Genomic DNA, 72,089 nt, shown 5'->3' on the forward strand with positions numbered 1-72,089 from the left:
TGTTTTCTTAGAAACCTTAATCCTTTAACGATTACCAAAAGAGAACATTCAGCAATTTTAGATTAATATTTATGAACATATTTTAAATGTACTTTTACTCTTAAGATATATCTAGACCTTTTGTGATAAAACTAAGAATAGGTATCAGTATGATTCAGCATTGGAGGGGTTCAAAGAATAAACCAGGGCAGAGAAAGATTGTGATTACAGTTATTTTTTTGTAAACTTGAAATTCTCTTAGGTTTGTTGCCAGCAGCATAACTACCAAAACCCCCACCCCCCTTATCTCAGCCCAGGGGATTTTTTCCTCAACAACATTTTCTCATACTTTCAAGGAAGAAAAGAAGCTGATGTTTAATTTAGGTTTGGATTAGGGGGGTGGGATGGATGGTGGTGGTCACAGTCATGGGGAACAAGGTGTTGTTTTAGTGCTGGCAGTGTATAATAATTAATTTGATTTCCTTTGTACATGGTAGACTATTGAATATTGTTAAACTATTGACAGGATTGTCAGCTCAAGATGTGAAGTTTTATGCCACAACTGGTACAGTTTTTCCTTTAACAACTTGATCTAGAACAGCAATGCTGGATATTGGAGATACTAGAGAAGTGAGGTTAGACTCTAACTGTTTCACTGATGATTCACTTCATGTTACATTTGCCCCATACCCAAGTAAGATATTAGTAATAAGGGAAATTGGTTATGGTGTACATGGAAAATATCTTCCCAATTTTTCTGTAAATCTGGAACTCTTCTAAAATAAAACATCGATTAAAACAACACTCAAAATCCTAGGAAATGGTAATATTTGATAATAGTGGAATAGCCCACTGAAATGACGGGGGAGTATGGGATGTGGCTTAGAGAAAACACCACCTCCCTGCCATATGCTGGCCTATAATGTAACTAGAGGATAGGAGAGAGAGAGAGATGTCAGTTTGGGAATAAATTTAGGAGTTAAGAGGAAGGTCTCTTTTCTTTAACCAGAGTGTCTGAGATTACTGCATCCTCTGCCAATCCCGCCCGTCCTGAATGGTCAAGCTGAGGCTTCGAAAAGGGCATTATGAGAAAATTAAAACATTAATGGTCTCTTGAATAAATACCAGCAAGTGTATAAAGGAAATGTGTTTGTACTTTTGCATGTTTCCAGATGATGGGGAGGGATCCAAGGATGGGCAGGCATGTGAGAAGGGACTTATGTAGAATTCTTTAATTGTGGCACCAGACAAGGCTTTCCATACTGAGCCAGACACCTAGAACAAGGACAAGAAGACTGAAGAGGGATTTTTTCCTCAACAATTTCTCATACTTTCAAGGAAGAAAAGAAGCTGATGTTTAATTTAGGTTTGGATTAGGGGAGTGGGATGGATGGTGGTGGTCACAGTCATGAGGAACAGGGTGTTGTTTTAGTGCTGGCAGTGTATAATAATGAATTTGATTTCCTTTTTACATGGTAGACTATTGAATATTGTTAAAGTACTGACAGGATTGTAAGCTCAAGATGGGAACTTTTATGCCACAACTGTTACAGTTTTTCCTATAACAACTTGGTCTAGAACAGCGTTTTTGGCTATTAGAGATACTACAGTAGTGAGGTTTCACTCTATTTCACTGATGATTCACTTCATGTTACATTTTCCCCATACACAAGTAATATATTAGTATTAAGGGAAATTGGTTATGGTGTACATGGGTATTGTCTTCACAATTTTTCTGTAAATATGGAACTATTCTAAAATAAAACATCCATTAAAACAACACACAATCCAAGGAAATGGTAATATCTGAAGTCAGTGGAATGGACCACTGAAATGCCAGGGGTATGGCAAGCGGCTAAGAAGAAACACCACCTCCCTGCAATATGCTGGACTATAATGGAACTAGAGGAAATGATAGAGAGGTCAGTGTGGGAAAAATTTTAGGAAGTAAGAGGAAGGTATCTTTTCTATAACCAGAGCATCTGAGACATCTGCATCCTCTCCCACCCCCGCCCCTCCTGGATGGTCAAGCTGAGGCTTTGTGATGTCAAGCCCCACCATGGCATCCACTGATTTTGGGCAACCAGAATTAAAGTGAGAGGCTCCTTATTGATCTAGAGAGTATATATAGAGGCCAGGACCCTTTAAGTAGTGTCTGTTGCCTCAAGACAGCGAAACTTAATTAGACGATATTGTAGACTAGTAGAGATAAGGAATAAGACTCCAAACACAAGGATGGATGAAGGAACTGCAAGTCCTAAAGTGAATTAGAAGTCAGTTTCTCAACTGGATGACAAAGAAGTGGATAAGGTCAGAATACCTTACCCAAATGCTGCCCCATCCCCAGTAATTCCTCACCCAAGTTTCTGGCCTTCTGCTTTTTGGCCACAGACAATTCCTCATTCAATCCATTGTCATTCAATTACAAGCCAGTTTCCTAATCATTTTCTAATTTCTTCCCCCAAACCAATGTCTTTCTGTGTTTAACTTGTTTCCAAACAACATAACCAACATAGTGGCGATGGTAATTTTGGACTTTAAGCTGAATGAAGGAAGACAAGAGGGAGAATGACAGAAAGAATCAGATAATTGTCTTTTACTAAAGGAAGGGGACAACCTCCAGTAAGCAAGCCAACAAATGCAGAAGAAGACGTTCTGGAGTATTCATCTACTGCAGGTGATATCCAAGCTCTCCCAGAGAAACCCACATAATAATGTGTATCCCTCTATAAAAAATACTTCAGAAATGGGCATTATGAGAAGATGAAAACATTAATGGTGTCCTTGAATAAATACCAGCAAGGGAATAAATGAAATGTGTTTGTATTTTTGTGTGTTTTCAGATGATGGGGAGGCATCTAAGGAGGGGGCAGCAATGTGAGCAGGGAGTAATGTAGAATTCTTTAATTGGGGCACCAGACAAGACATTCCATACTGAGCCAGACAATGAGAATAAGGACAAGGAGAATACTGAAGGGGGATTTTATCCTCAACACTTTCTCATACCGTCAAGGCAGTAAAGAAGCTGATGTTTCATTTAGGTTTGATTGGGGGGGGATAGATGGTGGTGGTCGCAGTCATGAGGAACAGCGTGTGGTGTTAGTGCTAGCAGTGTATAATAGTGAATTTGATTTCCTTTTTACATGGTAGACTATTGAGTATTGTTAAACTATTGTCAGGATTGTCAGCTCAAGATGGGAACTTTTATGCCACAATGGTACAGTTTTTCCTACAACAATTTGGTCTAGAACAGCGTTGTTGGATATTGGATATACTGGAGAAGTGAGGTTTCATTCTATTTCACTGATGATTCACTTCATGTTACATTTGCCCCATACTCAAGTAAGATATTAGTAATAAGGGAAATTGGTTATGGTGTACATGGGCATTATCTTCACAGTTTTTCTGTTAATCACACTCAAAATAATAGGAAATGGTAATATCTGAACATAGTGAAATGGACCACTAAAATGACGGTGGCATTTGGAAAGTGGCTTAGAGAAAACACCACCTCCCCGCCATACGCTGGACTATAGTGAAACTACAGGAAGAAAGAGAGAGAGAGAGAGAGAGAGAGAGAGAGAGAGAGAGAGAGAGAGAGAGAGATCAGTTTGGGAAAAATTTTAAGAGGTAAGAGGAAGGTCTCTTTTCTATACCGCGAGCATCTGAGATTTTTGCATCCTCTGCCACCCTATTCCCTCCTGGATGGTCAAGCTGAGGCTTTGTGATGTCAAGCCGCACCATGGCAACCACTGATTTTGGGCAACCAGTGCTGAAGTGAGTGGCTCCTCATTCACCTAGAGAGTTTATATAGAGGCTTGGACCCTTTGAGTAGTGTCCATTGCATCAAGATAGCCAAACTTACTAAGAATATATTGTAGACTAGTGGAGATAAGGAATAAGACTCCAAACTCAAGGATCGATGAAGAAACTGCAAGTCCTAAAGTGAATTAGAAGTCAGTTTCTCAACTGCATGACGAAGTGGATAAGGTCAGAATACCTTATTCAAAGCTACCCCTTCCCCAGTAATTCCTCTCCCAAGGTTCTGGCCTTGTGCTTTTTGGCCACAGACACTTCCTCATTCAATCCACTGTCATCCAATTACAAGCACATTTCCTAAACATTTTCCAAATTTTCCCCCAAAACCAATGTCTTTCTGTGATTAACTTGTTTCCAAACTACATAACCAAGATAGTGCCAACGGTAACTTTGGACTTTAAGCTGAATGTAGACAAGAGGGAGAAAGACAGAAAGAATCAGATAATTGTATTTTACTACAGGAAGGGGAAAACCTCCAGTAAGCAAGACAACAACCTCCACTAAGCAAGGAAGAAAAGAAGCTGAGGTTTAATTTAGGTCTGGATTTGGGGGGTGGGATGGATGGTGGTGGTCGCAGTCATGAAGAACAGGGTGCTGTTTTAGTGCTGGCAGTGTATAATAGTGAATTTGATTTCCTTTTTACATGGTAGAGTATTGAATATTGTTAAACTATTGACAGGATTTTCTGCTCAAGATGGGAAATTTTATGCCACCATGGTACAGTTTTTCCTTTATCTACTTGGTCTAGAACAGCATTGCTGGATATTGGAGATACTAAAGAAGTGAGGTTTCACTCTGTTTCACTGATGATTCACTTCATGTTACATTTGCCCCAAACATAAGTAAGATATTAGTAATAAGGGAAATTGGGTATGGTGTACATGGTTATTATCTTCACAATTTTTCTGTAAATCTGGAACTATTCTAAAATAAAGCATCCGGATTTTCAATCCCAGCAACAACACAGAGCGGATAACTATTAAGGAACCAGCTCTGGGCAGTCGACTTCCCCACACCAGTTTTAAGTGCAATAGAGACGATAAACCCAAGCTACTGGACAGAGAGGCCTTATAGCCTCAGAGGCCAACCCAAAAACACTGCCACCCAGAGGCTGAGCCACAAACTGACTCTTAGCTAAATACAAATTAAGGCAGTCTGGGAGTCAAATATGGCCTGCTTTAAAATCCAGACTGTGGTTTACAACAGGGAGGAACAGTGTATCGCAGGGAAATTCAACACTCTCCTGAATTCCTGACAGGACTAAGGCAAGCCAGACTGATGAGTAGAAGAACAGAAGGACCTTCACTACTGCAATTTTTTATTCTTCTTTTTTCTTTTTTCTTTTTTCACCTTTTAACTAAGAAACCAATTTTTTCTCTTTTTTTTCCATCACCTGATTTTACCCTTTAAATTACTACATTTTTATTTTTTAACCAGTATTATTACTGCTACCATTTTATCATTTTTTAAAGTGCCATTTTATTTTCTCTTTATTTTATTTTGGGATTAGTGTTCTCTATTCTGTTTCATCATTGTTTTAGCATCAATTTTCCCTACCTCAATTTTACCTCTATGCTAAAACTCTTTCCCTCACTTTTCTCCTTTTGTTGTCCTGTTTCTCTTACCCTATTCCTGCTTTAGATTTTCCCTATTCCTTCTGTTTATCTCCTGTCAAAATTTCACCCTACTTATATATCTTATTTCCATTCCACTGCTCTAAAACCTTATACACATATCCCTTATCTTTCTTCACTATCCAATTTTTTTTTCTTCTTTTATCTTTCTATTGTTTTGTTGCTGTTTGCTTGATTGTTGAGTATATTGGGGTTTTTTGTGGTTGTTTTTTTTTTTGTGTGTGTGTGTTTAGGACTGGTTGTGAGGCTGTTTTTATTTTTATTTTTCTTTTTTTCGGCTGGTTTTTACCCTTGCTCCACCCCCTCCCCCCTGGTTATTTTTATGCTTCTGTTTTCCCTTGCATTTCTGGATATTATTGGTTGTTTCAAGGTTGCATTCATCTCCAGGGAGCTGTTGCTGGAATTTGTTGGGATTCGTGGAGGTATTATGGGAGTTTTCTCCTCATATACATAGCCTCTTCCCCTCATCTACTTCATTCTCTCTTTTCGCTCTTTTTTTCCCTCTCTTTTTTTTCTCTTTTCTTTCCCCCTTGTTTTTATCAATTTCATTTTTCACTACTTTTTTTTCTTTCTTCCCTACTTTTCTTTTCTTTTTTCTCTTTTATCTTTTTCTCTCCTTTCTTCCTTGTCCCCTAATTCTCTTGATTCGGGTGGTCACCTTTATTTGGGGTTATTAATATCGTGAATATATTTGTGTTTAGTGCCTGGTACGTGGTGCCTTGTTGTGTTGTATTTTGTGCCTTTAAATCAACGCAGCAGACCCAAGCAACAGCAGCCTCATGAGCATCACACCCTCTGTCTGAGGAACAGCAGCTGTATGTGAAGCCTACCCCCACCAGCCAGAAGAGCCACCACAGCTGTGAACAGCACCCACCAGAGGAGCTGCTGCCAACTGAGGCGCAGCTGCTACCACAACCGCCCGAGGAGCAACCACAGCCCAAGGAACCACTGCCACCCAGGGAGCAGCCACTGAATGACTCAACGTCTAGATATGTCAGTGAGATCAATCATGGGTAGACAAAGAAACCGCCAAAGGAAAGAGAAGGAGGACTCTCCAGAAAAGCAGCTAAGTAATACAGAGGCATGCAACATGACAGAAAAAGAATTCAGAATAAGGGTCCTAGAGTGCATATACCGGATGGAGGAAAAAATCAACAACCTCTGCAAGAAGCTAGAAGAAACAGATGAAAAAGTCAACTACCTATGCAAGAAGCAAGAAGAAACATGAAAAAATCAATAACATATGGAAGAAGCTAGAAGAAACAGATGAAAAAATCAACAACTTAAGTAAGACCCAAGAAGAAATGAAGAGTGATATAGCTGCAATAAAAAACACCATTGAAAGTATCAACAGTAGACTAGGAGAAGCGGAGGACCGAATTAGTGAATTAAAAGACAAGGAAGCAAAACACACTCAAAATGTACTGCAATTGAAGAAAAAAATTAAAAGACAGGAGGAGAGCCTAAGGGAGCTTTGGGACACCATGAAATGAAACAACATATGAATAATAGGGGTGCCAGAACAACAGAAAGAGGAACAAGGATTAGAAAACCTATTCCAAGAAATAATATCAGAAAACTTCCCTGAGGTGGGGAAGAAAAAAGTCACACAAGCCCAGAGAGTCCCAAATAAGGTGAACCCGAAAAGACCCACACCAAGACACATCATAATTACCATGGCAAATGTTCAGGACAAAGAGAGAATCTTACAGGCTGCAGGAGAGAGACGGAAAGTTTCATCCAAGGGATCTCCCATTAGATTATCAAATGATTTCTCAACAGAAGCACATCAGGCCAGAAAAGAATGGACAGAAATTTACAAAGTGATGCAAAGCAAAGGACTGAATCCAAGAATACTCTATCCAGCAAGGCTATCATTCAAACTTGAAGGGGAAATAAGAAGCTTCACAGACAATAAAAGGCTAAGGGAGTTTATCACCACCAAGCCAGCAATGCAAGGAATGCTAAAGGGACTGGTGTAAAAAGAAGAAATACAAGGCTGAGAAAGAAAACAGCCACACACACAAAAGAAATGGCTACAAACAAGTACCTTTCAATAATAACTTTAAACGTAAACGGACTAAATGCTCCAACCAAAAGACATCAAGTGGCTGAATGGATAAAAAAAACATGACCCATACATCTGCTGTCTACAAGAGACCCACTTCATTAGAAGGGACTCACACAGACTGAAAGTGAAGGGATGGAAAAATATCTTTCAGGCAAATGGAAAGGAAAAGAAAGCTGGGGTAGCAATACTTATATTGGACAAAATAGACCTCAAAGTGAAGGCCATAACAAGAGATAAGGAAGGCCACTTCATAATACTAAAGGGATCAATACAACAAGAAGATATAACCCTGGTAAACATATATGCACCCAATGCAGGAGCACCCAAATATATATATATATAAAAAAACTCCTGGAAGATATCAAAGGAGAGATCGACAACAATACAATCATAGTAGGGGACTTTAATACACCACTGACAGCACTGGATAAGTCCTCTAGACAAACAATCAGCAAAGAAACAGCAATCCGAAATGACTCACTAGATCACATGGACTTAATAGACATCTTCAGAACACTTCAACCCAAAGCCACGGAATTTACATTCTACTCAAGTGCTCATATGACATATTCAAAAAGAGACCATATATTGGGTCACAAGCAAAGTATCCCCCAATTCAAGAAGATTGAAATCGTTAAAAGCATCTTTGCAGACACGATGGCATAATATTAGAATTAAACTACAATAAAAACAACTCAAAATACTCAAACACCTGGAAGCTGAATAGCACGTTATTAAATATTGATTGGGTTACCAATGAGATCAAAGACGAAATTAAAAACATCCTGGAAACTAATGATAATGAAACACAACAATCCAAAACCTATGGGACACAATGAAAGCAGTCCTGAGAGGGAAGTTTATAGCTCTACAGGCCTATCTCAAAAAATAAGAAAAAATGGTAGTAAATCATCTAACTCTACAACTCAAAGAATTAGAAAGAGAGCAACAAGAAAACCCCAGAGTGAGCAGAAGGAAGGAGATAATAAAGACTAGAGCAGAAATAAATGACAATGACATAGAGACCAAAACAGCAATACAGAAAATCAATGAAACCAAGAGCTGGTTCTTTGAAAGAATAAACAAGATTGACAAACCTCTAGCCAGACTCACCAAGAAGCAAAGAGAGAGGACCCAAATAAACAAAATCAGAAATGATTGAGGTGAAATAACAACAGACCCCACAGAAATACAAATGATTGTTAAAAAATACTATGGACAGCTCTACTCCAACAAACTAGACGACCTGGAGGAAATGGACAAATACCTAGAAAAATACAACATTCCAAAACTCAATCAGGAAGAATCTAATAATCTCAACAGGCCAATAAGTATGGAAGAAATTGAAGCAGTCATCACAAAGCTTCCATCAAACAAAAGCCCAGGACCAGATGGCTTCACAGGGGAGTTTTACCAAACATTCAAGGAAGATCTAAAACCTATCCTCCACAGACTACTACAAAAAATTCAAGAGGAAGGAACACTTCCAAGCTTATTCTATGAAGACAGCATCACCCTAATACCAAAACCAGGTAAAGACAACACAATGAAAGAGAATTACAGGCCAATATCGCTCTTGAACATAGATGCCAAAATCCTCAACAAAATCTTAGCAAATTGGATCCAGCAGTACATCAGAAAGATCATACACCATGGCCAAGTAGGATTTATCCCAGGGATGCAAGGATGGTACAATATCTGCAAATCAATAAACGTGATACATCACATAAACAAACTGATAGAAAAAAAACACATGGTCATATCAATTGATGCAGAAAAAGCATTTGACAAAATTCAACACCCATTTTTGATAACAACTCTCAGTAAGGTGGGAGTAGAAGGATCATACCACAACATAATAAAAGCCATATATGACAGGCCCATAGCCAACATCATATTCAATGGACAAAAACTAATACCATTTCCCCTAAGAACAGGAAGAAGACAGGGATGGCCCCTCTCACCACTCCTGTTCAACATAGTACTGGAAGTGTTAGCCATTGCAATTCGGCAAGAAGAAGAAATAAAAGGCATCCAAATTGGAAAAGAGGAAGTAAAACTGTCCTTATTTGCAGACGACATGATATTATACATACAAAACCCTAGAGACTCCATCAAAGAGCTACTAGACTTAATACATGAATTTGGCAATGTAGCAGGATACAAAATTAACCCCAAGAAGTCTGAGGCATTTCTATACACCAATAGTGAACTTTCAGAAGGAGAGATTATAAAAACAATCCCATTTACCATCGCACCAAAAAAATTAAGCTACCTAGGAATAAACTTAACTAAAGAGGTAAAAGACATGTACTCAGAAAACTACAGGAGATTGAAAAAAGATATAGAGGAAGACATAAACAGATGGAAGAACATACCATGTTCATGGATTGGTAGAATCAACATCATTAAAATGTCCATACTACCCAAAGCAATCTATAAATTCAACGCACTTCCCATTAAAATACCAACGGCATACTTCACAGATCTATAACGAACTCTCCAAAAATTCATCTGGAATAAAAAAAAAAAAGACCCGGAATAGCTGCAGCGATCCTGAAAAAGAACAAAGTAGGTGGGATCTCAATACCAGATATCAAGATGTATTACAAAGCCACTGTACTCAAAACTGCCTGGTACTGGCACAAGAACAGGCATATAGATCAATGGAATAGAATAGAGAGCCCAGAAATCGGCCTGAACCAATATGCTCAATTAATATTTGACAAAGGAGGCAATCACATACAATGGAGCCAAGATAGTCTCCTCAATAAATGGTGTTGGGAAAATTGGACAGATACATGCAAGAAAATGAAACTAGACCACCAACTTACACCATACACAAAAAATAAACTCAAAATGGATAAAGGACTTAAATATACGACGGGAAACCATACAAATACTAGCAAAATCCAAAGGAAACAAAATCTCAGACATATGCCGAAGCAATTTCTTCACTGATACAGCTCCTAGGGCACTTGAAACTATAGAGAAAATGAATAAATGGGACTACATCAAAATAAAAAGCTTCTGCACAGCAAAAGAAACCATCAACAAAACAATGAGAAAACCCACTGTGTGGGAAAACATATTTGCCAATGTCATATCTGATAAGGGCCTAATCTCCAAAATTTATAGGGAACTCATACAAATTAACAAAAGGAAGTTAAACAATCCAATCAAAAAATGGGCAAAGGACCTAAATAGACACCTTTCAAAAGAGGACATTCAGAAAACCAAGAGAATATGAAAACATGCTCAAAGTCACTAATCATCCGAGTGATGCAAATCAAAACAACAATGAGGTACCATCTCACACCTGTCAGACTGGCTATCATCAACAAATCAATAAACAACAAGTGCTGGAGAGGATGTGGAGAAAAAGGAACACTTGTGCACTGCTGGTGGGAATGCAGACTAGTGCAGCCACTATGGAAGACACTATGGAGTTTCCTCAAAAAACTGAAAATGGAACTGCCATTTCTTCCTGTGATCCCACTTCTAGGAATATATCCCAAGAAACCAGAAACACCAATGAGAAAGTATATATGCACCCCAATGTTCATAGCAGCACAATTCACCATAGCTAAGATCTGGAAACAGCCTAAGTGCCCATCAGTAGATGAATGGATTAGAAAACTGTGGTACATCTACACGATGGAATACTATGCTGTTGTAACAAGGAAGGAACTCTTACCATTTGCAACGGCATGGATGGAACTAGAGACCATAATGTTAAGTGAAATAAGCCAGTCTATGAAGGAAAAATACCACATGATCTCACTCATTCATGGATAATAGAGACCATTATAAACTTTTGAACAATAATAGATACAGAGGCAGAGCTGCCTCAAACAGATTGTCAAACTGCAGCAGGAAGGACGGGGAGGATTGGAGGTCAGGAGGGAGGGGGGTAAGAGATCAACCTAAGGACTTGTATGAATGCATATAAGTATAAACAATGGACATAAGAAACTGGGGGTTAGGGGAGGCTACGGGACAGTCAAAGGCGAGGGGGGGGAGGACACATGTATTACCCTTTGTAATACTTTAAGCAATAAAAAAATAAATAAATAAAATAAAATAAAACATCCATTAAAACAACACTCAAAATCCTAGGAAATGGTAGCAACTGAACATAGTGGAATGGACCACTGAAATGACGGGGGATTATGGGATTCGTCTTAGAGGAAACACCACCTCCCTGCCATATGCTGGACTATAATGGAACTAGAGGAAATGAGAGAGAGAGAGAGAGGACAGTTTGGGAAAAATTATAGGAGTTAAGAGGAAGGTCTCGGTTCTATAACCAGAGTGAGATTTCTGCATCCTCTGTCACCACTGCCCCTCCTGGATGGTCAAGATGAGGCTTTGTGATGTCAAGCCACACCATGGCAACCACTGATTTTGGGCAACCAGAACTGAAGTCAGTGGCTCCTCATTAACCTAAAGAGTATATATAGAGGCCTGTACCCATTGAGTAGTGTCTGTTGCCTCAAGATAGCGAAACTTAATAAGACGATATTGTAGACTAGTAGAGATAAGGAATAAGACACCAAAAACAAGGATGGATGAAGAAACTGCAAGTCCGAAACTGAAATTGTTTTTGTATTTTGGGGGGGGGTGAGATGGATGGTGGTGGTCCCAGTCATGATGAACAGGGTGTTGTGTTAGTGCTGATAGTGTATAACAAAGAATTTGGTTTCCTTTTTACATAGCAGACTGTTGAATATTGTTAATCTTTTGAAAGGATGGTCAGCTCAAGATGTGAAGTTTTATGCCACAACTGGCACATTCTTACTTTAACATCACGGTCTAGAACAGCATTGTTGGATATTGGAGATACTAGAGAAGTGAGGTTTGACTCTGTTTCACTGATGGGGAGGAATCTAAAGAGGTGGCAGGCATGTGAGAAGGGAGGAATGTAGGTTTCTTTAGTTGGGGCAACAGACAAGCCATTCCATACTGAGCCAGACACTTAGAATAAGGACAAGGAGAAGTCTGAATGGGGATGTTTTGCACAACACTTTCTCATACTGGCAAGGACAAAAGAAGTTGATAATAAATTTAGGTTTGTATTGGGGTGGTAGGATGGATGGTGGTGGTCACAGTCATGAGGAACAGGGTGTTGTGTTAGTGCTGGCAGTGTAAAATAATGAATTTGATTTCCTTTTTACATGGTAGACTATTGAATATTGTTAAACTATTGAAAGGATGCTCAGCTCAAGATCTGAAGTTTTATGCCACAACTGTTCCAGTTTTTCCTTTAACAGCATGGTCTAGAACAGCATTGCTGGATATTGGAGATACTAGAGAAGTGAGTTTTCGCTCTGGTTCACTGATGATTCACTGCATGTTACATTGCCTCATACATAAATAAGATATTAGTAATAAGGGAAATTGGGTATGGTGTACATGGTTATTATCTTCACAATTTTTCTGTAAATCTGGAACTATTCTAAGATAAAACATCCATTAAAACAATACTCAAAATCCCAGGAAACGTTAATATGTTAACATAGTGGAATGGACCACTGAAATGACGGGGGAGTATGGCAATTGTCTTAGAGGAATCACCACCTGCCTACCATATGCTGGGCTATAATGGAACTAGAGGAAATGAGAGAGAGGTCAGTTTGGAAAAATTTTAGGAGTTATGAGGAAGGTCTCTGTTCTATCACCATAGTGTCTGAGATTTCTGCATCCTCTGCCACCCCCGCCCCTCCTGGATGGTCAAGTTGAGGCTTTGTGATGTCAAGTCACACCATGGCAACCACTGATTTTGGGCAACCAGAGCTGAAGTGAATGGCTCCTCATTAACGATATTATTGACGAGTAGAGATAAGGAATAAGACTCCAAACACAAGGATGGATGAAGAAACTGCAAGTCCAAAAGTGAATTTATGTTTGTATTGGGGGTGGGTGGGATGGATGTTGGTGGTCACAGTCATGAGGAACAGGGTGATGTGTTAGTGCTGCTAGTGTATAATAAAGAATTTGGTTTCCTTTTTACATGGCAGACTATTGAATATTGTTAAACTATTGAAAGGATGCTCAGCTCAAGATGTGAAGTTTTATGGGTACATACACACCACCATACACAACTGGTACAGTATTTCCTTTAACATCATGGTCTAGAAAGGCATTGTTGGATATTGGAGATACTAGAAAAGTGAGGTATGACTCTGTTTCACTGATGGGGAGGGACTTAAAGAGGGGGCAGGCATGTGAGAAGGGAGTAATGTAGATTTCTTTAGTTGGTGAACCAGACAAGCCATTCCATACTGAGCCAGACACTTAGAATAAGGACAAGGAGAAGTCTTAATGTTTTTTTGTTTGTTTTTTTTTTTTTTGCTCAACACTTTCTCATACTAGCAAGGAAAAAAGAAGTTGATGATTAATTCAGGTTTGGATTTGGGGGTGGGATGGATGGTGGTGGTTGCAGTCATGAGGAACAGGGTGTTGTGTTAGTGCTGGCAGTATATAATATTGAATTTGATTTCCTATTTCCATGGTAGATTATTGAATGTTGTTAAACTAATGAAAGAATGGTCAGCTCAAGATCTGAAGTTTTATGCCTCAACTGGTCCAGTTTTTCCTTTAACCACTTGGTCTAGAACAGCATTCCTGGATATTGGAGATACTAGAGAAGTGAGGTTTCACCCTGTTTCACTGATGAATCACTTCTTGTTACATTTGCCCCATACATAAGTAAGATAATAGTAATAAGGGAAATTGGGTATGCTGTACATGGTTATTATCTTCACAATTTTTCTGTAAATCTGGAACTATTCAAAAATAAAAAATCCATTAAAACAATACACAAAATCCTAGGAAACGTTAATATCTGAATATAGTGGAATGGACCACTGAAATGACGGGGCAGTATGGCAATTGTCTAAGAGGAATCACCACCTGCCTGCCATATGCTGGACTATAATTGAACTAGAGGAAATGAGAGAGAGGGAGAGGTCAGTTTGGAAAAATTTTAGGAGTAAAGAGGAAGGTCTCTGTTCTATAACCATAGTGTCTCAGATTTCGGCATTCTCTGCCACCCATGACCCTCCTGGGTGGTCCGCTGAGGCTTTGTGATGTCAAGCCACACCATGGCAACCACTGATTTTGGGCAACCAGAGCTGAAGTGAGTGGCTCCCCATTAACCTAAAGAGTATATATAGACGCCACGACCCTTTCAGTAGTGTGTGTTGCCTAAGGATAGCGAAGCTTAATAAGACGATATTGTAGACTAGTAGACATAAGGAATAAGACTCCAAACACAAGGATTGATGAAGAAACTGCAAGTCCATAAGTGAATTTATGTTTGTATTGTGGGAGGAGGGGTGGGATGGATGGCGGTGGTCGCAGTCATGAGGAAGAGGGTGCTGTGTTAGTGCTTGCAGTGTATAATAAAGAATTTGGTTTCCTTTTTAAATGGGAGACTATTGAATATTGTTAAAATATTGAAGGTATGGTCAGCCAAAATGTGAAGTTGTATGCCACAACTGGCACAGTTTTTCCTTTGACATCATGGTCTAGAACAATGTTGTTGTATATTAGAGATAATAGAGAAGTGAGGTTTGACTCTGTTTCACTGATGGGGAGGGAACTAAGGAGGAGGCAGGCATGTGAGAAGGGAGTAATGTAGATTTCTTTAGTTGGGGCACCAGACAAGCCATTCCATACTGAACCAGACACTTAGAATAAGGCCAAGGAGAAGAATGAATGGGGATTATTTTCTCATCACTTTCTCATACTGGCAAGGCAAAAAGAAGCTGATGTTTAATTTAGGTTTTGATTGTGGGGTGGGATGGATGGTGGTGGTCGCAGTCATGAGGAACATGCTGTTGTATTAGTGCTGGCAGTGTATAATAATGAATTTGATTTCCTTTTTACATGGCAGACTATTGAATATTGTTAAACTATTGAAAGGATGGTCTGCTCAAGATCTAAAGTTTTATGCCTCAACTGGTCCAGTTTTTTCTTTAACAACTTGGTCTAGAACAGCATTGCTGGATATTGGAGATACTAGAGAAGTGAGGCTTCAATCTATTTAACTGAAGATTCACTTCTTGTTACATTTGCCCCATACATAAGTAAGATATTTGTAATAAGGGATATTGGGTTTGTTGTACATGGTTATTTTAGTCACAATTTTTCTGTATATCTGGACTATTCTCACATGAAACATCCATTAATACAATGCTCAAAATCATAGGAAATGTTAATATCTGAACATAGTGAAAGGGACCACTGAAATGATGAGGGAGTATGGCAATTGTCTCAGACCTACCACCACTTGCCTGCCATATGCTGGGCTATAATGGAACTAGAGGAAATGAGAGAGAGAGGTCAGTTTGGAAAAATTTTAGGAGTAAAGAGGAAGGTTTCTGTTCTATAACCATAGTGTCTGAGATTTCTGCATCCTCTGCCAGCCCCGCCCCTCCTGGATGGTCAAGTTTAGGCTTGGTGATGTCAAGTCACACCATGGCAACCACTGATTTCTAGCAACCAGAGCTGAAGTGAATGGCTCCTCATTAACCTAAAGAGTATATATCGAGGCCACGACCCTTTGAGTAGTGTCTGTTGCCTAAGCAAAGCGAAACTTAATAAGACGATATTGTAGACTAGTAGAGATAAGGAATAAGACTCCAAACACAAGGATGGATGAAGAAACTGCAAGTCCAAAAGTGAATTTATGTTTGTATTGTGGGAGGAGGGGTGGAATGGATGGTGGTGGTCGCAGTCATTAGGAACAGGGTGCTGTGTTAGTGCTGGCAGTGTGTAATAAAGAATTTGGTTTCCTTTTTACATGGCAGACTATTGAATATTGTTAAACTATTGAAAGGATGGTCAGCTCAAGGTCTGAAGTTTTATGCCAAACTGTTCCAGTTTTTCCCTTAACAACCTTGTCTAGAACAGCATTGCTGGATATTGGAGATACTAGAGAAGTGAGGTTTCACTCTCACTGTTTCACTGATGATTCACTTCATATTACATTTGCTCCACACATAAGTAAGATATTACTAATAAGTGAAATTGGGAATGGTGTACATGGCTATTATCTTCACAATTTTTCTGTAAATCTGGAACTATTCTCACATGAAACATCCATTAAAACAACGCTCAAAATCATAGGAAATGTTAATATCTGAACATAGTGGAATGGACCACTGAAATGACTAGGGAGTATGGCAATTGTCTCAGAGGAACCACCACCTGCCTGCCATATGCTGGACTATAATGGAACTAGAGGAAATGAGAGAGAGAGGTCAGTTTGTGAAAATTTTAGGAGTAAAGAGGAAGGTCTCTGTTCTATAACCATAGTATCTGGGATTTCTGCATCCTCTGCCACCCCTGCCCCTCCTGGGTGGTCCGCTGAGGCTTTGTGATGTCAAGTCACACCATGGCAACCACTGATTTCTGGCAACCAGAGCTGTAGTGAGTGGCTCCTTATTAACCTAAAGAGTATATACAGAGTCCACGACCCTTTGAGTAGTGTCTGTTGCCTCAAGATAGCGAAACTTAATGACAATATTGTAGACGAGTAGAGATATGGAATAAGACTCCAAACACAAGGATGGATGAAGAAACTGCAAGTCCAAAAGTGAATTTATGTTTGTATTGGGGGTGGGTGGGATGGATGTTGGTGGTCACAGTCATGAGGAACAGGGAGTTGTGTTAGTGCTGGTAGTGTATAATAAAGAATTTGGTTTCCTTTTTACATGGCAGACTATTGAATATTGTTAAACTATTGAAAGGATGGTCAGCTCAAGATGTGAAGTTGTATGCCACAACTGGTACTGTTTTTCCTTTAACCTCATGGTCTAGAACAGCATTGTTGTATATTGGAGATACTAGAGAAGTGAGGTTTGACTCTGTTTCACTGATAGTGAGGGATCTAAGGAGGGGGCAGGCATGTGAGAAGGGAGTGATGTAGATTGGTTTAGTTGGGGCACCAGACAAGCCATTCCATACTGAGCCAGACATTTAGAATAAGGCCATGGGGAAGGATGAATGGGGATTATTTTCTCATCACTTTCTCATACTGGCAAGGCAAAAAGAAGCTGATGTTTAATTTAGGTTTGGATTGGGGGGTGGGATGGATAGTGGTGGTCGCAGTCATGAGGGATAGGGTGTTGTGTTAGTGATGGCAGTGTATAATAATGAATTTGATTTCCTATTTACATGGCAGACTATTGAATATTGTTAAACTATTGAAAGGATGGTCAGCTCAAGATCTGAAGTTTTATGCCACAACTGGTCCAGTTTTTCCTTTAACAACTTGGTCTAGAACAGCATTGCTGGATATTGGAGATACTAGAGAAGTGAGGTTTCACTCTACCTGTTTCACTGATGATTCACTTCATGTTACATTTGCCCCATACATAAGTAAGGTATTACTAATAAGGGAAATTGCCTATGGTGTACATGGTTATTATCTTCACAATTTTTCCGTAAATCTGGAAGTATTCTAAAATAAAACATCCATTAAAACAATACTCAAAATCCCAGGAAACGTTAATATCTGAACATAGTGGAATGGACCATTGAAATGACGGGGGACTATGGCAATTGTCTTAGAGGAATCACCACCTGCCTGCCATATGCTGGACTATAATGGAACTAGAGGAAATGAGCGAGAGAGAGGTCAGTTTGGAAAAATTTTAGGAGTTATGGGAAAGGTCTCTGTTCTATAACCATAGTGTCTGAGAATTCTGCATCCTCTACCACCCCCAGCACTCCTGGATGGTCAAGCTGAGGCTTTTTGATGTCAAGTCACGCCATGGCAGCTACTGATTTCTGGTAACCAGAGCTGAAGTGAGTGTCTCCTCATTAACCTGAAGAGCATATATAGAGGGCACGACCCTTTGAGTAGTATCTGTTGCCTCAAGATAGCGAAACTTAATAAGACGATATTGTAGATGAGTAGATATAAGGAATGAGACTCCAAACACAAGGATTGATGAAGAAACTGCAAGTCCAAAAGTGAATTTATGTTTGTATTGTGGGAGGAGGGGTGGGATGGATGTTGATAGTCGCAGTAATGAGGAACAGGTTGCTGTGTTAGTGCTATCAGTGTATAATAAAGAATTTGGTTTCCTTTTTACATGGCAGACTATTGAATATTGTTAAACTATTGAAAGGGTGGTCAGCTCAAGATGTGAAGTTGTATGCCACAACTGGTACAGTTTTTCATTTAACATCATGGTCTAGAACAGCTTTGTTGGATATTGGAGATACTAGAGAAGTGAGGTTTGACTCTGTTTCACTGATGGGGAGGGATTTAAGGAGGGCGCAGGCATGGGAGAATTGAGTAATGTAGATTTCTTTAGTTGGGGCACCTGCCAAGCCATTCCATACTGAGCCAGACACTTAGAATAAGGAAAAGGAGAAGTCTGAATGGGTTTTTTTCTCTCAACACTTTCTCATACTGGCAAGGAAAAAAGAAGCTCATGTTTAATTTAGGTTTGGATTGGGGGGGTGGGATGGATGGTGGTGGTCGCAGTCATGAGGAACAGGGTGATGCGTTAGCGCTGGTAGTGTATAATAATGAATTTTATTTCCTTTTTACATGGTAGACTATTGAATATTGTTAAACTATTGAAAGGATGGTCAGCGCAAGATCTGAAGTTTTATGCCGCAACTGGTCCAGTTTTTCCTTTAACAACTTGGTCTAGAACAGCATTGCTTGATATTGGAGATACTAGATTGTCGAGTAAGACTCCCTCCACGTTCTTTGTGGAGTAGTGTTTGGTATCTTAAAGAGGAGCCGCACAAGAAATGAAAGAAAAAGACATGAGATAATTTTTTAATATTGGGGGACCAGGCCAAAATTCCTGAAGGACTTCCTCCTCTGCTCAGGCTGCTCCAATGTTTTATTGATCTGGAGTAGCCCTCAGGGTAAGGAGGTTTAAATGACACACAGATCAGGAGACAATTTCCAGGAATAGACAAAGTATCTGATTTACTCATCAATAGATTTCTGAGTGTAGGCAGAGTATCTGATTAGCTCATCAATATATTTCCGGGAGTATCTGATTAACAATAATCAACAAGGATCTACATATAAGTATCTAAGGAATTAAGGGAACTAATGTGGGGATGCTTCAACTATTATTACCTAAATTAACTGAGTGGTTCCTAGGTTAACTGGGTGGTGCACAGCCCTGACCTTTGCTAGGACTTTCAAGCCCTGACCTTTACTAGGTCTTTCAAGGGCTACTAGCTTTTGGGGGGTCTCTGTCTAAACTCAGCTAGTGAATACAATGAATGGACTCCGCATCTCCCCCTTATTTTTTCTTTAAAAAATAATCAAGTCCCAATTTCAATGTCCAAAAGTTCCGAGTCCATGTTTCAATGTCCAAAAGTTAATGTGTACATGCCAGCAAGGAAATGCTGGTTCTGGATGGTGGACAAATGCAGGTCTGGTCCTCTCTGGTTTGGTCCTGGGCACCCTGCAGCGCTGCACAGCTGCTGACTGCTAGCATGGCAAGGCGTCTTCCACCATCTCCATCTCTGAACTGTCCCTCCTGTCTTTGTGACTGGAGCAGTCTTGTCACTTTCTCTCCGGGTTCCCTTGTTGCAGGAATCCACATGGTCTTGGAGTTGTTCTCTGAAAGTATACAAACATATTCTCGACCAAGGGTTAAAGGAAAAAACCTTACTTGGGGTCTTTTCTTTAAAATGATCTTCCCTGGCTTACCCTGGCATAATGTGAGTTTTTTCTGGGTGTCTCGCTAACGAAAAAATTTTAATTTAGTTATAAGATCTATTTTCTTACATGGCATTTTTCCACTATATTTTTCCACTATCCCCCTTTTTTTAATTTAATTAGAAGGTTTCTTGGAAATTTTATAATGCAGTCTGGATAGCTTTAAATATTAATTTTTTGCACACACAAAAAAATGAACCTGAACATGCTTTAGGTTCATAGCATGTTTACCATGAAATGAAAATTTTGGTTAATACTTTTTGAACAATTACTTATTTCAAATTAGCCAAATTTAATTAATTTGAAAACTTGACTTTAATTTGAAAACTATTTTTGCTGTCAAATTTAATATTTTAACAATAATATTAATTTACACTGTAAGTATTAATGAAAAGGTTCACTTTACATCCTTGTGAAGGCTCTGAGCATTCCTGTTGTTAGGCTAGATTTAGACATAGGGTCTGTTAGCCAAGCCTCTGTTTATCTGGATTCTGATTTCAGCTGGACCAAATCTCTTTTGTTATTTGGTTCCTGATCTGGGCTTGGCATGGGAAGCAAGAAGCAGCCATGGGGACAGGAGACCTTCTTCAGAAGGGGCGAGTGTTCAAGCCCCTGCACCACTGGGGGAGGGGGGTGAGGATCTGTGCCCCACCTCTGTTGATCCCCAAGTTTTCTCCTACTGGCCCCCAACTGTGCCTGTCTTAGGTTGCCCCACCCTGTGGAGTCTTACCCGTCTTTGACTACCAGCCATCTCTGGGCCAAGTAGGGTGATGTGAGGTTCAGTTCTGTCTCCTTGATAGCCTGTGTCCCTCTGGCCTCCATGCCCAGCAACTGCCTTTGGATCCCCTCGCCTGCTGGCAGGGCCCCGGCATTGATCATAGGGAATCCAGGTTTCTTCTCCAGAGAGGGCCCTGCTTACGCCATTGGGTAAGAGACAGATCCATGGTACCAGCCAGCTTTTCATGATCTCAGCTTGAACGGAGAGCCTAGATAACAGCTGTAGACAACTGGAATCCTTTTGGCAAAAAAGAAATTGAGAGAGGTCAATACAGAATGCTTAAGTGCCTTCCCCAGGAGGCCCTCCACACAATGGAAAGGAATAAATCCCTTCATGTAATACATGCAAATTCATTTGTAAATTTGTTTGGGATAAATGCACAATATACTGTTTTAAAGCATCAAAAATTATTAATGAAACTTGTAGAATAATACCATGTACGGATATTCTTTGTTCTAGGTCATGACAACTTAAATTTTAAACTCAAGGTTTGGAATGAGGAACCTAGTTTAAAAAAAGAAGAAGAAATTTACAGAAGCAGAGACAGTATGCTATCTAAATTACAGTTCTGGGTCTCCAGAGCACTGAGTTGACAAGTTATCTGGAGCCCTCTGACTTTGGGATAGCTATGCTGTCCTTCCCAGGTAAAGGAAAAATGTGCCTTCTAAGACCATCATGAAACTATAGTTTTTACCTGAAAGGATTGTTACCATACTTCACTTTACCGTGCCCCAGGTGGTCTCTGGGCTGTTCCTTTTATTCTGACACCAATGTAGCTCCATAGGTGTCTTTCCATTAGCATCACAAGTGAAAAGATTTAGAGTAATTAAAGCTAGGTGCAGCCTACCTGTAGGTGATTTCTCCATCATCCCCCTTTTTTGTTTTTCAAGTTGGGATTTTTAAAAGATGATGAGACTCTGAAGCCTCTTTTAATAAAGCAACCAATTGATCAGCATGTGCCTTTCCCTTAGTTAATGGGCTAGGTAATATGCTGTGAGCCCTGATGTGGGTGATATAAAAAGGGTATTTTCTCTGCTGCACAATCTGTTGAACTTGCTTAAATAGTAAGAATAAACTTTGGTCACTAAACCATTTCAACTGGGCAGTTTCAATTCTACTTACTAGGCCCGAATCATAAGAGGAATCAGAAATTATGTTAACAGGCTGTTGGAAATCTTGCAACTCAGTCTTAATAGCTTTTAATTCAATTCTTTGCACAGAAGTATGACTGGTCAGTATGACTAGGTCAGAATTTATAGTATGATAGGCAGCTTTCCCTTTAGATGACCCATCAGTAAAAACAGTTAAAGCTCCAGGAATTGGTTCCTGTCTAATATTTTTTGGTATAATGATGGAGGTCTTATATAAAAATTGTAGTAGTTTATATTTTAATAGGTGACAGCTAAGTTCCCCTGAATATCTACTTAGCCCAATTTGCCAATTTCAAGTCAGTTTGAAATAACATTTATTCTTTTAACTTTACTTGTCCTAAATTATGGACAGTAAATGACAGTAATTAAATTTCTGTTATTAGTCTTTAAGTAAATTTACATAAACTTTGTTTAAGGAGGCAAAACACAAATTATTTAATTAGCTTATGAGGCCCAATATATTTATTTTTAATTTTAGTTAGACATCTGAAGGAAACCTCTTTTTATTTCCTTTCCGACAGCTTTCTTTCTCACACAGCAACAAATGTAAGGAACATGGTTGCCTTTTGAGATTTTAACAAATACTGTCGCAAAGCTATATATTTCAAGTGATTTTTCATTTATGGTGACTAATTATTGTCAGATTTAGTATTTCAACAACAATCTGTAAATGTTAGCAATTATATTTTTAAAGAATATACTCTTTGGCTTATTTGCATATACAGAGGGATCATGGGAAGCCTTCAGTAACTTTTTAGAAGAATTTTACTTTACTAGAATTCAATTGCTTACAAAGATTAGTAAATTTAGTAAAGTTTTATTTTGATACACTAGATGCAAACGCTACTTCACTTCCAGCCTTATTTAAAATGCAGCGGCGAGGAGCTTTTGTTAGTTTAAATAAAGACATTGCTACTAATAAATCAATTTTTTCTTTTATTTGGCAGAAATTCCTTATGCAACCAAATATATTATATTTTGAAATATTGCACTGAGGAAAAACTGTCAAATACATATCTAATTAAAACATTTTCAACACTTTTTAAACAGTTCTCAACATAATAGGATCTAGTCTTGACCATGGAATCAACTACTCTTAATTTGTTTATGATATATGCATAACTGTGGTTCTACTGAGAATTTAAGATATCTTTTAAAAATGCATCTACAAGCCTTTTAAGAAATATGACCTCTATTGTTGGCCCTTATAAAGCCAACTGCTTAAAACATTGGTCTATCATACCACTGAAATTATATTAAGACCATGATTGCTAATTTATTAAGCATTAAAAATATTTTCTTATAAGTAGTATTAAATAAATCCGAGAGGCAAGCACACTTTCTGCCCCATCCCCATATCCACAGTAAAACTCCACCTTAAAACTCCACCCCTGAAATCCCATCCTGCCTCAGTGAGCAGACATTCCTTTTGTGATTGGCTAAATCAGAGGGCAGGGCCTTTGTTGTTCCAAGATGGCGGCCCCCAGGGGCGTGGTAAGCCATGGGGCCATCATGGCGGATGCCAAGTCAGGCAGCTCAACATTATGGCTGTGTAAACTGTTCTCTGACAGAAAACATGATTTCCTTATTCTCACAATAAACAAGGGAAGAGGAAACCAAAATCCCTAAAAGATAGATGGCCAACATTATATTGTAGACAAAAAGAAATCTCATTAGCTCTTTATACCCTTTATAATTATCTTAAAGAATACCAATTAAGTTTAAACTGGTTTTTGTATTAAAAATATTCAGTTGAGATCATAAAATTAATCCTCTTTTTTAATCAGATCAATAAGCAACATATTTTGAATTCTAATTATTTCAGAGAAAACAAAAATTATTTTCTCAAAAATAAAAAAAAATATTTTTTACTTTTAAGGCATTTAGCTATCATAATTATACAGTTTTTCCCAATTCAATCCGAATTTAAACTTTTAGCTGGCAAGTCAAATCTTTAGCATTTCTCAATCAGTAACATTAAGACTAAACTTTAAAAATGCAAGACATAATCAACCAACAGATTTAACACTGTCCTCTAGATTTTGTACAAGGCATACTCAGATCTCATTTAATTCAGTATTATGTCATTTCAAGATACTTAGCTATAAACTCCCAAGGTCTTAAATTTCCCAGCAGCTTTGGAAAACCACACTTGAGGCTGGCAAGGCAGGCCTGGCCCAGCCTTTGATTTTAAAACGACCATAATTTTTTTCATCTGGGGAAGGTCAAGAAACAAGGTTGTAGCTACATTGTTTCCTGCCCCTTGCTTGCCGGTGGGAAGTTTCAAAATTGGCCTGGGGGAGGAACTGTTTTCCCTGGAAGAACAGGTTTGGCCTACCCTGGACCAATCAGATGTAAATTGACCACATTCTTTAAGAATTTGTTACAGGCAGGAAGCAAGTAGCCCCTTTTCTCATTAGAAATGTTTTGGCCAGCCTTTTCAATTAACTATGAGATTCAAATTCAATTATTTTAAGGCAATTAATTTAGCAAATTTTTGTAACAGAGACAATTTTACTGATTTTCCTTTTAGAGGTCTTAAAGTTAGCTTTGGAATAGACTTCATTAACATTATTATGGAAAAATACCAATCTTGTTGCTAGAATTTCTACCCTGGGTCAAATTTGCCATTTTCTTTAGGAAATAATCAGTCTTGGGTTTTATTCTGCACATTTGTAAAGAAATTCCAGCTCAAAACTCTATCTAAATGTCCAAAATCGGAACGAGCACGCATTAGTTCCAAGCCAAGTTTTCTCTTTACATGTAAACAGAAATCCCAGACGCATTTTAAATTTTTGTAAAACTTTTCAATTACAAGAAGGAGACTTTAAATTAGAGGAGGCGTCCATATTGGATCGCCATGTGCTCCCTTTTCCTTTCCACCCCATCCTGCTTTTGGAGGAAGTTTCAGCAAATGACTCAGATGGCGTATTTTCCCCAAAGTCATGCTTAATAGAAAAAGACATTTTAAGTTTTTCCCTATTTCGCTTTCTAAAGCAATGACTAGCAACCAAGGTTATCTTAGCCAAAGTTTGGTTGTCATAAGATGTTCTCCGGTAATTTTTAAATAAAACATTAAGTAATCTCATTGTGGGAGAGCTTATAGCTCTGCCCTTTCCTGCCACCTTTGAATCTCTCCACACCAGAGGCGGACTCGGCAGCAGGGTTTCATTTCTTATTACAGATTTTAGATTCCAAATACAAATTAAGATTTTAATTTGTACAAGAAACCACATTAAGATGACCATGGCACTCTTTTTTCAGCATGATCTAAAAGAGTACCTTTTTCAAGAAAAACAAAGGTTATGTTCTATAATAACATGCAAAAACTGTAAAAGATTACCTTCTAAAATTTTAACACTTTAAACATGCAAATCAATAGCCTATAATAAAGTTTCTTAGTTTTTAAAAGCCAAATATACCTTTTTAAAGCTGAATCTACTTTCTTAAAGCCAAATCCTGCCCCATGTGTTAGCCTGGTTAAGAAAACTTTCCCAGTGTACTTACAGACCCGGGCTTCTGTAGTTGATCCTGGGCATTGTGTGCAGTGGAATCCCCCTCACCTTTTTTCAGTGAGTTTTCCACACCTTTTCGGTGAAAACTTCCTTTTCTCGCTCCAGCGAGGCCTGCACTTCCAGATTACCCGTCGGGCCCCAGATGTTGAGTAAGACTCCCTCCACGTTCTGCATGGAGTAGGGTTCGGTATCTGAAAGAGGAGCCACACAACAAATGAGAGAAAAAGACACGAGATAATTTTGCAATATTGGGGGACCAGGCGGCCAAGTCCTGAAGGACTTCCACCCATGCTCAGGCTGCTCCAATCTTTTATTGATCCAGAGTAGCCCTTAGGCAGGTGACCTGCCATTAACAGGCAGACTAGCCCATCAGCAAGGATTTACATAATAAAAAATGGGGGAGTTCTTTCAGCTACCACTGTCTGGACAAACAGAGGTGGCGCATAGCTCAGACCTTGGCTAGGGCTTCCAAGGCACCCAGCCTTCCGGGGTTTTCCGGGAGTTCTCTGTCTATGCTTATCAGATAGTGAAGGCAATAAACAGTTTCCCACAACAAGTTTGTGTGATCCTATTTTTAATTACCTATATGTGTGCTTGTATATTACCAGAAAAACCTGCAAGTCCATTACTAAATTATTATGATCAGGATTTTATTTTTAAATAACAAGATATTAAAAGAATCATTGTTCATATAATCTGATTCTATAATTCTATTTCCACTGAAAGAGATGCTCATAAATCATTCAAAATGATATAAATTTTATAAAGAAAGATATCCATCACAGCATTACATATGTATTTTAAAAACAAAAAGAGCATAAAGACCCATTTAGGCAATACTTAAGCACATGATGGTACTGAAACAGATGAAATATTATGCAGCATGTTTACGTGCAAAAGACATTTCTTGTGAGATAAGAACGACAAGATGGAAACTATATCAACATTCACAGGATAATACAAGGGACAAATATACTAATATGTTGCATGTGATTGTCTCTGGGTGATGGAATCTGAGGTGATTTTACTTCTGTCTGTTTGTCAGTGGACTGAGATCCAGGAATGCTCCTGTGTAAGAATTACTCTTTCCTCTCAATGTCCCAAGGGCTGAGGCAAGGTCTTGGGGCCCAGAAGACATGAGTACTGCCTGCCTAAGGGGAGATCATGTGGCTAAGCCTCCAGGAAGGATTGGCTTCCCCCAAGCTGCTCATTCAGATAGGAATCACTAAGAAAATACTACCCACCAATGAGCTTGCTCAGTAAGTAACATTGGGTGTTGGATCTCCCTGAACAGTGTCTGAGAATATGGCTCCAGAGCAGCGGTTCTCAACCTGTAGGTCACGACCACTTTGGGGGTTGAACAACACTTTCACAGGGGTCGCCTAAGACCATCGTAAAAAAATATATAATTACATATTGTTTTTGTGATTAATCAGTATGCTTTAATTATGTTCAATTTGTAACAATGAAATTGTGGGTCACCACAATATGAGGAACTGTATTAAAGGTTTGCGGCTTTAGGAAGGTTGAGAACCACTGCTCTAGAGCACCTCAGAGAAGCAGGCCATTGGATAAAGCCAGCATCCACTCTATTCTATCCATTGAGAGTTTGTCTCTCAGGGCCAGACAGGGAAACAAAGAAACCACCGAAGCAAACTCTTTTAACACCAACTGACAAATGCACTTGCAGAGCATGCCCTGTGCTTCTCTGGGCACTTGAAGAAAAACGTGGAGGGAAATGCCAAGGTCCATGCCCCCAATCAAGGAAGGATTCAAGCGATCACTTTTGATCCACAGGCGTTTATTGATACCTAATGGGTGTCTACTCCTGCCCTGGGCACCTAGGCACAGAGCGACCAGACATGGTGAAAGTTTGGTCCCCAGATCTCCTGGGACCAGGTCATAAACTTGTGCAAAGGGGAAATAGAAAGACATGTTAACCTGGATTATCTCTGATCCCAGAGATAAGACCTGGCACCATTTAGCCCCAAGGAAAGGAGGAACTAGGCTGAGAGGGAACATCAGGAGCTCCCAACCAGGTCAGGCATGAGACTGCCTCAGGGCTCCCAACTGTGTCCTTACTAATGAGGCTCCAGGGAGGTTCTGCTTCCTCTTCCCTCCAGGTTCCTTGACTCAGATGCTGCATTAATCACTAGGAAGGCCTCTGCCATCCAGTTCAGCCTACTTAGGGGGTAAAAGTTGGATTATTTGGAAGGTCTCTCTGAAAACCTGTTCCCCATCTCAGACATGGGTCTCCACAGGGCGAAGGAAAATAATGGGTAGGGAGGTGGGTGGTTGCTGTTGGTTTGATTTTTGTTTTCTTTGTTCAGGGCTCTGTATATTACATGTCTCAATTCATGACACCTCGTCACCACCATTCCTTGCAAGACAACTTCCAGGTTTTATTGTCTCTTATTATTGCTAATCTCCTTTTCCTTCCTCTCCCTCCACATAGTAGCCACTTCAAAATTGGCATGTATGCTTGAAGAATTTATGTCTTTCTATGTCTGTGTGTTTTATAGACACCTGTTGTGTTAAAAATCCCATTGTGTTTCTTACTTTCTATGTTGACACTAATTTTTATGACCCACACACCTTGCTGTGTAAATACTCAAATCCCTGATTGTTTTATCTTTTTTTCCAAAACATTCTCTCTACACAGACGAATTTTCTTAGTCTAAATTGAACCATATCACTTTCTGCTTAAAGCATTTCAAAAACTTCCTATTACAATTAGAAAAAAACATATTGGAAACCAGCCTATGAGGTCTACTTGTCGGCTCCTACATACATCTCCAACCTCAACCAGTGTCCTTCTCTTTCTTCTGCTCCCCACACTTCAGCCACACTGGCTTTCATTCAGTTTGCTGAATTCACAAAACTCTTTCTTCAATCACAGCACCTTTGCCTTCTCCCCCTCCCCCACCTCATCTCTGGGATGGGCTTTCTCTTTCTCAGCCTTCAAGCCTCTCCTAACTGTGGACATTGGTGCAGCCCTTTTGGAGAGACTTTGGCAATATTAGTCATCTTGGGCCAGGTTCCCTGGAAGCAGTGACTCCTGGGAAGTGGGACAGAGTTTAGCGAAGGAATGACCTCAGAAAAAGAAGATGGAGGGAGGTGAGCAGAGATGTGGACTCAGCACATTACGTTGAACCTGGTCTTGAGAGGGGATCTGGAAGAGGAATTGTACCCATTGAGTGAGTCCCATTGGAGGTAAGGAGCCAGGCTTGTCTACCCAGTGCTAGTCATTACTGGACTCTGGCTAAGCCTACATCCCAGGGCAGTGGAGGGGGAGCACCTACCCGCTCTGGACAGGGAAAGGGCCCTCAGGAGCCATGAGCAGCCAACATCCACAGCAGCTGGGAGGGGGGATGGCTGAACCAGCCAGTGAAGTTGCATCCACTAGTGAAACCTAAGGTGTGCAGGGCCTTCCTGCTAGAAATTCATTCTTAGCAACATAATCTAGAAAAGCTTCATTCACGTGCCCATGAAGGATACAAGGAAGCCCATTTCAACATTGTTTATGACGGTGGAAAACTAGAAATAACCTAAATGTCCCTCAAGAGGAGAATAAAGTAATCATAGTAAATGCCTAGTAAACCATAAAAGTAATGGACTGCAGTATGTGTGGCAATGTGGACAAATCTCAAAGCATGATTTGAGTGAAAAAGAAAGTGTCAGGGTCCATTCTGAATGATGCTATTGAAATAAAATTTCAAAAATGCAAAATCAACTCTAAATTAACTTGTGTGTACACAACTTTTTAGTAAAATTATAGAAACCTACCTAGGGACAAGCACAAAGTGGATGATAGTAAGTAGCTCTGGGGAAGGAAAAACTGGGATGGAATCAGGAGTTCAAAGGTCTCCCAACTGTCACCCTCATGGACTATTTAAAGAGACACAGGCAATGGCAGAATTTTAAGATTTAATAGTAACACAGATGATCACAATTTATTCTACATAGATTTTATTCTTTTACATTTAATCCTTAATAGTCACACTTTAAAAATTACAGAAATATTCATGTGGCCCTATGTACACCTAGAGTGATACTTTTGTCTTTTTGTTTTCCCTTTTTTATCATTTTACTTTCAAATGAGAGCAGAAGAATGTACACAGATGATCCATTTTCCCTGTTTAGACTCCATCACAGCATTTTGCCACATTTCATCATGTCACAGGAACTTGTTAGCCATGCTGTTCATATACAATGCAATTAACATCTCGTGAGGATATTTATGTCAGTGGGAAAATACTCATAAAAAGGCTAATGTTCTTTAGGTGGAATTGACAGGATAAGGTTTGCGAACCCACTTATTCCAGGTGTCTCCTTGCTACCTATTCTAGCCAATATTTCCCGTGGTCCATTCCCACCCAGTGATGCTGATCAGAAGAATCAAATTCATGCTCTTAGACTCTGAGGGGTTATATTTTCACACAGAAGGCCTGCTCTTCCCTCTGTGTCCCAGCCAAGAAAATGTTATTCAAAAAATGATCAGATGAGTTTGGGCGCATTGAGGGTGGTATGGCTATAGACAGAGAAGCATCTTTCAGATGCTCAAAACTCAGCGGGAAGGCAGGGGAGTGTGGGGTGAGAGCAAAAGATCAACCAAAGGACTTGTATGCATGCATATCAGCATAAGTGATGGATGTGGACAACATGGGGGAGGGGGAGGGAAGGATTGGGGGGATGAGTTGACATTGGTGGGGTAATGACACATTGGTAATATCTTATTCATGAATAAAGAAAAAAAGTGATCAGTTCAAGATTGAGAATGAGAGGCCTATCTTATAAGTTCTTCTATGGTGATTCTTATACTCTTTGGACTTAGCAAAATTATATACATGAATATTCAAATATATAAGAGCATATTTAATTTTGCTAAGTACTTCTAGATGGCCCTCCTGGGTGCCTGTACTAGTTTACACTCCCAACATAGCCCATGATGTTCCCATTTGTCCCATAGCCTCTCCAACACTTCCCATCATCACACTCTAATTTGTCTTGCAAATCGGTTTAAAGGGGGCCTCATTACTTCTCTGACTACAAGTACTATTTAACATCTCTGCATATCTTACTACAAGTGCAATTTAATATCTCTTCATACCTTGTTTACGTTTTGTGTTTCCCTTTATGAAATTCCCTTTTCATATACTCTACCCATTTTTATGTAACAGACATTTATTATAAAATGTAGATATTAATCCCAACAAGGGATTTCAGAGATCGCTTGCAAGTTTTAAGATAAAGCTCCCGTAAACATTTGTGCTCAGGTTTTTGAGTGGATGAAAGTTTCTATTTCTCTGGCATAAATGCCCCAGAGTGCAGTTGCTGGGGTGTGTGGTAGTTGCATGTTGAATTTCATAAGAAACAACCAAAGTACTTTCCCCAGTGGCTGTAATAGTCTACATTCCCACCAGCACTGTATGAGTGAGTTTTTCCACATCCTCCCCAGCATCAAGTGTTATCACAGTCTTTTATTTCAGTTAGTCTCCTTGTGGTTTAAATAACCTTTTCCTAACGGCTTATGATGTTGAACTTTTCAAGTGCTCATGCGACATGTTATCACCTCTTCGGTGAATTGTCTGTTCATGTTTAATTCTCCAGTGAAGCACCTGGGACTGGATGCCCTTCCTTAGATGCTTTAACTACAAATTCAACTTCTTTGATAGACTAGTCAGGGCATCACTTTTTCTTGAGGAAGGTTGTATAGTTTGTTTCCTCCCAGGTATTGGTCCGTTTCGCTAACTTGTTACAACTATGTGCACAGCGTTTTTCTCTGTTTCTTGGTCAGTCTGGCTAGAAATCTGTTTGTTTTACCGATATTTTTAGAGAAGCAGTTTTCTGGTTTGTTGAAGGCTATTTTGAAATTCTTTGTTTTACTGATTTCTGCCATTATGTTTGCCCCTTTCCTTGTTTCTTCTAAGTCACTCTGTTGCTCTCTGTAATTTACTATTTGAATACTTCAATCTCTTTTCCCAACTGTAATGCTTTCCTTAGAAGTCTATTTAAAACAAAAACTCTGTCTTTTATGGCTGCTTTTGATATGCAACTTTTCTTTATTGTTTTTTAGTTGGGAGTATTCCATAATTTCACTCATAATTTCCTTTGAACTCAGGGTTTATATAGAATATACTTCACTTCAGCTTCCATTATATCTTCTAAACTATCCAGATATTTGATGATTTTAAAACTATTGTTTATTATTAACTTCTTACCTTAGTGCGTTATGGTTAGAGAATATATAGGTATCATGCATGATGGTTCATGAACATATCAATGGAGAAAAAACATATAGGCTATTTTGGAATTTATTGAGACTTCCTATGTAGCATAGTATGTATTAATGATTTATTTTGTTTAAAAGACTGGATATTTTCTATTAGTCTGATATAATATGTCTAACAAAGCAAACAATAACTTCCATTTGTCAAACTTTCTTCTTATTTTAAAAATTCCTTTATTGCTTCTCATTTAATAGGTCCTATTTCAGGAGGCAGGGTTAAAATTAATGAATTCTATTTTGCAAGACAAGGTGCTTTCCCTTAACTTAAAATAGATGCAGTTAAACGTATCCCTGTGGTTTTTTACCAATATCTATATTTTCCTCAGCAAGACATGCTCTTTAATCTGCCCTCCTGTATTTCATTCCCCTACCCTCATCCACTACACAGTGCTGACACTAATGTTTTAGATTTTTTCCACTCTTTTTCTGTATTCTTTTAGTCAAGAATAAAATTAGCATGGGGCCACATTGCTCAGTTCTGGGATTTTTGGTTCTGGCTACACCCAGGACACCGACCCCTCATAGAATCTCCAATCTCTGTATCTAAGGAGAAAAGAGGTTAGCCCAAGGCCTTGTCTCCATCAAATGAGGTTGAGGCTTTGTCATGAGGAAGAGAAAATGGCCAATGAGCTCAACCACAGCCCGTGCAGCAGACCTCTCCACTGTCCAGGCACCCAGAGAGCACTTTCCAGGGAGGACCCCACTGAGTTTCTACAATAAACCTGTGAGCTTGACCCTAGCTCAGTGATGGCGAACCTATGACACGCATGTCAGAGGTGACACACAAACACATTGGTTGATTTTTTTTGTTACATGGCATTTAAGTATATAAAACAGATATCAAAAATATAACTCTTTGTTTTACTATGGTTGCAAATATCAGAATATTTCTATATGTGGCACGGCACCAGAGTTAAGTTAGGGTTTTTCAAAATGCTGACATGCAGAGCTCAAAAGTTTCGCCATCACCTCCCTAGTTTCACCCCGTGTCTAGAGGCACAAGCACTCAGAGACATGAAGTGCCCTGAAGACTCCCAGCAAGCAGGGGGCTGCGTGACCACTGTGCTGTGCAGGGACAGGGTGCTCCCCTGGTAAATAGTTGGTCCCACACCTGTTGGGTGGAACAAATGTTCTGTCATAACACAGAATGGTGAGGGCAAAAGCAGAGTCCCCATTCAGGAAGGCGGGCAGCTGGTATTGCACCAGTTTGTCTAGCCGGTGTGCCTGGGGGTCTGCACCACACACCTATTTTTTTAGGAAAGCACGAGTGGATGGTGTGGAGCCACTTGGCGGTTTGGCAGCTGGGGCCCAGGGCTGGGCTGATTGGCCTCCATGTTCTGCTCAGGATGCCCGCAATGGGAGGCCAGTCCTTGGCATCTGACCAACAGCTCTGAGTCCTGCGGAGGCAGAGTCCTGGCTTCCAGGAAGGGCAGATGGAGAAGGGAGAACCCTTCTGGCTGGGAGTGTGAGGGATCCTGAGGCCAAAACTCACTTTCCATGATTATCCTGCTCAGCACTTTCCGTCCGACCTCCAGAGAGTTCTGGTTAATCAGCAGAGCAGTTGAGGCTCCCAATGGGGGCCCTACATTAGCTTCCGGGTTGTGATCACATTTGTACTTAAGAATTTTTTCTTTGTGTTTCCAGGGTCAGTTTCTGTACTAAACTGAAAGATGAACAGAAAAGCAGGTGGGCCCTCCTGTGCTTGGCATCTGCAAGGCAGGCACGAAGGTGGAATCAGAATGTCTGGAGATGCAGATGGGGAAGTGCTGGATGCGGAAGGACCCTGGGCTGCCAACTGGAAGAACTTCATTCCACACCACACCTTTGATGAGGACTCGCACAATGTTCTCCTGCTGCTTCGCCCTGCAGACCAGGTGGATTATGCCTCCAAGCACTGGCTTTTGGATTTTGGACTCCATGCCTTGTCCTGGTTTTCTTGGGCAAAAACAACACCTTCTTTTTCTTCTCCTTGGTGAGTACTGTCATGCACATGGTGGGTGTTCCTTTAGCCTGGCCACTGCTGGGCAGCCTGCTGACCTGGAGAGACTGGAAGGTGCACTTGAGGGTGTTGTTGGCGGTAGGCAGGTCTTTCGTCTTCGAGTCTTTCTTCCTGTCTGTGGGCTGGGCTGCCATGCAGTAATCCACCTGCCACTCCATCAGCTTGGCGCCATTGCCCTGGCTGGGAGAGGACAAGCTCCACTCACTGACAAGATGAATGGGATGACAAGGCATCGTTGGTGAACAGAGGTAGGGACAAAGGGAAGGATAAAAGCACGCTGCTGCCAAAGGGAGTCCATCATCTGAGTCTCCCGACGTGTCTTAGGACTATTGCACTATCCCAACTTTCACCTGCCTCCCTGAAAAGAATGAACTATAAGGAATCCTCATTGGGGTTCTTCTGCTTGTAGGAGTGCAGGGCTTCCTTTATTGGCAGCTGGGAGGCACAGTTGTTCCCGTGATGTACTGTGTGATTCTCGTCATGATGTCCAGTGTGTCTTGTATGGTGCTCTGGGCCTCCAGATTATGGAACAGGTCCCATCAGGCCAGGTCCTGGGAGAAGCTGTGGTAGCGGTAATGCATGGAGCCCAGGTACCTGGCCACAACGTTGGAACCCAGCAGGATGACCAGGAAGTGCACACAGCCCAGCCAGCTGAGCATCTTGTAGGACAGCAGCTCCAGGAAGACCCGCAGCACAGCGCTCAAGTAGTGTGTGCCCCTTCCACCAGGATCTTCAGCGGCTTAAGGGGCTTGGAATTATCATTACAGTATCTCTGTATCCACCAGATGATGGAGCTGAAGGCCACCGGACATCAGCCATGAAGCAGATGCACAGCACAGGCAGCATGAGCCCCTGCAGATTGTCCGAGAGGAACTGCTCCTGCCAATCAGAGGTTTGACCAGGATGATGTTCTCTGGCAGCTGGTCATCCGAGATGAGGATGTGGTTCAGCTGGTTGTACGTGGTCTTCCTGGGGATCTGCAGCTGGCTCCCTAGGTCTGGCCATGCTCATTGTCTGTGCTCTTGGCTCACTTGTTCTATGGCTGTGCTCTCTGCCACTCCTTCAGGTACCTGCCCAGCCATGGTGGCTGTGATGCTTCCGCTTGGCCTTGGTGAAGGGGAAGAGAGACTCAGTCTTGGTGAGGCGCCTAGTGAGGAGCATCTTCTTGTTGAGCATGTCCAGGGCTAAGATCTCTGACTCCGGACTGTCCTTGGGCGGTGCTAGGTGCTCCCCTGGGTGGGAATGCTCTGGGGCTCTAAGTGGGAGACACTGTCACTTGGCTATTGCTGAATGAGCATGGTCTTCTTGGGCACTTCAGCTGGGCTAGGAGGCTCCTTTGTTTTGCTTTGTTTGTTTTGTTAACCCTCACCAGAGGTTATTTTTCCACTGATTTTTTAGAGAAAGTTGAAGGGAGAGGGAGAGACAAAAGGGAGAGAGGCATCCATATGAGAGAGACACATGGATTGCTTGGCTCCTGCATGTGCCATGAACAGAGCTGGGGATCAAGCCAGTAATCAAGACAGGTGTGCCCATGTCCAGATTTGAACCCTGGACCCTTTAATTCATGCGCCAACACACTAGCCCTCAGTGAAACCAGCTAGGACTCGGAAGCTCGGCCTTGCTCTGGGCACCATGGATGCTCCCCATGTCCATTTTTGAAATGAAATTTGACATGCCTTCGCAGTATGGCCTGAGCTTGGGTTTGGTGGTGCTGAGAAGGTTCTCCAGCAAGTTAGACAGAAGGTGCAGGTTCTCCTCCACTCAGGGACATGATCTGCAGGTTCCTGCTCAGGGTCCAGGGCCTCCTCTGACACTTGGGCCCTGCTCAGCCAAGCCACTACTTTCTGCTTGTCATGGACCTTGTTGTGACTTTCAATAGTCACTGCTTCCTGATCCAGGTCCTACCCATGGGGGGCATCTTTACTGGCCTCCTGCTCAGAGAAGCTCTCATATTCCTCCTTAGAGTAGTGATTTGTACTCTTTGTCTTGGGCCGGGGGGATGCTGTGGGCCACCGAGTCTGAAACACTGTTGCTGGGGTGTTTGATGCCTGAGGGCCCATGTGCTTTCTTGTGCTTTGGCCAGATTTGCAGGCTCCTGTTGGCTACGGGCCCTGTGGATGCTTCCATCTCTGTCTGTGAGCTGGTGTGTGACAAGCCTTCAAAGGACAGTCTGACCTTGGCTTGGGGGTGCTGAGGGTGCTCTTATCAGCCTCCATGTCTGGGTCACTGTCCCTGGGGATTTTCAGTGTGTTAAATAGAAGGTCCAGGTCCCAGTCCAACTCGGGGACATGCTCTGCTGTGTTCTGCTCGAGTCCACAGCCTCCTCTAACACTTTGAACTTTCCCAGCCATGTCACAACTTTTTCCTTGATATTTTGTGGCTTGTTAATGGACATCCTTCCTAAAATCCATGGCCTCTGCTTCTGGAGCAGCCCCATGTCAATGCCCTCCTCAGCCAGGTCCGGTCCATAGGTGTCATAGTTGCTGGCCTGTTGCTCGGAGGAGAAGCTCTGATGTACCCCCTCAGAGTAATTAACCCTTGATTTAGCCTTGCATCTGTCCTGTATGGCACTCTTCTCCCAGTGTATGGGCTGGTTGGAAGGGAGCAATCCAGAATCCTCCTCAGCCACTTTGGCCACCCTTCAGGGGTCACTGCCTGACCTCGGCCATGTGGATGGCACCCACAGGGAGTGTCTTCTAGCTCCAGATGGTCTGGTTCTTAAATTACTTTCTCCAGTGCAACAGGGCCTGTAGCTTGTTGCCTCCTCACAGAGGAAGTGCGGGTCCTTCAGTGAGGTCAGCCCCAGGTCTGTCTCCAGTTGTCCACTCCCGTAGGATGTGCTTGGAGCCCTGCATTTTCATAGTGTTCACCATTGACATGAGCTTGGATTCGTGCATCTTCATGGCAATCACCATGAAGATGAGGTCCTTCTACAGTTCTTTAAAACCACCATCTTCATTAAAGTCAGGTTGCACAACCTGGGCAAGAATCTGAGGCTGGGGCTGTCCTACTCCTGGGTAGCAAACAGGTTCTTGGGAATTGGTGTGTTGTGCCTGGGTACAGATGTGGGGGAGCTGGAGCTGTGGAGAACAGGACTGTGGGCATCAAGGAAGCTGCAGCTGCTTGCACCATACAGGTTCTTTGCATTCTGGCAGGAGCCTCCTTAAAGCTGCTGCAGAGGCACAGCCCCTGGCCACACATCAGGGGTCGCTGCCTGACCTCGGCCATGTGGATGGCGCCCACAAGGATTGTCTTGTACCTCCAGATGTTCTGGTCTTAAAGTGCTTCCCCCAGTGCAACAGGACCTGTTACTTGTTCCCTTCTCACAGAGGAATTGGGAGTCCTGCAGTGAGGTCAACCCCAGGACTGTCACTGGGGAACAGCACACTCCCGGAGGATGTACTTGGAGCCCTGCATCTTCACAGTGATCACCATCGATATGAGGTTGGAGCAATGCATCTTCATGGCGATCACCATGGAGATGAGGTCCTTCTCCAACTCTTTGAACACCACCATCTTCATTAAGGTCAGGTAGCACAACCTGGGCACGAATCTGAGGCTGGGGCTGTCCAACTCCTGGGTAGCAAACAGGTTCTTGGGCATTGGTGTTGAACCTGGGCACAGGGATGGGGGAGCGGGAGGTGTGGAGACCAGGACTGTGGGCAGCAAGGTAGCTGCATCTGCTTACAACATACAGGTCCATCTGCATTCTGGGGTGATGGTTTCTCTTCCTGTGTTGGGACAGAGGAGGGGCATTCCCTCAGGAGCATTTTATGAACTACCAGGTTGGTTGGGGGCTTTATTTCAGACCAGTCCCCTAAGTCCATAATTGGCGAACTGCGGCTCGCGAGCCACATGCGGCTCTTTGGCCCCTTGAGTGTGGCTCTTCCTAAGCCTTAGGAGTACCCTAATTAAGTTAATAACAATGTACCTACCTATATTGTTTAAGTTTAAAAAATTTGGCTCACAAAAGAAATTTCAATCGTTGTGCTGTTATATTTGGCTCTGTTGACTAATGAGTTTGCCGACCACGGCCCTGAGCACTCAGTGACTGTTATCAGGAGGTGGGGCACGAGTGACCCAAGAATTGTGTGTGTAAAAAGGAACCACATGCTCACTGACTAGCTCAGGGAAGCCCTGTGTGGTGTTCTTGCAAACTCAGAGACCTAACGTTATCAGAAAGGATGTTCTGAAATGAAAACTTTTACACTAAAAGCAGTTTATGGTGGGGAGTCATGTCCTAGGCTGGCATCTTCCCTGACAAAGGGCAATCTTAACCTTAACTGAGCCTGTCTATTGCCTTTTGGCATCTACAATAACATATAATTTGGAATGTCAAAGGAATTTCCCTATTTCCAGGCCCCTCAACACATAGGCAATGCTATACAGAGACCACAAATCCCCTGATTGTGACTGAGTTCATTGTTGACTTGTAACTACCCTATATCCACCATGTACAAGAAGTATGTCTATGTCATTTTACTGTTTATCCAGTCACAGAAGATTTCCTGCTTTGATTTCTCTTAAACCCTAATGTATCACCACTGAGTTTCATGTTACCACCATACATCTCCTGTTTTGATTGTAATGTATAAAATAAGGTGCAAAATCACCATAGAGCATTATCTCAATCCGCTGAGATTTTCATCCTGCAAATTGTTGACAGTTGGACTTAAATAAACTCCCAAAATTCTTCCCAAGTTTGAGTGTTTCATACTTTGACATTTCCTTGACGTAGTGGGTCAGGATTCCAAAAAAGTTCACCCAGGACCAACCTGTGGACATGGTGTTAGGCTTCAACAAAAACCCATTGAACTGCTGGTTCCCCACCCATTGGGTGAACCTGGGTGAGTTGTGTCTTAAATCCATGATTTTCCCTTGCTGGTGGTAGAGGGTTAGATTTATTGGAGCTGTATTTTTAAATACTCCAGACAGAACTAAGATGAAGGGTTGATGGAACTTAGGTTAAGACAAGACAGTAGGGAAAAAAATGGGTGGCTGGTGTTAAATTGTGGCTTTCCAATCAGAATTGATTTCTGAGAATAGGATAAAAAAAAACCCAAAAAACATTCTCATATAAATTAGAGTTGAACTCAATCAGCTCCAAAAACACAGGGTCATATCCTCCCTCAGGTCCGAGTATTAGGTATTCTAAGGGGCCAGGAATCTCTGTGGAGGTGTGAGGTCATTCCTCATGATGTGCAGGAACCCCAAAGCAAATTTCAACACAATTACAATTGAAGTGACTGGTTCTGGTGGGGGAGCACCCATAAGGTTTGGTCAACCATTCCCTGACTCGCTGGTTGTTTGAGACAGCAGGGAGATAAACTGAGGCACATCAGAGGGTTGAATGTGATTTGAGGGGTGAGAGCTTCCTGGAGCTCAACCAATAAGCAACACAGGTTGACCAACTAAATTGTATAACAATCCTAGAAAATTTGCTCAGATTCTGCAGATATCAGAAAGAAAAGTAAAACCACATACACATACACACAACTACAAAACAAAAACAACAAAACACACCCAAAATTAACATGGGAAGTAGTGCCTCCAAGTCCAGGAGATGCCAGATGCCAGCCCTCACTAATATTCCTGATAGGAAGCTTTTACTTACAAGTGCTTTACAGAAATGGGAAGATTTAATTAGAAAATATCCTCCTAAAAATGGCCAAAGTGCAGTTTTATTTGTGTGCCTAAATTAATTTTTGGCATGCAATGAAAATTAGGAAAATGCCAGGTCTAACATTAAACTGAATGAATGAATGGAAGCATATCTTGATTTGGAAATCAGGAGATTCTGAGAGGCACATATAAATTCCTTTAAAAACAATTAAGGGATTAGAAATTTTAGAGACTGTCTCTGAACTCTTCTGAAGGTAATAATTGCCAACACCCCATTCTTCTGCCTTCTCTTGTTCCCCCACTATATCCTTCATCCTTTTCCATCCTTCTTCCTTTCCCTGCAGTCCCCTCCACTATCACTTCCTACTGACTTAAGAGAAAATGAGAATAGGAATTCTAACAACTCCCTTTGGAGAAAAGCTTGTCTCAGCAAGAGAGGAACCAGAAAATGTTCCTGATTTTCTCAATGACCCTGGTGGGTTCACAAAGGCATTTAACTGTTAGACAATGTAATCCTGCCTATTCTAACCAATTCCAATTAATATAGCTTATGGTTTTTGTCATCAAATGCAAAACAAATTCTAAATAAGCCTTTCAAGAAAATTCCTGTAGAGAAATCTGTCCAAGGTTAGAATGATAAGAAACTGAAATAGGATGTAAAAACCCAATAACAAACAAACCACACACACACATACACACACACACACACACACACACACACACACACAAATATAGGGTTGATCCATGGTTGTTTCCCTTCTCACTGATCATTTGGGAGCAGGTGCAATTATCATAGAAAGAAAAGCCACTAAGACCCCTATAGATACTGGGGCTACTCTATTTGTTCCTAACCACATCCAGCTAATTGTCTTCTCCTTCAGAGTAAAGCTTCTGTGCAAATGGCAGGAATATTTAACCAATGTCTGTTTTTAATCAAAACCTGTTTCCAACTAGGGAATGTTATAGCAATATTAGCAAATAACTATCTTTGCTAATAAAATATGCCCCAAATCAGCTGATAGGGAGAGGTGTTTAGTTTGCTTATTTGTTTGTTTTATGAAATCAATGATACCCACACGTGCTGTTTCCAGAAGGGTAATATGTATTTAGAAATAAATGAACAAGATACTGAGCCCAACAGAGCCTGAGATAAACCCAGAGGTTTGTCCTCAAAGTAGGGTTCCTGGCTGCACCCAGGTTTCCTCGTTGGCAATGGAAAAGGATCTGCTGGTGGCATCATGCACAGACATGGGGAGGCATGGGGGAGATGGTGAGCATTCAGCAGGTAAGATAAGCATTTGGCCAGTATTTGTCTGAAAAGGAGCCCAGAGTTGGAACCGCATGCATGCACCTCTGTCCAGTCCCCACCCAGGGTGGAGGGAGCTGGGCCCTTTGTTCTGAGCTCAGGCTTATGCAGTTCTGAACCCAACCCTCAATGGAAAATTGGGAAACTGATATCCATAGAGTGGCAGATATCACCCAATGTCCATGACATTCAGAGCCCAGAGTTCAGGAATGTTCAGACCCTCCAGGCCAAGGCTCCCACCTCTCCAACAGAGTTGGTCTGGACATTAGAAATCCTGACATACTGGGAAGCTCCTGTCTGTTCCTCTGTATCTAGGCATCAGGGGGCGCCTTTTGTGGGACCCAGAAAGAGCACTAGCTCTTTGTTTTTACTAAGAGAAATATTTGTATTATTTTATTTTATTTTATTATGGTTTAAAGTATAACATATGTTTCCATTTTTCCTCTAGACGCCTCCCCAGCCACTCCCACCCTCAACACATGCCCCTACCCCCTCAATGTCTGTGTCCATTGATTTTGCTTATATGCATGCATTCAAGACCTTTGCTTGGTCTCTTACTCTCTCCCCCACTCTCCCCTGCCTTCCTGCTGAGGTTTGAGGGTCTGTTTGATGCTTCTCTGTCTCTGGATCGATTTTTGTTCATCAGTTTATGTTATTCATTATATTCCACAAATGTATGAGACCATGTGATATTTATTTTTATCTGACTGGCTTATTTCACTTAGCATAATGCTCTCCATGTCCATCCAAGCTGTTGTGAATGGTAAGAGTTCTCTCTTTTTTACAGCAGCATAGTATTCCATTGTGTCGATGTACCACAGTTTTTTCCACTCAGCTGCTGTTGGGCACTTACGCTGGTGGGAATTTAGGCTGTTTCCAAATCTTAGCTATTATGCTGCTATGAACACAGGGGTGCATATATCCTTTCTGATTTGTGTTTCTGCTTTCTTGGGATATATTCCTAGAAGTGGAATTACTGGGTAAAATGGGAGTTTCATTTTTAATATTTCAAAGAAGCTCCATACTGTTTTCCACAATGCCTACACCAGTCTCCGTTCCCACCAGCAATGCACAACGGTTCCTTTTTTCCACATAATCACCAGCATTTGTCCTTTCTTGATTTGTTGATGATAGCCATTCTGACAAGTGTGAGATGGTATCCCATTGTTTTTTTTAAAAATATATTTTTTTATTGATTTCAGAGAGAGAGGGAAACATCAATGATGAGAGAATCATTGATTTCCTGCCGCCTACATGCCCCCTATGGGGGATCAATGCCCAAAACTGGGCATCTGTCCTTGACCGGAATCGAACCCCGGACTTTTCAGTCCTCAGGCCAACACTCTATCCACTGACTAAACCAGCCAGGGACCTCGTTGTTGTTTGCATTTGCATAAGGCCATGAGACATATGAAAGCAGAACTTTTTTTCTTGTGACTAACAAAAAGAATTTTATTCAACTCACTGAAATCACATATCCACATACAACCATCATCACTGTGGCCAGGCCAGTGAGCTGTGCTGATAACTCCACTCTGGGGCCTTGACCCACACTCCCCAGACCACCTGGATATGGAAATTGGCAGCTGTTAGAAAGGAGGAAATGGAAGTCATGTCCCCCACAAGCCATTGTCAAATAAAATGTCAACTTCTGGTTTCCACTTTGACATATGAGCTTGGAAGTTCTTACTCTCATCCTTACAATAAGAAAAAAGATGAACAATCCAAAAAATCAGGAAGTCTTTTTAGTTCCACCAGATCATTGAAGTCATATGGTTATGAAATTAATCTTTGCCTCTGCAAACCACACTATTCAGGCATTGTTAACACAATACAACCTAGCACTAGCATTTGTGTGTGCATGCACACAATCTCTCTCTCTCTCTCTCTCTCTCTCTCTCTCTCTCTCTCTCTCACACACACACACACGCACACACACACACACACACACTAATCAAATGACTCTGGGTGGAATTAAAAGAAAATCAGACACTGAGGAGGTAATGATAGGAAGAAAAAGAGGTTGTGGCATTCCTCCTCCTCCTTTATAGCTACTACCTTCATGAGCATGAATATCGCTATGAAGCACATGCTGCAATAATCCATTGTGCAGGCAGAGAAGAGACAGGATCTAACAGGCACAATGACTTATCCAGGATCAAGAAGAGGTAAGAATGAGGGGTTGAGTCTGAGCCCTGGTCTGTCTCCTCAAACCTAGTACCCTGGCTGCAGCTAGACCTTGTGGAGAGGGTGTGTTCCTGTCACTGTGTACAATGTTGGTATTCCATGGAGAAGGTATGTGAGCAGTCAGCAGTCCACAGGACTATCTATAGCTGTTATTAGGTGAGGGAAGTCAGGGAGGCAATTCCAGGAAGTGAGGTCACTTCCTAATAGAACTTGGAACCCCCGTAACCAGGCACCCACTTTCTAGCAACTGCCCAACTGCCACTCACTTGGCAAGAGACAGTTGACAGTTCAACATGTTCTCTTGTTGTGTTCCCAGTTATGGGGGCTCTGGTTCCCGCAGACCCTGCAGGGAGCGTTGTTCCAGAATCTGTAGACGGTTCAACACTCGTGCCCGACATCTCTGGCCGTTTGCAAGAAGATCCCCTCAGATAAGTGAAGCCTTCTGAGATGGGGTGGTTTGGGCTCATTCATTCAGCAAAGGCCCTGACCCCAGGGCTGCACTCCAGTGCTTCCTTCTAGTCAGGAGTGATTCAGTCACACTGGGCTGCACAGGCAGGTAGCATCCACAGGACTGCCGGTATGACTTCTTCCTCAAAGTATCGATGATCTACACGTATTGTGAAGCAGAAAGTGGATCTCTGGACCAGCAGAAAAAGTGAATGTGCTTTGGATCAGAGCCTTAAGGGGAGTATGGGGACTGTGAGTTGGAGAAGCTGGCAATGTTATGCCCAGATTTCATGATCCCCCAAGACAGACCACTAGGGAGCCGAGTCTGATGCAAAAGCATAGAGTCATTTATTCAAGCCCGGATTTGGTCACCCCCCCCCGCCTCCATTACTGGATGCAAGAGAGAGCCCCGAGTCCCAAGGGAACAAAGCATTTATAGGGCTTGGGGTCGGGGGTGGGTGCACACTCTGACCACTGATTTGACTGATTCTGGTTGGTTGAGTGAGGGCCGGGGGCTAGTGATGCAAGGGCAGGGTGCAGCTAGGGTCTGGTTACACAAAGACGGGGTGGCTAGCATACTCTTGGCCTTGGGCTAGTTTCCCCCGCTTTCCCATTGGCTGAGATGAGGGCAGGCTGAGTAACTGATACATTCTGTGGCTTTCCTGGGAGAGGAGTTAGAGACATAGCTATCAGGTCCATTCTGTCCCTTCATTCCCCCCTTGTCATGGAACTTCCGGCTCAATCATGAGACGGACTGAACTATTAACTGAACTATTTTTATTCACTTCTTGACAAATTGGACTAGTCTGTTGATAATACAAGGGCCGAAAGTCAACAGCATCAGGAGGGTTACAAGGGGTCCGCCGAGGTTCGCTGTCTTCTTGAGTGTGATCTGCAGCAGGTGTGTCTGGTTAGAGGTCACCTTCCAGTCAGGCTCCCTGCTGTCCTGGGCACAGAAGGAGCTGGGCTTGTGACCTGGCAGAGACAAACTATAACAAATGGTCCAGTGGAAGGGAAAGAAAACATTTCAGTTTTAATAACCTCCATTGAAATAGAGTTTTTCTTCCTAAAAATTCCTCTATGGCTATCAAAAAGCCAAATCAAGATTAATTTATCTACTGTATTTAGTTTGGCTTGATGTTTGCATAAACACAACAAGAATGGTAACTGACTACCTTTGCTGGAATTTCATGATTGAATCTTTTTTTTTCTTTTTTTTTATTGCTTAAAGTATTACAAAGGGTATTACATATGTATCCATTTTATCCCCCCGCCCTAGACAGTCCCCTAGCCTCCCCTATCACCCAGTGTCTTATGTCCATTGGTTATGCTTATATGCATGCATACAAGTCCTTTAGTTGATCTCTTACCCCCCTACCTCCTGCCCCCCAACCCTCCCCGGCCTTCCCGCTGCAGTTTGACAATCTGTTTGAGGCAGCTTTGCCTCTGTATCTATTATTGTTCAAAAGTTTATAATGGTCTCTATTGTCCATGAATGAGTGAGATCATGTGGTATTTTTCCTTTATTGACTGGCTTATTTCACTTAGCATAATGCTCTCCAGTTCCATCCATGACGTTGCAAATGGTAAGAGTTCCTTCCTTTTTAGAGCAGCATAGTATTCCATCGTGTAGATGTACCAGTTTTCTAATCCATTCATCTATTGATGGGCACTTAGGCTGTTTCCAGATCTTAGCTATGGTGAATTGTGCTGCTATGAACATAGGGGTGCATATATCCTTTCTGATTGGTGTTTCTGGTTTCTTGGGATATATTCCTAGAAGTGGGATCACAGGGTCAAATGGGAGTTCCATTTTCAGTTTTTTAAGGAAACTCCATACTGTCTTCCATAGTGGCTGCACTAGTCTGCATTCCCACCAGCAGTGCACAAGTGTTCCTTTTTCTCCACATCCTCTCCAGCACGTGTCGTTTGTTGATTTGTTGATGATAGCCAGTCTGACCGGTGTGAGATGGTACCTCATTGCTGTTTTGATTTGCATCTCTCGGATGATTATGACTTTGAGCATGTTTTCATATGTCTCTTGGCTTTCTGAATGTCCTCTTTTGAAAGGTGTCTATTTAGGTCCTTTGCCCATTTTTTGATTGGACTGTTTATCTTCCTTTTGTTAAGTTGTATGAGTTCCCTATAAATTTTGGAGATTAGGCCCTTATCAGATATGTCATTGGCAAATATATTTTCCCACACAGTGGGTTTTCTCGTTGTTTTGTTGATGGTTTCTTTTGCAGTGCAGAAGCTTTTTATTTTGATGTAGTCCCATTTGTTCATTTTTTCTTTAGTTTCGAGTGCCCTAGGAGCTGTATCAGTGAAGAAATTGCTTCGGCATATGTCTGAGATTTTGTTGCCTTTGGATTCTTCTAGAATTTTTATGGTTTCCTGTCGTACATTTAAGTCCTTTATCCATTTTGAGTTTATTTTTCTGTATGGTGTAAGTTGGTGGTCTAGTTTCATTTTCTTGCATATATCTGTCCAATTTTCCCAACACCATTTATTGAAGAGACTATCTTGGCTCCATTGTATGTGATTGCCTCCTTTGTCAAATATTAATTGAGCATATTGGTTCAGGCCGATTTCTGGGCTCTCTATTCTATTCCATTGATCTATATGCCTATTCTTGTGCCAGTACCAGGCAGTTTTGAGAACAGTGGCTTTGTAATACAACTTGATATCTGGTATTGAGATCCCACCTACTTTGTTCTTTTTCAGGATTGCTGCAGCTATTCGGGGTCTTTTTTTTATTCCAGATGAATTTTTGGAAAGTTCGTTCTAGATCTCTGAAGTATGCCATTGGTATTTTAATGTGAAGTGCACTGAATTTATAGATTGCTTTGGGTAGTATGGACATTTTAATGATGTTGATTCTACCAATCCATGAACACGGTATGTTCTTCCATCTGTTTATGTCTTCCTCTATGTCTTTTTTCAACGTCCTGTAGTTTTCTGAGTAAAGGTCTTTTACCTCTTTAGTTAAGTTTATTCCTAGGTAGCTTAATTTTTTTGGTGCAATGGTAAACGGGATTGTTTTTATAATCTCTCTTTCTGAAAGTTCACTATTGGTGTATAGAAATGCCTCAGATTTCTTGGGGTTAATTTTGTATCCTGCTACATTGCCAAATTCATGTATTAAGTCTAATAGCTTTTTGATGGAATCTCTAGGGTTTTGTATGTATAATATCATGTCATCTGCAAATAAGGACAGTTTTACTTCCTCTTTTCCAATTTGGATGCCTTTTATTTCTTCTTCTTGCCGAATTCCAATGGCTAACACTTCCAGTACTATGTTGAACAGGAGTGGTGAGAGGGGGCATCCCTGTCTTGTTCCTGTTCTTAGGGGAAATGGTGTTAGTTTTTGTCCATTGAGTATGATGTTGGCTGTGGGCCTGTCATATATGGCTTTTATTATGTTGTGGTATGATCCTTCTACTCCCACCTTGCTGAGAGTTTTTATCAAAAATGGGTGTTGAATTTTGTCAAATGCTTTTTCTGCATCAATTGATATGACCATGTGGTTTTTTTCTTTCAATTTGTTTATGTGATGTATCACGTTTATTGATTTGCGGATATTGTACCATCCTTGCATCCCTGGGATAAATCCTACTTGGCCATGGTGTATGATCTTTCTGATGTACTGCTGGATCCGATTTGCTAAGATTTTGTTGAGGATTTTGGCATCTATGTTCATGAGGGATATTGGCCTGTAATTCTCTTTCATTGTGTTGTCTTTACCTGGTTTTGGTATTAGGGTGATGCTGGCTTCATAGAATGAGCTTGGAAGTGTTCCTTCTTCTTGAATTTTTTGTAGTAGTCTGAGGAGGATAGGTTTTAGATCTTCCTTGAATGTTTGGTAAAACTCCCCTGTTAAGCCGTCTGGTCCTGGGCTTTTGTTTGATGGAAGCTTTTTGATGACTGCTTCAATTTCTTCCATAGTGATTGGCCTGTTGAGATTTTTAGATTCTTCCTGATTGAGTTTTGGAATGTTGTATTTTTCTAGGAATTTGTCCATTTCCTCCAGGTTGTCTAGTTTGTTGGAGTAGAGCTGTCCATAGTATTTTTTAACAATCATTTGTATTTCTGTGGGGTCTGTTGTTATTTTGCCTCTATCGTTTCTGATTTTATTTATTTGGGTCCTCTCTCTCCGCTTCTTGGTGAGTCTGGCTAGAGGTTTGTCAATCTTGTTTATCCTTTCAAAGAACCAGCTCTTGGTTTCATTGATTTTCTGTATTGTTTTTTTGGTCTCTATGTCATTTATTTCTGCTCTAATCTTTATTATCTCCTTCCTTCTGCTCACTCTGGGGTTTTCTTGTTGCTCTCTTTCTAATTCTTTGAGTTGTAGTGTTAGATGATTTACTACCATTTTTTCTTGTTTTTTTGAGATAGGCCTGTAGAGCTATAAACTTCCCTCTCAGGACTGCTTTCATTGTGTCCCATAGGTTTTGGATTGTTGTGTTTTCAGTGTCATTAGTTTCCAGGATGTTTTTAATTTCTTCTTTGATCTCATTGGTAACCCAATCAATATTTAATAGCATGCTATTCAGCTTCCAGGTGTTTGAGTATTTTGGGTTGTTTTTATTGTAGTTTATTTCTAATATTATGCCATCGTGGTCTGCGAAGACGCTTTTTATGATTTCAATCTTCTTGAATTTGGGGATAGTTTGCTTGTGACCCAATATATGGTCTATTTTTGAATATGTCTTATGAGCATTTGAGTAGAATGTGTATTCCCTGGCTTTGGGTTGAAGTGTTCTGAAGATGTCTATTAAGTCCATCTGATCTAGTGAGTCATTTAGGATTGCTGTATCTTTGCTGATTGTTTGTTTAGAGGACTTATCCAGTGCTGTCAGTGGTGTATTAAAGTCTCCTACTATGATTGTATTGTTGTCGATCTCTCCTTTGATATCTTCCAGGAGTTTTTTTATGAATTTGGGTGCTCCTGTATTGGGTGCATATATGTTTACCAGGGTTATATCTTCTTGCTGTATTGATCCCTTTAGTATTATGAAGTGGCCTTCCTTATCTCTTGTTATGGCCTTCACTTTGAGGTCTATTTTGTCCAATATAAGTATTGCTACCCCAGCTTTCTTTTCCTTTCCATTTGCCTGAAAGATATTTTTCCATCCTTTCACTTTCAGTCTGTGTGAGTCCCTTCTAATGAGGTGGGTTTCTTGTAGACAGCAGATGTATGGGTCATGTTTTTTTATCCATTCAGCCACTTGATGTCTTTTGTTTGGAGCATTTAGTCCGTTTACGTTTAAAGTTATTATTGAAAGGTACTTGTTTGTAGCCATTTCTTTTTTTGTGTGGCTGTTTTCTTTCTGAGCTTTTTATTTCTTATTTTTATACCAGTCCCTTTAGCATTCCTTGCATTGCTGGCTTGGTGGTGACAAACTCCCTTAGCCTTTTTTTGTCTGTGAAGCTTCTTATTTCCCCTTCAAGTTTGAATGATAGCCTTGCTGGATAGAGTATTCTTGGATTCAGTCCTTTGCTTTGCATCACTTTGTAAATTTCAGTCCATTCTTTTCTGGCCTGATGTGTTTCTGTTGAGAAATCATTTGACAGTCTAATGGGAGATCCCTTGTATGTAACTTTCTGTCTCTCTCTTGCAGCCTGTAAGATTCTCTCTTTGTCCTGAACATTTGCCATGGTGATTATGATGTGTCTTGGTGTGGGTCATTTCGGGTTCACCTTGTTTGGGACTCTCTGGGCTTGTGTGACTTTTTTCTTCCCCACCTCAGAAAAGTTTTCTGATATTATTTCTTCGAGTAGGTTTTCTAATCCTTGTTCATCCTTCTGTTGTTCTGGTACTCCTATTATTCGTATGTTGTTTCGTTTCATGTTGTCTCAAAGCTCCCTTAGGCTCTCCTCCTGTCTTTTAATTTTTTTCTCCAATTGCAGTACATTTTGGTTGTGTTTTGCTTCCTTGTCTTCTAATTCACTAATTCGGTCCTCCGCTTCTCCTAGTCTACTGTTGATACTTTCAATGGAGTTTTTCATTGCAGCTATATTACTCTTCATTTCTTCTTGGGTCTTACTTAAGTTGTTGATTTTTTCATCTGTTTCTTCTAGCTTCTTCCATATGTTATCGATTTTTTCATCTGTTTCTTCTTGCTTCTTGCAGAGATTGTCGATTTTTTCCTCCATCCGGTTTATGCACTCTAGGACCCTTATTCTGAATTCTTTATCTGTCATGTTGCATGCCTCTGTATTACTTAGCTGCTTTTCTGGAGAGTCCTCCTTCTCTTTCCTTTGGGGATTTCTTTGTCTACCCATGTTTGATCTCACTGACATATCTAGACATTGAGTCATTCAGTGGTTGCTCCCTTGGTGGTAGTGACTCCTTGGTCTGTGGTTGCTCTTCGGGCGGTTGCGTTAGCAGCTGCTCTTTAGTTGGCAGCCGCTCCTCTGGTGGGTGCTGTTCACAGCTGTGGTGGCTCTTCTGGCTGGTGGGGCGAGGTTTCACGTACAGCTGCTGTTCCTCAGCAGAGGATGTGGTGCTCAGGAGGTTGCTGTTGCTTGGATCTGCTGTGTTGATTTAAAGGCTCAAAATACAACACAACAAGGCACCACGTACCAGGCACTAAACACAAATATATTCACGATATTAATAACCCCAAATAAAGGTGACCACCTGAATTAAGAGAATTAGGGGATAAGGAAGAAGGAAAAGAAAAAGATAAAAGAGAAAAAAGAAAAGAAAAGTAGGGACCAAAAAAAGGAGTGCAAATATGAAATTGGGAAAAAGGAGGGGGGAAAATAAAAGCGAGAAAAGAAAAGAGGAAAAGAAAAAGAGCGAAAAGAGAGAATGAAGTGGAAGAGGGGAAGAGACTTTTTTTTTAAATATTTTTTATTGATTAAGATATTACATATGTGTACCCTCTACCCCCCCCCCCTGCTCATCCCCTCACCCCCCCGTTGTCCGTGTCCATTGGTTAGGCCTATATGCTTGCATATAAGTCCTTTGGTTCATCTTTCCCCCATGCCCCCACCCTCCCCTACCTTCCCTCCAAGGCCCGACAGTCCAATCAATGCCTCTCCGTCTCTGGATCAGTCCTTGTTCATCAGTTTATGTTGTTCATTATATTCCACAAATGAGTGAGATCCTGTGGTATTTATCCGCTCTCCAGTTCCATCCATGCTGTGGCAAATGGTAAGAGTTCCTTTTTCTTCTTCCTCTTCTTAAAGAATACCTTTCAGCATTTCACATAATGCTGGTTTGGTGGTGATGAACTCCTTTAGCTTTTTCTTATCCGTGAAGCTCTTTATCTGACCTTCCATTCTGAATGATAGCTTTGCTGGATAAAGTAATCTTGGTTGCAGGTTCTTGCTATTCATCTCTTTGAATATTTCTTGCCACTCTCTTCTGGCCTGCATGGTTTCTGTTGAGAAATCAGCTGACAGTCATATGGTTACTCCCTTGTAGGTAACTGACTGTCTTTCTCTTGCTGCTTTTAAGATTCTCTCTTTATCTTTTGCTCTTGGCATTTTAATTATGATGTGTCTTGGTGTGGTCCTCTTTGGATTCCTTTTGTTTGGGGTTCTCTGTGCTTCCTGGACTTGTAAGTCCATTTCTTTCACCAGGTAGGGGAAGTTTTCTGTCATTATTTCTTCAAATAGATTTTCAATATCTTGCCCTCTCTCTCCTTCTGGTACCCCTATAATTCTGATGTTGGTATGCTTGAAGTTGTCCCAGAGGTTCCTTACACTATCTTCATATTTTTGGAATCTCTTTTCTTTTTTCTTTTTCGGTTGGGTATTTTTTGTTTCTTTGTATTTCAAATCTTTGACTTGATTCTTGGGATCCTCTTGTCTGCTGTTGGATCTCTGTAAATTATTCTTTATTTCAGTCAGTGTATGCTTAATTTCTAGTTGGTCCTTTTTCATGTCCTCCATGGTCTCACTATACTCCTTGAGGGATTCATTAAATTTATCGGCGGTTTCCATAAAATTCTTGAAAAACCTTATAAACATGGCCTTGAACTCTATATACAATCGTTTGCTTTCCTCCGTTTCTGCCATTTGTGACCTTTTTCTTTGTCTCCGCATTTTGGCTGCTTCCCTGTGTTGATAGAGTGGCCCTGCGCCAGGTGTCCTGTAGGGCCCAGTGGCTCGGCCTCCCCAGTTACCTGGGGTAGACACTCTTGGTGCACTCTTGGTGCCTTGGTTGTTGTAGGATCACTGGGAGGAATTGACCTCCAGGCCAATTGGCTGTGGGAATCAGCTGTGTCTGAAGTGGGAGAATGGTCCCCCTCTGACCACTGGGTACAGTGGCTCCTGGATCTAAGGAGGTGCTAATTCAGCCCCTGCCTGAGGCCACACAGCAGGAGCCACGAAGAGGCTCAGCTGTGAAGCAATGCAAGCCGCTGCGGGGCCTTGGGCCTTCTCTTGGAAGTTCCGGGTCTGCCTGGCTGGGCTGCAGTTAGGTACATTCACATGCAAAAGCCTCTGCCCCAGCCTGGGTGGGGCGGGGTCTCAGGGAGTCAAAGGGCGGTGAAAGCAGCTATGGTGATTCTCTGTGCCCAGAGCCCCGCGTCTCAGTGTCCCGGTAACGGCTGCAAGCACCTCTGAGGGAAAGCCGCCCTCAAATTCGCCCGCTGCCGCCTGACAGACCAGCCTCTCCCCGTATGAGCCCTGGGTCCCCAGAGACCCGCTGGAACCGGAGTTCAGAGCAGTCGGGAGCTTGTGATTCAAAAAGACAGCCGCATCCTCAGGCGCCACCCCCTTTCCGGGCGCGCGAGCCGCCGCCGTACCTCTGCACTTCACCTCCGCAGCTCAGCTGGCTCTCAGCGTGCCCCTATTTTCTTCTAGTTGTAGAAATTACACTCAGCCAGCCTTCCTGTTGTTCTGGACGATGTTTGCTCTGACCCTTGCAGCATTCTTCAATTGTTGTGTGAGGCGACAATTTCCCGGTGTTTATCTATGCCGCCATCTTAGTTTCTCCGTGTCTTATCTCTTTATGGGGAAGAGACTTTTTATATGAGGAGAATACTCCTATAGAACAGCCATTAATCCCAACAAATTCCAGCAACAGCTCCCTGGATATGAATGCAAACTAGAAACAACCAATAATATAACGATGAAAATAGAATGGAGAACACTAATCCCAAAATAAAATAAAGAGAAAATAAAATGGCACTTTAAAAAATGGTAAAATGGTAGCAGTAATAATACTGGTTAAAAATAAGAAGGTAGTAATTAAAAGGGTAAAATCAGGTGATGGAAAAAGAATAAAAGAAAAAAAAAAGAACAGAAAAAAAAAGAAAAAAAATTGGTTTCTTAGTTAAAAAGTGAAAAAAGAAAAAAAAATGCAGTAGTGAAGGTCCTTCGTTTCTTCTATTCTTCAGTGTGGCTCGCCTTAGACCTTCCAGGTATTCAGGAGAGTGTTGAGTTTCCCTGCGATATACTGTTCCTCTGTGTTGTAAACCACAGTCCTTATTTTAAAGCATGCCACATTTATTTCCCAGACTGCCTTATTTTGTGTTTAGCAAAGAGTCAGTTTGTGGGTCAGCCTCTGGGTGGCAGTGTTCTGGGGTTGGCTTCTGAGGCTATAAGGGCCTCTCTGTCCAGTAGAAGTTCACTGCCCAGAGCTGACTGCGTAATAGTTAGTTACCGGCGCTATGTTTTTGCTGGGATTGTCATGATTGAATCAATGTGCCCTGTAGGGCCAGGAAGCCAAGCCATCCAGCTGCCACCAGGCCTGCCTGCAGTATCTGCTGCGTTAGGTGAATCCCTCACCTGTAGCAACTCCACCTGAGCCCATGCTCTAGGCTTTAAGGCTCATCTCAATAGCCCTCCTACTCGTTGCGGCCCAGAGTGTGTGGGGGTTCTGCAGGGACACAGAGGCTTCCTTATTGCTCCCCTTCTACTCTTACCAACCGCCAGTGATGGTAGGGCATGGGCCTGATGCTCCAGCACCAGCCATCTTCAGGGCTCCCAAGCAGGATACCAGGCTTTCTCTGTGGCACTCTTATTGGCTTCAAGTCTTCAGAGCTCAGACAGGTTTTTTTAAAACATGATACTCCAGTCAAAGTTTCTGGTTAATAAAATCACTATTGAAAACCAGTCTTATTGATTTCATGCAAAGAAATGTATCGCCATGACTTATTTAGCATTGCCAAATTTTAGAGGAATTATATAAGGAGAAAATCATACTGATCTGCTCTAAGACTTCTGATTTTTCTTGTTAGTTCTTTTTTATGGACTCTTTAGAGTAATATAACTGTCTTCAAATGGCAAGAAGAAATTTACAATATATCTACATTCAAATAGATAGTTATAGCTCCCCCTGTAGTAGGGCTCCCCTCACTTGATTTGTTTTCTCAGAACGGACTAACGGAGCTCTATTTCCTTATAGGGTCTCACATGTCACAGGACTTCACAGGGTCTGTAATTCCTGTAACAGAGGGCTACTATTTACCCCTTTACTACTTCCTTCTGTTCTAAACAGGCCTTCCCCAGTTTCTTACAGTTGAGGTTTGTACCACCCCTGACATGGGCATGGTCACACAGGCCTGCCAGACAGTATACAGGCTGCCAACTGTTAACTGTCTCTTAATAGAGAACAAAACCTGATGGGTATTCTTTTTTTGCCCAGTTGGGCACTTGCCCTCTTGGCAGCTAGACATCCTTTACTTTTGGGGTTCACCCCACATAGTCCCTTTATAGGATAGTTAACATATGGCCATAATAATGGCCTTTAGTATGGGAAACTGAACACTTGCCAGTTTACTCCCAAAGACTACCAAGGACTGTAGACCAACACAGGTCTACAGCAACTGCTGACAGCTACATTCAAACCTGCAAGAGAATTAAAGGTTAATACAACATATTAATAAAATGAAACATAATATTGGCAGCATGGCCGTTTCAGGCAGCTAAATCCCCCGCTACTAACCATGAGATATGGCAGGGCTATACAAACATTTTAGGGAGGTTACTAAAGTCCACTTTTTGACCTTTTTATATAAGGTAAAATTGTCCTTGTCTTTCTGAAGCCATGTCTATGAAGATGCAGGCATCATCTGAGCCTATTATACAATTTTCTGCAGGTATAGTCCTTTTCAAGTTGGGGTGAGTCCTGGGGTCGTGAACTTCTTTACCCACACTGAGTCCCCAGGATGGAAAGGATGTACAGAGTCCGAGGTGGCACTGGCAGGGCATCTCGAACAAGCTTATGGGTGGCTTGCAATTTCTGTAAGAGATCACATCCAAGTAAGGGGTACAGGCATTCTGACATAACTAGAAACAAATGAGTTACCGTGTTCTTTCTGAGGTCCACAACCCTCTTTGATGTCCAAGGAAAAAGGCAGTTTGTCCGGTGGCTCTTAGAACTGGTGTCTTCTTAGATGTTACTGGTCCCATTGGCTCTGTCAAGACTGAATAGGCTGCTCCAGAATCACCAGAAAATTAACCGGGGGTTCTATTTATCTACAAATAATTACACCTAAGTAAACATATAAACATCAAATAAACATCCATATTTACACCTTTTCAGTGAACAAGTACTTTTACAGTCTTGGGAATTTTGGCAGATAACAAGAACACTGCCCAAGTCCCCTTATAGGGGCCTGACAAGAATAGATGTGGGGGCCTTTGGCTGGGGGGTATGAAGTCTCCATCCTTTTTCTCTCGGCACTGCTAAGGACAGGATCATTGGAGAGGTCTCTTCACCTAGGCAAGGCTGTGCTGAGCCATCTGGGGCAAAAGTGGTTTCTGCTTCCATTTTGGCTAAAAGGTCTCTGTCCATTAGAGGGACCAGGTCAACTGGAAAATAGAGGAATTCATGAACCACCTGATGCCTGCCTAACTAACATCGGCGGGGGCGGCAGAACACTCTGCAGCTGTGGTACCGTACCGGTAGCTCCAATAATGGTGACTTCCTGTCCTGAGAGGGGAGCTACCTTCTGAGTAACTACCGAGTGCTCTGCCGCTGTATCAATCATAAAGCTCCCAGTCTGGCCCCCGATCTTCATTTTGACCATTGGCTCATGGGGGCCCAGTTGGAGAAAACTCAGTCTGTCCTAGTCAGAGTCAGCTGTTGCCAGTCCGAGGAGGCCTGCCTCAGGCGGCTCTGGCCAATAGTGGCTGGGTGGTTTGGATGGCCTTGCCAGTTTCTTCTGGCCTGCTACTAAACTTTACTCTGTCCCTTCTTACACACGCAGAACTGGACCCAAGGCAGCGAGGTTTGAGCAATTTTAAAATTCCTTAACATACATTTTATCATTCATGTTGCAGGGAGGGACCAGGTTGGCTCCTCCTGAATAAAAGAACTAATCAAAATAAGGCTTATTTTCTAACTTCATTTTTCCCTGTGTGTGGACAACAAATGCCACTAATCAGATTGACATAAACGATTTAACCTTTGGTTAGGGAGGCAAATGCCAAGCATTTACTCCCAAGTGTCATTGGTTTAGGGAAGATAGGATTTCTGCTCAGTTTCCCTATTTTCCTTGTTCCAGCTTACTGGTCTATCATGCATTCAATTTTCTTAAAATGTATTCTGGCACAGGAGAAAGTTGTTTTGCTGTACAAGGTAGCTTAACCCCTATATAACTGGGCTTGGACCTCTGCCCAACAAACTGCAGTCTATAAGTTCAATATGCAGCCTCTGGTTTTTCTAACCCATGAGGTTTTGGCCAGTCTGAGTCAGACTCCTCCTCTCTTGGAGAATTTCAAAGTCCTGATAGCTCCCTGGTCCAGGGAGAGTGCTTTTTTGTTAACCCTTAGGGCCTTGCTTTTTGCCTTTTTACCAGTTCCCTTTGTGGCAGAGCAGCAACCAGGCCTCTTTCAAGGGAGTGCACTGGAAGAAGATATTAACACCTCCTCTTCCAGCCTAGGGTCTCCCAGGGGCAGAGCCAGAGCTTCCCCCAGCAAATCCCGGAAGCCGCTGCCCTTTTGCAGTGGTATGGACTCAAGCAAGGGTTCACTGGATGTAGCCGGCAGCGAAGCGCTCACTGGCTTCTGCCTGCAGCTCCTCCCGCCCACAAGCTCTGCCCTGCAGCAAGCGCTGCACCATCAGCTCCAGCATCTCGGAGTTCTCCAGATTAGCCTGCACGTTGGTGCCCACCAGCAGCTGCTGCAGCTCCTGTAGGCTCTCCTTGACTGTGCACGCCGCTTCTTCTCCACCAGGGGCTTCCTGGCCTTGCGGGCAGCTCAGGCATTCAGCCCCCACTTCTTTGACCTGGCTCTCAGGGGCTGAGTCTGCCTGGCAAACAGTTCTAAATCAGCAGGGGGGCTGCAGATTCTAGCTTTGTTCCTCCTCCGCTTTTCTAGCGGGAGTTTAGTTGCTTAGTTTTTTTTTTTTTATTATTCTTAGAATCCTTAATCCTTTAATGATTACCAAAAGTGAACATTCAGCAATTTTAGATTAATATTTATGAACATATTTTAAATGTACTTTTACTCTTAAGATATATCTAGACCTTTTGTGATAAAACTAAGAACAGGTATCGGTCTGATTCAGCATTGGAGAGGTTAAAAGAATAAACCAGGGCAGAGGAAGACTGTGCTTACAGTTATTTTTTGTAACCTTGAAGTTCATTGATCAGACCTGTTAGGTTTGCAGCCAGCAGCATAACTGCCAACCTCCCCGCCCCACTTCTCTCAGCCCAGGCTGCTTTTCCTCACAGATTTTTTTTTCTCTTTTACTCTTTTATAAGCAATCTCAGAACTAAGCAATCTTGGAATTACAGCGATTTACAACCCAGGTAAGAGCAACTGATAGACAGAAATTTATATTAACTAAGTGGGCTGATTCCTTCTGTAGTGGCGAGCAAAAGACTCTGAGAACTGCTAGAGATTCTTGCAGCCCACCGCGGGTCCAGTTCAAATGTTCAGCCAGATGAATTAACAGAAATGCAAAATAAATCAAAGTAACTTTCACTTCACACAGACTAGTAATGAGCAGCCAAAATAGATAAACACTCGTATTCACACTCTCAGTAGACTAGCCCAGACTGTAGCTGAGCAGATAAACAAAACAATACCCAACTCCCCAGACAGGCGTGGGGGCACTCCTGGCACCCATGTCCCAGAACAGAATTCTTGACCAACGTTTTGGTGAGAACCTACCGGAGGAGTTAAGACTGCGTCCAGTCCCCCCTCTCGGTAGCAAATTGGCTAGTTCCACACAAACAAACAGCTGTTTACTCATGCTTCCTCAATGTTTTAGCATTCATTTTAATTTCACAATCTCTATTGTATCCCTTTTAAAAAATCTTTTTTAACATGTAATTAAGAACAGCAGGTTTACTTTGTCCCGACCTCATGATGATCAGTGATGAGAGACAGACAAGGGAGGGGTGACCTGTTTTCACAGATTTTCACTCAGGTACCCGCCTGACCAAAGTTGTGGAGCCACACAAAGGAGAGGAGAGGGCAGGCCCCCTCCCTCCACACTCGCACACTTTCACCAGACATTCATTCAGCAAAGGCATTTAGCTACCACAACACACAGTTTTTTCTCAATCAGTAACATTTTTAAGAATAACCTTCAAAAATGCAAGACATGAGTTTTTTATCATTTGAATTCAGTAAGCTTCAAGGTCCCAAGTTCTCAGCAGTTCTGGAAAACCACACCTGAGGCTGGCAAGCAGGTTTGGCCCAGCCCTTGACTTTAAAATGACCATAATGCTTAAAGGAGTAGTTTGAGTCTGTCCCATAACGTCCGTCCAATAAGTCCAAAGAAAACACACAAAAAAACAAAAAACACAAACCCAGACAAATACAGTCTTCCAACTCTATGCAAGCAAAACCAAAACAACCTTCCGACTCCATGGAAGCAAAACTACAGATTAGACGATGGCCATGCACCAATGGTCTCAGATTGAGGGGTTTCTCGGACCCTCCAGATGGAGGATCGGGGCGTCCCCCACCTCCTCCCGCCCGTGGCCCCCTAGTGCGTCCACCTAGGTTGTTACGGGCACTACAGATTTCAGAAGTGAGCTCATACAGGACAGAACACTCAGACAGAATAGACAACACATAGACACTTACCGCGGTCAGTCAGACTCTCCGGCTCGGGGTTCCTCTTGGGTCTCGGGGGTCACGCACGAGGCCCCAAATGTTATGCCCTGATGTCAAGATCCCCCAAGACAGACCACTAGGGAGCCGAGTCCGATGCAAAAGCATAGAGTCATGTATTCAAGCCCGGGACGTGGTCCCCCCCTGCCTCCATTACTGGATGCAAGAGAGAGCCCCGAGTCCCAAGGGAACAAAGAATTTATAGGGCTTGGGGTCGGGGGTGGGTGCACACTCTGACCACTGATTTGGCTGATTCTGGTTGGTTGAGTGAGGGCCGGGGGCTAGTGATGCAAGGGCAGGGTGCAGCTAGGGTCTGGTTACACAAAGATGGGGTGGCTAGCATACTCTTGGCCTTGGGCTAGTTTCCCCTGCTTTCCCATTGGCTGAGATGAGGGCAGGCTGAGTAACTGATACATTCTGTGGCTTTCCTGGGAGAGGAGTTAGAGACATAGCTATCAGATCCATTCTGTCACTTCAGCAACACCCTGGATCCCATGCCTTGTGACATTTCTGCAATAGGGCATAGGTCTGAGGGCTTCTGCTAGAAAAAAGGGAGGGAGTCAGAGAGCTGTGCATGTGGATTGGGTGGTGTGGGTGAGTGGGGATCAGGCTGGCCCACACAGAAAAGAGCTCCCAGAGGCTGAGCTTCGGCAGGAGCATGGAGGCACTCAGGTCATTGCCCCAGGGCCTGAAGTCTGGAGGGCTTCCTGGGGTGGGGCCTTGAACTGGGACTTCAGTGATGGAGATGGGAAGTTTCTTCCTTGGAAGGCACACAAAAGGCAGTCATGGTGGTAACATGTTCTCTTCCTGGATCTACAGAAGTAGCTCCAGAGCAAGATGAAGAAACACCTAAAGAGGCAACGCCTACTCTGGTGCCTTCTCCAGAGCCAGAGCAGGCTCCAGGCACAGCCGTCAGTCACTGAACTTCCAGATGTGGACCCACCTGCAGCTTGTGAGCAACTCACCTCAGCTCCTTTGGAACCTGTGGTCTTAGATCCTGGGCCACAGCGTGTGTCAGCTGCCACAACAGAGAGGGCTCCCTCCCCTCATTTATATGAAGTTTTAAAATATTTGTGTTCATCATATATATGTTTATATAACTTTATGTATTTTTCATACTATTCAGTAACATTTAGTCTAATTAAAGAAAATGTAATGAAATACTCTTAAACATAAATTTAATTTAGATTCCATAAAATTTAACTCTGCAATCCTTCAGAGCCTTGAACAAGTCTGTTTCTTCTTGGTCTGCGTCGTGTTACTATGAGTCATATGTTGGGAAGAATTAGTCTCTCAGGAGCCATCTCCTCTAAGGATGTGATGTTCTTGAGGCCCAAGACAATGGGATTCTGGGGGAAATTGACCCACCAGCATTGGGGCAGGGACCCTTGATGTCAGGGCTGCCCCTGGGAACCCACATTTTGTTTGATTTCATCTCCCACCAGCACATGGACAAAGCCTGGCCTTAAGCACCCCCTGGCGTCCACGTTGCAGAATGCTGTAGGGTTTAACCAGCATCAAGCAGTTCCTGAAACCTGACTGCCACCTGCACCTGGACAGAAACTCCACCTGCTCCACATGCACTGAGCAGCATTCTGAGCATCTCCTCTGTTGGCCCACAGCACTGAAGAGGGGACAGGGCATGTCCCAGGGCCCGGGGTTCACACTCATCTCCTCCACAGGCACCGCTTCCAAGTCTCCTCTGGGGTCAGCGTCTCTCTCCACCCTCAGCCCCTGAGCTCTGATTCAGCTGGGCTTTTTCTTGAGGCTCTTCTGTCTCACCAGAGCCCAGCAGCCATTCCTTCTCACGCCACAAGACTGAACAAGGTTGTGGATGTGGCCTGGCTTCTCCCTTTACATCAGTCCTCTTCACCGCTCCAAACCACCCTGTAGAGAAAGGACTGACATCCTTCTAGGCACCATGCTCTGGAAAAAGCTGCAAATTCTCTGAACAAATGGGAATAAGCTTTGTACCAGGCATGCAAACCATGCCCTCAAGATGAGCACCTCTCTGGGCTGACAGGAGCACTAAAAAATTCTAGTGGAATGTGACAACTCCTATGGCTGACATGGCACCATAAGCACTGAGAACAGGAGCCCCTCTGGGGACCATACACAAGGCTCTTTAGGGTCAGATTTCTAAAGCAAACCGGAAGATGCATAAGGATTTGTCTACCCACTTTATTCTGATTTTTCATGCGCCATGGCAATTGAGGGAAGCATTGTGAGATTAAACAAAGGCTGGGGAAGTAAAGGGAGGGTAGGTTTACCTTAGAGACCATGGGCCTTTGTACATTTAGGATTGCTGTTAACAATCCTAACATTCATTAGTTGGGATAAACCAGATTTTGACAAATATATTTAAGAAAAAAAATGGTTTTAGAGTAAGTCCTGTGTGCTGGAACTGCTAAGTACTAGGGACCAGCGATGCTAAAGTCTTTTCAACATGATTGTCATTGGAATACAGATATATGAGGACAATGACATCATGTGGTTCCCATAGTACAAGTGGGCTTAGGGTGACAGGAAGAGGACATTTCTTTGTGGAGAAGCATTGTGTTTCCACTTCCAAAGAGAGTCCCTATAGAGAACTTTCTATTTCTAGTCAGTGGAGATATATGATATTAACCAGGCAAGCCAGGAATTGAGAGACATTTCAGGCAGAAGGAAGAATTAGAAAAATAGAATTGAGTCAGGAAACAATAAGGGATGTGGGGGTGGGCTTGCAAGTACTGGGATCATCAGGAGGTTGGTTCCCAGGACCGGAACAGGGATGGCTGAGCAGAGAGCAAGTTAGACACCAGCTCTGGGAGCCCTGGCATGATGGTCCCTAGCAGTGACCTGCTGTCCTGGTGCAGGAGGAAAGAAGGGAAGCAGATGTTCCTGAGTTTGAGAGCAGGTAGAATGAGAAGCAGAAGGGCATGGACAATAGTAAGGAGAGAGTGGGGTGTAGGTGGGGAGACGTCACACATGTCCTAAATGATGAAAAGCTGCAGAGTATGGTGAGGACAGGTGTCCATGAAGTGGAGGGAGGTGATGGTCTCAGCACTGAGATGCTAATAAAATGGTGGGAGTAAGAGGTGGATGAGGCAACCTCAAGGACAACCCCGAGTTTCCTGCAGGTGAGACAGAAGGAGATTTTGGAGACAGTTGCCTATTTTGTCCCTAAAGAATGTGGCCTGATTGATGGGTTAGTAGGAGACTGTGGCAGAAGTTAGTAGTTACCAACCTGGGTGATGGAATCTCAAAGAGAGGGGCTCCTGAAGCAACAGAAGCATGTCTGGAGGTTGCCCAGAGTACACAGGTGAGTGCTGACTGGCCTGCTGGCGCCATGGAGACACCCATAACTGTGGGAGAGCCAGCGCTCCTCAGCCCGTGTGTCCTGCTTATTTCTGAAATCCTCAGATGCTAGCACGCTTTATGATCTTGAAAAGCCCAAGGGTAATGACATGACCCTTCAGATGAAAGATAAAGGGCCTGCTTATTTAGGATGCTCAGCATAGCTCTCCACTCTCCCCTCAGTGCCCTCTCCTCCCTACTCCCCTTCAGCCCTGTCTGCTCACTGGGAACCCCGAGGTTGTCTGCAATCCAGGCCTAGCTTCACTCCTCATACTTGGAGTACCATCAACAAGTGGTTTCCCTAGACTTCCAGCTCCTGGTTTTTAAGAAACCATTGTGAGAATCAGCTCAGCTAACAGGGTGAGTCTCTCACCTCCATAGGGACACGCACACAGTCTTAAATACACACAGATGCACACTGAGAGAACACAGCTCAGGAGCCCAGGGCACAGGACTAGGGAGCCAGGCCTCTCGGCACAACTGAGTGTCTCATTTCCAGTGCCCACATGTAACCAATCCACAGAACCCCTGTTTCACTGATGCCCTGTTCCCTATGTCCTCCGCATCATGCTGGGGCAGAAGCTAGTAGGCATGAGGCGCCATGTTGACACCTGGGCTCCTGCTCACTCACTGAAGTCCCATTTAAAATGACAAAGTCAATTTGGCTCTAAGAACTGAGCTGATCTGTAATGGATGGATCTGCCTTTCTGTTCCCTCCGCAACTGTGTCCTGAGCACTCACAATGGTCCATGAGGAGAAACCATAGGGCCTGCCCCCAAGGAGCTCACAGGCTGCAGGCAAGGTAGACACAACCATGCAGACACAGTCATGTGATAGGGAAGAGCAGTGGCTGTGTAGAAAGGGAGCAGGTGCTAAGAGGAGGACTGGAGGCTTCTGGGTGAAGGGCTGAAAGCCTGCACTGAGGTGGCATTTATTTTCACATCAGTAGGACCAGAAAGAGCCAGCCCTACAAACACTCAGGTGTAGTTAGCCTGGCGGAAGGCACAGCTAGCTGTGCAGACACTTAGAGGCAGTAAGTGTCTGGATGGAGAGGAGGTTAGAAAGATGGACGCATGGCTGGAGGGAACTGGGAGGAGATAAGGGAGGGAAGGAGGGCAGGCTCAGGGCCTGGTGTGGGACAACTGTGCTAGTGATCTATTGCTGAGAGTTACCCCACACTACAGACTTAACCAACAGACACGTATTAGCTCACATGTCTGTGACAAGGAATCCCGTATGGCTCAGCTGGGACTACTGTGGTCTCACCTGGGGCAGGATATGTCACTGAGGATCTGAGCTCACTCGGCAGCTGGGGGTCTTTAGGATTCAGTTTGGATGGAAGGACTGACTCCTCTCTGTCTGTTGGTCTCATTCAGTGCCAGGCCATGTGGGTCTCTCCAGATAGCAACTCACAGCACAGAGGCTTATTCCTCAGTGTGGCCTGAGAGACAGAGAGGTAGAGAGAGAGACAGACAGACAGACTGAGAGAAAACAGTTCAGTGTGAGCAAGTGTGAGGAACTGACTTTTTAGAAAACAAAAATTAATTGATTTTATAGAGCAAGGAAGGGAGAGACAAGTAGAGAAACATCCATGCAAAAGAGCAGCATCGATTAGTTGCCTCCTGTACCCGCCCCGACCAGGGATTGAACCTATAGCCTAGGCATGTGCCCTGTCATGGAATTACACCAGCAGCCTTTTGGTGCACAGAATGACGCTGAACCAACTGAGCCTCTCTGGCTGGGCAAGGCACTGATGTTTAGAACCAAGTCACTGAGGTTGTGTTGGATCCCTTTGCCGTCTTCTCTGCAGGCACTACTGACACCCACACTTAAGGGGATGGCACACATTCACACCACAGGAGGAAGGTGAAAACCATGGGGAGTCCCTGAGGAGAGAACTGCTGACCTGAAAGGTCCATGCCTTGCCCAAGATCACAGACGGTCAGAATGCAGAGCCTGAAGTAAACCCAGCTGTGTCCTCAAATTTGGGATCCTAGGTGCACCCAGGTTTGCTCAGGGGCTCTGGGAAAGGCTGTGCTGGTAGAATCGTGTGCAGACATGGAGATGGCATGGGGAAGACAGTGGGCATTTGGCAGCCTAGACAGTATTTGTCTGAAAAGACGTTCAGATCTGGAATCGGGAAGGTGCACCACTGTCCACAACCCACCCACAGTGGAGAAAGCCAGGCCCCCTTATGTTGAGCTCATGCTTACGCAGTCCTTAATCACATCCTCATTGGATAACTGGGAAACAGAAGCCTGTAGTCAGGCAGAGATTGGCCAGGGTACATGGCATTCAGGGTCCAGAGTTCAGGAAAGTTCAGACCTTCTAGGCCAGTGATGGCGAACCTATGACACGCGAGTCAGAGGTGAAACACGAACTCATTTTTTGTTTGATTTTTCTTTGTTAAATGGCATTTAAATATATAAAATAAATATCAAAAATATAAATCTTTGTTTTACTATGGTTGCAAGTATAAAATTTTTTTTTTATATATGACATGGCACCAGAGTTAAGTTAGGGCTTTTCAAAATGCTGACACTCTGAGCTCAAAAGGTTCACCATCACTGTTCTAGGCCAAGGCTCCCACCTCCCCCACAGAGTTGGTTTGCAAATTAGAAATCCTGAACTATTTGGCAGCTCCTGCCTGTTCCTCCCTATGTGGGGCCGTTTTGTTCTGGGATCCAGAAAGGGAGCACTGGTATGCGCCTGCGCACGCGCGCACACACACACACACACACACACATGCACACACACATATATACACACACTAACAGTCTAGATGTGATGATCTTGGGTGGGATTAGAAGAAAAGCAGACACAGAGGAGGTGACAACAGGAAAGAAAAACAGGTTGGAGGCATTACCTACTTGTGACAGTCCTCCTCCTACTTTACAGCTCCTCCCCCACAGGAGCCTGAACAGCCCTAAGAAGCACTTGCTGTGTAACCCATTGTGCAGGCAGGAGAGAGATGGGCACTGACAGGCACAATGACTTCTCCAGGATCAAGAAGAGTAAAGAATGAGAGGTTGAGTCTGAGCTCAGGTCGGTTTCCTCAACTCTGGCACCCTGGCTGCACACAGAGCTCCTAGGGAGATGGGGGGGTGTTGGTGTCACTGTGTACAGATAAGGGGCTTCATGGAGAAGAGGGGTCTGCAGACAGCAGCCCAAAGGACTATTTGCATCGCTGTCATGAGATGAGGGGACTCAGGGAAGACAATCCCAGGTATGAGGTCACTATCCAATAGAACTTGGAACCCCCGTAACCAGGCATCCACATTTTAGCCTAACAGGCAGCTCACTTGCCAAGAGGCATTTGCCAGTGCAAGATGTTCTCTTGCTGTTTTCCCAGTGATTGGTGCTCTTGCTTTGGGATACCCCGCAGTGAGAGCTTTTGGAGACGGTGGCGACGTTGGTTCAACCCTCGTTCCAGACGTATCTGGCCTTGTCCAAAAACATGGCCTCAGGTAACACAAGGTGGACTGGGTGAGACCCATTCAGGCCAGGCGACCTCTGTGTGTGATCCCTGTGCAGCCCACATCCCCTCCCCTTGATGTGGTGGGAAGAAGGACCTGAAGGGAGAAGCCTGGGGCAGGAACAGCTTTTGGGGCAATGAATCCCCTAGAGGTCCTGCTGTGTTCAGACCCCAGGACAGGGCAGGCAGGTGGAGATGGGCTTCCACAGGGTCCCTTATCTGTGCCAATGACACTCCTAGCTCTCTGGCTGTCAGACATTTTCCTCTGCAGGGGAGGTCTGAGTTCATCACACTGTGTGTGTGTCGGCAGTGGAGGGACCCAGGGGGCACAGAACCAGCAAAACAGGGCCCTGAGGCTTTTCCCCTGGTGACTGGGAACTGTCTTCACAGAGCCCCACACAGGAGAACAGCGAGGAGCTGAAAGATGGGGTCCTCAACTTTATGCCCCTGCAGGATGCACAGCTGCCCCATACATGCTCCAGCGAGCAGCATGGCCCCAGGGTGAATGCAGGTGCTGAGGTGCCCCCGACTCCAGGACCCCATGCTGGCAAAGGGGTCCCTGCGTTCCAGAAGCTGCCCTGTTATTCCCTCAAGATCCCACCCAGATTCCAATTTCCAAAGTAATCTGGGTCTCCATCTCCTCCTCCCAACCCACTCTCACTGTCCGTCATCTTTCAGATGAGATGCAAAGTCACTGCCCACAAAGTTTTAGGAATATCAGAAGAGAGACTTTGTACCATTTCACCTCATGCTCAGTCAAGTGTATTTTTGCATTTTTCTACAAACGCTCCCTTTTTAACACCCATCTCCAAGTGTCCATGTCAGCCTGACAATCCTTACACACCTTCTCCCACTCTTACACATCATTGTGATTAGTAGGGATGCTTTTCCCAAAAGGACATGGGGCTCAAGGTACCAAGTCTCTTGCTTTGCCCTTTGCTGCCATGAGGACCACATCCCTGTGGTCCCTCCAGGTCAGGAGCTGGGGCCTCCCTGGGATGCACAACATACCGAGAGGGGGACCTGTTATCAGGGATGGCGATTCAACTGTTCACTGCTGTGGGATCTGGACATGATCCCCTCCTGTGCCATGTCAAGGGTGCTGCCCTAAACACCCCACTTGTCCTAATATCCAGACCCTCCCACCCCTGGAAAAGCCACTGTTTCTCCATCTCAGAATGGGATGTTCTGTCAGAAACACCAGGGTTGACATTGTTAACAACAGGAGGTGCTATCCATCCTCTGCTAAGAAAATGACTAAGATACTAATGTGTCAAATCATAGCTCTCCTCCAAGTCGATTCCGCCAAGAACCTTTTCTCTTATCCATGTAGAAAACATGAAAACCTGTGAAGAATTTTCTGAGTTTCTTTGAGCCAAAGTGTGAACAATTGCACTGAAGCAAAATCTCAACCGAATGAGATAGTAATGCTCCAGTGAATGGCAGCTTTGCACCTTGATTTATACATTACAATCAAAAGAGGAGACTTGTGTGGGTTGCATGAAATCCATTGGTGATAGATTAGGGAGACAGGAGAAATCAAAGCAGGGAATATCTGGGGTTGGAAAAAAGGTAAAATGATAGACACACACTTCTTTTACATAGGTGTGAGGAGGATAGTTAACAGTCAACAATGAACTCAATGACAATGAGCGGATTTGTGGTCTTTGCAGAATGATGCCTGTGCTTTGAGTGTTCTGAAAGAAGGAAAATTACTTTGACATTACAAAAATATGTTGCTGTAGATTCAAAAAGACAATAGACAAGCTCAGTTAAGGTAAAGATTGACCTTTGTCAGGGAAGATGACAGCCTGGGACATGACTCCCCACCATACACTGCTTTTACTAGTAGTTTAAAAAAACACTTTAATTTCGGATCATCCTTTGTGGTTACTTTAGGTCTCTGAGTTTGCAAGGCCGCCAGGTTAGCATGTGGTCTCTGTGATCACTCTTGCCCCACCTCCAGCTACCAATCCCTGAGTGCTTGGGGTTCAGTCTGAGCTGTAGCCTCCAACCCACCTGGCAGTTTATGAGCTGACCCTGATGCTATGTGCCCCCTCTGTCCCAACACAGGGTGCAAATAAGGCCTCTATGGGGCCTGCGGCTGCAGGCCTGGACAGCATGCCCGCTGTACTCAACACTCAGGTGCCGATGAACATCTTTGCTACCTGGGAGGTGGACTGCTCCAGCCCCACCTGTGTGCCTCGGCAGTGCAGCCTCGCCTTAAACAAGCTGCTGATCTACAGGGAGCTGGAGAAGGAGGTCAGGGGTGTGGTCATCAGTGTGAAGATCCAGGGCTGCAAGACCATCTTGAGGTCGGATGAGATTCTGCTGCCCCCCAGTGGTCAAGTGAAGACTGATCTGGTGCTGACCTTCTCCCTGCAGTACCCCCACTCCCTCAAGAGGAAAGGCAGCACCTTGCAGATCCTGCTGCAGCAGAAGCAGCGCCTTAACACCCAGGCCCTTGTGGAATATAAGACACTCGCCATGGGCACCATCAACATGGCTGAGCTGATGCTGCGACCCCTCCAGCGTGCCAGATGCTGAGCCTCCATAGCACCATCACGGAGACATCTGCCCATGTGGCTGAGGTCAGCATCTCCTCCTTGTCCAGCCAGCCCATGGAAGTGGAGGACAGCACCCGGCAGGCTGGCCCCAAAGCCAAGTCCAGCTTTAGTTTCTCTGATCATCAGGCTAGCCATGATCCCAGGCTCTGGCAGGACCAAGAGGAGGAGGATTTTGACTTTGGGGAGTCCAAAAAGCAGCTCCAAGGAGGAGGAAGTGTGCCACCCATGACAAGGGAACAATATGCCATCAAGAAGGTTGGGGCATGGCTGCGTAGGGCGAAACTGTGGGAGGAAGAACTGAGCCTGGAGCAGGAGTCTTGGGAGAATGTCACCGAGGAGGACGAGGACCTCAATGTGCTGTGTGATTCAATTGAGAACTTTAGCGACAGTGGCTCATGAGAGTGTCCTCAGTACCCTAAATCCCTGGCTCAGGCCATTCTGGGAAAACCTATGTTACCCCAGCTCTCAGAGGGAGATCTAGACCATCCACAGTGCCTGGAACCAGAAGGAGCGGCCAAATCCATCCAACGTGACAGGATGAAATGCTAGAAAGCAGCGGGCACATCACCAAACCGAGTCTCTGCTCATCCCCTCCCCCAGATCCTCTGGGCAGCAATTGGTCTGTTGGGGATGGAGCACATCCCAGAAAGAGTGACAAGTGGCACAGCCACACAAAGGCAGGTCAACAGCCTGGACAACAAGCACTGTCCTGACCGACCGAGCCAGCTGCAGATCCCCAGGATGACAGTGTATAGTCACCTAAACTGCACCCTCATCTCTGACAACCAGCTGCCGAGAACATCCTCTCCTCAATGCCTCTGACTGGCAGGGGCAGTTCCTGGCTGAGTCCTGCAGCAACACATGCTGGCGAGGTGTGCACCTGCTCCAAGCCTGAGGTCCAGGCAGCCTTCAGCACCATCATCTGGAGGATACAGAGACACTGTCTCTACAATTTCCAGCCCTCGAAGCCTGGCGAGATCCTGGTGGCAAGGCCACAGCACTACTTCAGCGCTGTGCTGCAGGTCTTCCTGGAGCTGCTGCCTACAACCTGCCCCCTTGGTTGGGTTACATGTACTTTCTGGTCACCCTGCTGGGTTCCCATCCCGTGACCTGGTACCTGGGTGCCTTGGAAATCTCCTACAACAACTTCTTCCAGGACCTGCCCAGGAAGGACCTGTTCTACAAGGAGGCTGGCCAGAGGGCTGTGCAGAACACACTGGACATCCTTTTGAGAACCACACAGTACATCACAGGGGCCAATTGTGTCCACCAACTGTCCATCATGGAGGCCATACTCACCTACAAACAGAAGAGCCCCAATGAGAAGTCCTTGTCGACAGCCTGGAGTGGGACAAGGTGAATTTGCCACGTCAAGCACTTCCCCACCCACCTCTTCAGATGCTCCAATCCCACCTTCTAGCCCTGTCTGTCCCCTGCCCATCCTCGGCCCTGGCCAAGCCCTGAAGGACCAGATGCTTCTCTCTTCACTTTCCAGTTTGGTACAGAGACAGACCCTGGAAACACAAAGGGTAAACTTTTCAGTGTGAAGGTGCTCACAACCTGGTAACCAACGTGGTGGCGCCCACAGGGAGCTCCCAACGGCTCTGCTTATTACCCAGAATGCTCCAGTGAGTGAGAGGTCAGGCAGATAGTGATGAGATGCACAATTACTGAAGCAGAGGCCAAGGACCCCAAAACCCTCCTTGAGAAAGGTTCTCACCATCCAGACCTGCCCTTCCTGGAAGCCAGGATTCTTCCTCCTGTGGAGTCAGCTCCAGTGTGTGCCCGACTCAGCGCTGTTTGATAGAGGTCGAGGGCTGGCCTCCCACTGGGGCATCCTCACAGAACATGGAGGCTTGTCAGCCCAGCCCTGTGCCTCAGCTGCCCACCAGCCAAGTGTCTCCAGCACCACCCTCTCCTGATGTCCAATAAGCTCCATCCTCACAAGGCAAAACAGAAAAGAATAAACAAAAGACCTGTATGGTACCCTCCACTCAGGCACACTGACTGGACAAACTGGACAAATACCAGGTGCCCACCTTCCTGGGAAGGGACCTCTCTTTTCTCCCCACCTTTTTGTGTTGTTATAGAGAATTTGCTACCATCCAGCCAGTGTGGGACCAACTATTCACCAGGTGAGCACCTCCCTCTGACAGTCACCCGTTTGCCACAAGTTTTCAGGTCACTGCATCTCTCTGAGTGTTTGTTCCTCTGAACATGGGGAAATGGAGTCCCAATCAGGTTATTGTAGAGACTCAGTGGGGTCCTCCCTGGAAAGTGCTCTCTGGGTGACTGGACAGTGCAGAGGTGTGCCAGAGGGACAGGGCAGAGGTGAGCCAGAGGGACAGGGCAGAGGAGAGCCAGAGGGACAGGGCAGAGGTGTGCCATAGGGACAGTGCAGAGGTGTGCCAGAGGGACAGTGCAGAGGTGTGCCAGAGGGACAGGGCAGAGGTGTGCCAGAGGGACAGGGCAGAGGTGAGCCAGAGGGACAGGGCAGAGGTGTGCCAGAGGGACAGGGCAGAGGGGTGCCAGAGGGACAGGGCAGAGGGGTGCCAAGGGCCTGGGGTTGAGCCAATGGGACATTTTCTCTTCCTGTTGAGGAAGCCTCTGCCCAGTGTGTGATTCCTCAGGGCCGTGGGCGAAGCTCTTTTCTCACATCATAAAGGGAGTGAAGACTCCATGAGGGGTTCCTGTCCTGGTTGAAGCCAGAACAGAAAGCCCACGGGTGAGCAGTGGGGCCCAGGCTCACCCAGCTATCTGAGAGGGCTGGTTTGGGCTCCTTCATTCAGCAAATATATCAGAAGCCCTGCCAGGTACTGACACATATCTAGGCACTGACCATAATCCAGTGCTCAGAGCAGACCCCAAGCCTACACTTCAGAGTGTCTTTCTACTCAGGGGCGAGTCACTCACACTAGGCTGCACGGGATCACAGTTTCCACAGGACGGTTGATTTGACGTCCTACTGGCCTCTGCTATCTATGTCTGCATCCTCTCTTACTGTGAAGAGCAAGGAGGACCTCTGTTCTAGCAGAAAACGTGAGTCGGCTTTGGATCACAGCCATGAGGGGGAGTATCAAAACTGTGACTTCAATGTGCTGGCAGAATCCTGTATTCCACACCAGGTGGGATTTCTGCAAGAGGGCACAGGTCTGAGGGCTTCCCCCAGAAATAATGACGGGAGTTATAGAGGTATTCATGTGGATTTGGGTTGTGTGGGTGAGTAGAGAGGTCAGTGTACAGAGTGAACCATTCAGAAAATTCATATCCTTTGCTTCTAATCCCAGCCCTGACTGTACCCCTATCCAGGAATCCTGCTCACTAATCTGGTAGAACCTTCTTAGTGACAGCTTGGCAGGTGTACCCCACGCTGTGGGAGTTGAGTTTCAGTGGGAGGTGAAGCACCCCACAGGGCAGCTAGTGAATTAGGCAGCATGTAGGTGTAGGAACCAAAATCTGAGTGATAGAAAGAACCTGGGAAGCCAGGGATGGAGATCGAGTCCATTTGTTCTCTCTTTGGTCAGATATTTCTGGAGGACCTACTGTGTGCCAATGAGTGACATGAACAGGGTGTACAGCAGCCCTACCTATCCTCATGGAGTTGACATTTGGGTCAGAGGGTCATGGGAGGGGACAGGGACACAGAGCATGTCAGGTTCTCCTTGAAAAGGGGACAGGTGGTTCCCTCATGGATCCAGAGCTGTCAATTAGGAGGGCTTTCTGCCAGCCCCTTCTGGGTGACCAGGGGCATCTCTGCCAGGACGGCCAGATTGAAGGTGAACAGGAGGAGGTCTGCCTTCTGGATGGGCAGAGCAGGGACAAGGACCCCAGACTCTCTGAGTGGTGCTCTGGGAGGGCCCTATGGAAGGAAAGGCCAGGCCTCAGTTTCTCCCACCCACCTATCTCTCTCCCCAGGACAATCTCCTGCATCCTGGGCATCTGACTGGACCAGCACCTCCAGAATTAACCAGCCTGATGATGCTGTTGGCTTCCCTAGCGTTCAACTTTCGAGTTGCTGACTGGTAAAACCAGGCCCATTGTCTCCATTCACAGCTGGACCACCTGAGCCCACTGAGGCAGAGACAGAGGAGGAGAAGGAGGCCTCTGGGGGGTGGTGTGGGTGAGGTGGATGGCATGTGGCAGGGCCACACAGAGAAGAGCTCTCA

The sequence above is a fragment of the Myotis daubentonii genome, chromosome 16 (assembly GCF_963259705.1).
Source record: "Myotis daubentonii chromosome 16, mMyoDau2.1, whole genome shotgun sequence".
NCBI lineage: Eukaryota > Metazoa > Chordata > Mammalia > Chiroptera > Vespertilionidae > Myotis > Myotis daubentonii.